Raw genomic sequence first — 72089 nt, forward strand, 5'->3', positions numbered from 1 at the left:
ACAAATATGCCCCTAAAACTCTTTCTTTACAATTTCGCCCTTACTTAGTGAAAAATTCACAAATAGACATAGTCTAATTTGAGAATTATAATTGATTAATCAAAACCAATTATATGAGTCTTACAAGCAATATTATCTCAACTAGCGGGGAGACCATGGGTCTATATAATCGAGTTTCCAATAAGCAGATCAAGAATTTCTAACCTAAATTCACTGACTTATTAATTCTTCGTTGAATCCACGCATAGAACTTAGAATTGCACTCTCAGTATATAGAATGCTCTATATGTTCCACCATATAGACACATCATTAGTTATCCATTGTTATAATCCTAATTTGATCAATGATCCTCTATATGAATGATCTACACTGTAAAGGGATTAAATTACCGTTACACCCTACAATGTAGTTTATCCTTAAACACTTAACCCCGTATAAATGATATTTCAGCTTATGTGAAATGAGATCTCCACCATTTATTTTCGTTTGGTCAAGCTCGAAGGAGATCATCCTTTACTTACTATTCGCCAGATAGAAGCTATAGATTCCATGTTTATGTTAGCGCTCCCACTCAATTGCACTATCGTGTTCCCAAAATGTACGTATCACCCTGACCTAAAAGTAGGCTTAACTAACAAATTAAAGAACACGAATAGCCTCTCGAGATTGAGCCTAATTATAACAGGATTAAGATCATTTGATCTAGGATCAACTAGGCGATATTGACTTGAATAGATATTACGGTAAGTTTAATAAATCTAAGTCAAAGTTCAATATCAATCCCTTCCGATGCATACTCCATGCATCCAACCTGAGCTTTACTTAAACCAATGCTCTGGAAAGAACAAAGCACTTCTCCAAATGCAAGTAAACTCTGTTGTAGATTATCATATCAGTAAAACCCTATGTCTGATAAATCTAAGAAACTTTATTCACATAGTCATGTTTACTTTCCAATATGTTGACAACACAATAAACATGATCAAATATGTGAAAAGGGTTTCAAATGAATTCATACATTATGTACATATAATCATGAAATAAATCATGTGAACCATGCAACATTAAATGTTATTTCTGATCTATATTAATGAGTAAATCTGATTATATTGAAATGAGTTTTATTTAGGGCATAAAACCCAACAATAGATGGCTCCTACCCCTATTATGCAAGTGGGGACTGGTTGTCGTTGCTAAACGAATGGAACCACTTTATGAAAGGTTCCATAAGCAAGCACCTCTAGTCTTCCTAGGAGGTTCGGACATTATGAAAGTTGAATAATGGCTAACTATTATTATTTGGATTTTGAATTTTATTGGAGTCATTGGCAACAATAGAGTGGTTTATGGTATCCCTCACCCGGGACGTCACCAGAATTACTTGGGAAGAATTTTAAGAGTTGTTTAATACGAAGTACTATAATGAGGCTGCCTATAGTGTAAAAACAAAAGAGTTCACATAGTTGACTCAAAAGGAGAATATGTCAGTTACAGAGTATACGACACAGTTTGATATATTGGCTAGGTTAGCCTTAGGAATTCTGCCAACTGATTTTGACAAGAAAGAAAAATACATGGATGGGTTGAATTCCTATATTAAACATGATTTGATGATCACAATGGATGATGCAACTACTTAAGTTGATATCGTAGGAAAGGCATTGCAAGTTGAGGGCGCAGTTGAGTGTGTTCAGGAGTCTTGAGGGACTCAGATTGTTGGTGAAGCCACTGCTCCTCCTACCTCTAGTTATGCAAGGTTGGTTGTGATTTAAGCAATGATCTGAAGAGAAAATTCCATCTACATCTGGTGGCTCAAGCCAAAACAAAAGGTTCTAAGGGAACCAAGGACGTGGTATGTAACGCCCTAATGCTAAGGCACGCTACAGTGCTTTTTCAATTACTGTGCAATCTTTGCTAATCAAAGAAATTTCTCGAAAAACGTGTTAAATTAAAACTTTTGCTTTAAATATTAAACTTTGTATTATAATATAATATTTACAAATCCCGGGATCCCGTTTTCAAACCTTGTAAAATTTACTTTTCAAATTATACATTTTAAAATACACAAGTTCTAGACTTTCAAAATACAACTCCCAGATGTCCCGAGACCGAACACTCCAGGTCGCGCCGCTTGACATGTACAATCCCATCTGAGCTCGGGTTCACTCCTGTTCAGTCATAGCCTTTCCTTTACCTACACATGAAAGTAGAAACTGTGAGTCAACAGACTCAGTAAGAAATGCATATAACACATCATATAATTTCCGACCTGTAAATAGGCGCCCATACACCTATTTACAGAGCTTAACAGATGAGTATGAACGTTCTAACTAGGATACGACCATGTACCATGTACCACATGCACTCAGTATACCATCGTACACTAGTGTAGGTAGGGTATGGACCGCACCTTGAGTACCGTTAAGTGTTGTACCACAGACACCTTGTACTTTTCCGTACAAGTGCTGGTAACACCATGATGTACTTATAAACATCATACACCTTACCAATGCACTCTGTATCGCAACCGTACAAGTGTTGGTAGTGTATGAATCACAACAAATAAGCATGCATATATATTAACACATACATACATTCGAATATTCATATCACACATTATACACAGTTCTTACCTGTTTTCCGAATTCAAGTGTGCTGGCCAACCTGAACGGAAATCTCGTGCTAGATGGATGCCCTAATCACAACAATTGCAACACAGATGAGTGACTCACTAAATCACTTTCCGGGACTTAAACTTGAAACTAAACGTTTCCCTATCGATAACCTCATGGCAATACCCTAAATATCTCAAAATTGGCCAAAACTAGGGTTCTGGAAATTCCCCAACAGTGCAGGTTCCCAACCGCATCCCGGTTTCGGGTCACCAACCGGTCGACCGGTTGGTACAGACCACCCGAACCGAATTCTCTACTGCTGGGAACCAAAAATCATCCCCCTTGATTCAATTCAATCCCAAACTTTACCAAACTCTCCAGTATACCTATACAATGCATAAACATCCATTTCCAATCAACCAATCACAGAACAAACCAATAATTCAATTTATGCCATTAAAGCTCAAAGCTTGAGTTTCCAAAACTCAAGCTTGCTTAGAACCATTATCAAGCATCAAAACCAGCAACTAGGGACTTAAATCAACTCAAAATAACTCTAGAATTCGAACCCTAAACATTTTAAAACCTAACAGCCCCAGAAATTCAATTTCACACCTTCAACCTAAGCTTAAAACTTGAAAACCAAAGAAGAGTTCCATTGAAGCTTACCTTAGGTTGCTTCCCCTTGAATCTATGGCTGAAAACACAGAAAAATCCCAGCCCCTTCCCCCTTGTTCTTGCTGCCTTCGAAGAGAGAGAGAGAGAAGAAAGAACTTCTCACCAATTTCTAATTTTCCAATTTCTTTTCTTTTTTTCTTTTTAATTAAGTTAAGCAATATATTTAACTTATCTTGGCTGAGAAAAAGGGGTGCTAGGTGTCACCAAAATAACCAGCCACCTAACCTCAAATAGATCAAATGACTAAATTGCCCTTAGACTTAAAACTAGGGTATTTTCAAAGCTAGGGGTAAAATGGTCAAAATCCATAACCCCGCTCAATCCCGATAATTTATTTTCTCTAAAATATTCCCCACTATGAAATAGGGTTCTAAACTTACCCATGTGATCAATCTAGCCATCCATCGCATTTTCCGTTGTCGCCGAGCAAAAATTACAAAATTAACATATTTCATATATAAGCTAAATAATACCCCTAGAGTTTAATAAAATCTCCGGAATTGAGAAATTATAACTCTAATATTTATTTCTAAATATTGGGGTCCACAAATAAAAAAATTAATAAATAATAATAAAATAATATAAATTAGTGCTAATTGCCTTTACTAATCCACATTACTAGAGCGGTCATTACAATTATCCCCCCGTTAATAGGATTTCGTCCCCGAAATCTAACCTGAACAGCTCTGGATGTTGAGTACTCATATCTAACTCTAATTCCCAGGTGGCTTCTTCCACCTTACTGTTCCTCTAGAGCACCTTAACCAGTGCAATAGTCTTGTTGCGAAGAACTTTTTCTTTTCTATCCAAAATCCGAACAGGTTGTTCTTCATAGGATAAGTCTGATTGTAGTTCAAGGGCTTCATATCTCAAGACATGAGTCGGGTCTGATACGTATTTCCTTAACATAGAGATGTGAAATACGTCATGAACAGCTGATAATGCTGGTGGTAAGGCTAGCCGATACGCTACCTGCCCGACCTTCTCGAGTATCTGAAATGGCCCAATGAACCTAGGGCTTAACTTACCCTTCTTCCCGAAGCGCCTAATGCCCTTCATGGGTGAAACTCGCAGGAAAACATGTTCCCCTGCCTAAAATGTAACATCTCTGCGCTTCGGATCAGCATAACTTTTCTGCCTGCTTTGAGAAGCAAGCATCCGAGCCTTGATCTTATCAATAGCTTCATTGGTCTTTTGCACCAACTCTGGACCTAGATACTTCCTTTCTCCTGTCTCGTCCCAATGAATAGGGGAACGACATTTCCTACCATATAACATCTCATAGGGAGCCATCCCTATTGTACTTTGGTAAGAATTCAATTAAAGGCAAGTACTTACTCCATGAACCCTCAAAGTCTATGACACAGGCTCGCAGTAAATCTTCTAAAATCTGGATAGTTCTTTCTGACTGACCATCAGTCTGAGGGTGAAAGGCTGTGCTAAACTTTAACTTGGTACCCATAGCCTTCTGAAGACTCACCCAAAACTTTGATGTGAACTTTGGATTCCTGTCTGACACAATAAATTTAGGGGCTTTATGGAAATAAACGATCCCCTTGCATACAACTCAGCCTACTAATCCACTGAATATGTAGTTTTCACTAGTAGAAAGTGAGCTGATACTGCAAATCCGTCCACTATGCCCCTTACTGAATCATACATTCCCGTAGTTCTAGGTATTCCAATTATAAAATCCATTGCAATGTCCTCCTACTTCCACTCAGGAAGGACTAGAGATTGCAATAACCCTGCCGACCTCAGGTGTTCAGCTTTAGTTGCTGGCAGGTTAAACACTTGAACACATAATCCACCACTTTTTTTTTTCATCTCATACCACCAAAAATAGGATTTTAAATCCTGACACATTTTGGTGGTTCCTGGATGCAATGGATAAGGTGTGGCATGAACTTCTTGAAGCACCTTCTTCTTGGCCTCTTCAACGTTAGAAGCACAAACTCAAACTTTAAATATCAACATTCCACTGTTCGAAACTAAAAAGTCTTTAAGTCAACCGACCATTACATAGTCTCGAACTTCAACTAGCTCAGAGTATTCCAATTGCGCTTTTCTGATCCTTTCTAATAGATCAGATTAAAATATTAAATTGTGTAACTTTCCAACTATGAACTCAACCCATGCGTTAACCATTTCAGAGGCTAGTTAAGGGCTATTAAAACAGTAGTACAAACTTGCCTGCAATTCTTTCTACTCAACGCATCGGCCCCATCGTTGGCCTTTCCGGGGTAATACAAAATCTCGCTATTGTAGTTTTAACCAAAACCAGCCATCTTCTCCACCTCATGTTTAAATTCTTCTGGATGACAAAGTATTCGAAACTCTTATGATCATTATAAATCTCACACTTTTACCATAAAGATGATGTTATCATATCTTAAAAACAAAACCACCGCAGCATGACCTAACTCATGAGTTGAATAGCGCTGCCCATAATCTTCCAGTTGACGGACAGCTTAAGCTATAACTCTGTTGGCTTGCATCAGAACACATCCCAGACCTTGTCTGGATGCATCACAAAACTACAAATTTCTCTTGATCTGATGGAAAAGCTAACACCGGAGCTGCTATCAACGTTGTTTTAACTCCTGAAAACTTGTTTCACATTTATCTGACCACACAAATCTCTTATTTTTTCTTGGTCAATTCGGTTAGGGCATAAAAATTTTAAAGAATCCTTCAACGAAACATCGATAATACCCTGCTAAACCGAGAAAACTTCAAATTTCTATCACAGACTTGGGCCTCGGCCAATTCTTCACTAATTCTATCTTGTTTGGATTAATCATAATTCCATTTTTCCCAACAATATGGCCCAGAAAGGACACCTCGGACAACCAGAATTCGCACTTTTAAACTTGGCATAAAGCTTGTAATCCCTAAGTCGCTGTAACACCATTCGAAGATGATGCTCGTGCTCCTCTTCTGACTGAGAGTATATAAGAATGTCATCGATAAACACTATAACGTAGTTATCGAGAAAATTCTCGAATACTCTATTCAAAAGATCCGCAAAGACCGCAGGAGCATTAATCAATCCGAATGACATTACCAGAAACTCATAGAGCCCATATCTGGTTCTAAAAGCAGTCTTTGGTATGTCCTTCTCCCGAATTCTAAGTTGATGATAACCAGACCGTAAATCAATCTTCGAAAACACAGTCTTTCCCTGAAGCTGATTGAACAGATCATCGATCCTGGGCAACGGGTACTTATTCTTAATCGTCAGCTTGTTTAGTTCCCGATAATCAATACACATTCTGAGGGAACCATCTTTCTTTTCACAAAAAGAACCGGAGCTCCCCAGGGCGATACACTGGGTCGAATAAACCCAATATCAAGCATCCCCTGAAGTTGTAACTTAAGCTTATTGAGTTTTGCTGGAGCCATCCTATATGGAGCTTTAGAAACAGGTTCGACTCCAGGTACCAAATCAATTAAAAAGTCAATCTCTCGCTGTGGCGGCAATCCCGGCAACTCCTCGGGGAACACATCAAGAAAATCTTTAACCACCCGGACTACCTCAGGCCCAAATGTTTCAGGTTTGCTGGAGTCAAATACCACCGCTAGAAATCCTACACAACCATTACATAGAAAATTCCTAGCCCTCAACACAGAAATAACCGGGATCCGAGACCCCTGAACCGATCCAACATAAACAAATGGATCTTCACCTTCCGGTTGAAAAATCACCATTTTACACCCACAACCTATACGGGCCGAATACTTGGATAGAAAATCCATTCCCAGTATAATATCAAACTCCGTTAACTTCAATTCTATAAGGTCAATACTCAATTCCCTATCTTCGATCCCAATTGGCATAGACCTAAAGCGCCTATTAGAGATAACCAATTCCCCGCTAGGCATTAAGGTTCCAAACCCTCTTACAAGAAAATCATAAAGTCTATCCAAAAGATTAAATACTCTCGATACTACATACGAGTATATAGTCCCAAAGTCAAATAATACATTAAAATGGGAGTTGCTGATAAGAAGCTAACCTTTCACCATAAAAGGACTTGATGCAACATCAGCCTGAGTGATAACAAATGTCTGAGCAAGTACAGGCTTTACTTCCAGCTTCTGCTTATCTTTCTTTGCCTGAGGGCAATTTCTCTTAAAGTGCCCAACCATGCCGCACAGGAAGCATGCTTTTCGGTTGCACTCCCCGGGATGATGTTTCTTACATCGCGGGCACTCAGGGTAAGAATAATCCTTGCGTACACCCTTGCCTCGATTTCCCCGGAACCGCTTGTTCCGTTTTAAACCCACCATTGATGACGTAGGTTTACTCTTCTGCTCAACCATGGAGCCCCTACCACTTCTGCCATAACTAGAAATATGGCAAGCGGTATCCCGATTTCGTGGCATTACCTCTTGAGGCCCTAAAATACATTCTTTAGAGCTTCCAGTCCAGAGAGCATTCTCCATATCTGAATCTCCCTGAAAGACTGTAGGTTCATTTATCCAAATTCTCTCATGCCATGATCCCACTTGGTTATCAGCCATACTATACTCTGCTGGTAATACCGAATTGAGAATGCCTGGCATACGAGGTAAAGGTAATACAGGAAACCTTTGTTGTTTCAACCTCTGAATCTCCTCATCGTGTCGTTGAATCATAGCTTCCATTTCTGCGAATCTTTGCTCCAACTCCCACGAAGCCTGTGACGAACGACCATCACTCCCATCAGAAGCCATCCAAAGGCTTTCATCTTGGTTGCGGGGAGAACTCAAACTCCATTCTCTCCAACTGTTACTAGCCCTGACCACATTATCCAGACTCCCCAAATTGCACCAGGTGTCCATACTATAGGACAAACCTGCCAATTAGTAAGTCAGTCTGGTCAGGCAACGACCCCATTACAAACTTTCTACCGCACTTATGGATTCTAAGGCAACGCACTTAAAAAAAAATTAAAATCTAATATGCTTCCTAACATGCTCTCATATTCATTTTTATTTAAAATACTAAACAAGTACGGGCTTACTGAACCGTGAACCGAGCTTTCTCTGATGAAGATTGTACATGTCATAGCAAGCTTCGGTAGACAAACCTGGCGGCTCTGATACCAAAATTGTAACGCCATAATGCTAAGGCACGCTACAGTGCTTTTTCAATTACTGTGCAATCTTTGCTAATCAAAGAAATTTCTCGAAAAACGTGTTAAATTAAAACTTTTGCTTTAAATATTAAACTTTGTATTATAATATAATATTTACAAATCCCGGGATCCCGTTTTCAAACCTTGTAAAATTTACTTTTCAAATTATACATTTTAAAATACACAAGTTCTAGACTTTCAAAATACAACTCCCAGATGTCCCGAGACCGAACACTCCAGGTCGCGCCGCTTGACATGTACAATCCCATCTGAGCTCGGGTTCACTCCTGTTCAGTCATAGCCTTTCCTTTACCTACACATGAAAGTAGAAACTGTGAGTCAACAGACTCAGTAAGAAATGCATATAACACATCATATAATTTCCGACCTGTAAATAGGCGCCCATACACCTATTTACAGAGCTTAACAGATGAGTATGAACGTTCTAACTAGGATACGACCATGTACCATGTACCACATGCACTCAATATACCATCGTACACTAGTGTAGGTAGGGTATGGACCGCACCTGGAGTACCGTTAAGTGTTGTACCACAGACACCTTGTACTTTTCCGTACAAGTGCTGGTAACACCATGATGTACTTATAAACATCATACACCTTACCAATGCACTCTGTATCGCAACCGTACAAGTGTTGGTAGTGTATGAATCACAACAAATAAGCATGCATATATATTAACACATACATACATTCGAATATTCATATCACACATTATACACAGTTCTTACCTGTTTTCCGAATTCAAGTGTGCTGGCCAACCTGAACGGAAATCTCGTGCTAGATGGATGCCCTAATCACAACAATTGCAACACAGATGAGTGACTCACTAAATCACTTTCCGGGACTTAAACTTGAAACTAAACGTTTCCCTATCGATAACCTCATGGCAATACCCTAAATATCTCAAAATTGGCCAAAACTAGGGTTCTGGAAATTCCCCCAACAGTGCATCGGCGTTCCCAACCGCATCCCGGGCTTCGGGTCACCAACCGGTCGACCAGGTTGGTACGGACCACCCAGGCACCGAATTCGTTCTCTTCTTTGGGAACCAAAAATCATCCCCCTTGATTCAATTCAATCCCAAACTTTACCAAACTCTCCAGTATACCTATACAATGCATAAACATCCATTTCCAATCAACCAATCACAGAACAAACCAATAATTCAATTTATGCCATTAAAGCTCAAAGCTTGAGTTTCCAAAACTCAAGCTTGCTTAGAACCATTATCAAGCATCAAAACCAGCAACTAGGGACTTAAATCAACTCAAAATAACTCTAGAATTCGAACCCTAAACATTTTAAAACCTAACAGCCCCAGAAATTCAATTTCACACCTTCAACCTAAGCTTAAAACTTGAAAACCAAAGAAGAGTTCCATTGAAGCTTACCTTAGGTTGCTTCCCCTTGAATCTATGGCTGAAAACACAGAAAAATCCCAGCCCCTTCCCCCTTGTTCTTGCTGCCTTCGAAGAGAGAGAGAGAGAGAAGAAAGAACTTCTCACCAATTTCTAATTTTCCAATTTCTTTTCTTTTTTTCTTTTTAATTAAGTTAAGCAATATATTTAACTTATCTTGGCTGAGAAAAAGGGGTGCTAGGTGTCACCAAAATAACCAGCCACCTAACCTCAAATAGATCAAATGACTAAATTGCCCTTAGACTTAAAACTAGGGTATTTTCAAAGCTAGGGGTAAAATGGTCAAAATCCATAACCCCGCTCAATCCCGATAATTTATTTTCTCTAAAATATTCCCCACTATGAAATAGGGTTCTAAACTTACCCATGTGATCAATCTAGCCATCCATCGCATTTTCCGTTGTCGCCGAGCAAAAATTACAAAATTAACATATTTCATATATAAGCTAAATAATACCCCTAGAGTTTAATAAAATCTCCGGAATTGAGAAATTATAACTCTAATATTTATTTCTAAATATTGGGGTCCACAAATAAATAAATTAATAAATAATAATAAAATAATATAAATTAGTGCTAATTGCCTTTACTAATCCACTTTACTAGAGCGGTCATTACATGGTAAATATTAGGGCAGGCCTGAGAGTCGATACACTTACCCAGAATGCCTTAACTGTAATAAGCATGATCTGGGCGAGTGTAGAGGTGAAGGATGTTTCTAGTATGGTGTAACTAGACACTACAAAAGAGACTATCCATAGTTACAGAAAGAAGTACATAAGATAGAGGTAAAGCCTGTTCCAGCAAGGGTGTTTGGTCTTACAAAGGCTGATGCGAAAGATAGCCCTCCAATTATTACAGGTCAGCTCTCGATCAACAACTCTTATTACTCTATTTATCTGACTTTGGGCCACTCATTCTTATGCGGCGGCCAGAGTAATTGATAAATTGGGTAGGCCATGTATGATTATGATAAAGGGTTTGGAACCCTACTGGCTGGTAGAAAATTAGTTATCTCCAAAAGGTGGGTTAGGTCTATACCGATTAGCATCGAGGATAGAGAGTTGAGCGATGATCTAGTGGAATTAGGTTTAGGAAATTTTGATATTATACTTGGAATGGATTTCTTGTCCTAGTATGTTGCGAGTGTTGACTATAAGCGACAGATGGTGATCTTCCAACCTAAGGCTGAAGAACCATTTGTGTTTGTGGAATCAATTCAGGGATCTTGAATTCCAATAAGCTAGATTGATATTGCAAGCGAAAGACCACCACTGCAACTCCATAATAACTCACAATCTTAACAAGAAACCCCTAATAAAATTTACAGAATTAAAAATAATGCATTGTACCATAGTATTAAATTATTAAAGATTAAATTCTTACTTTAATAAACGTTTAGATTCAATGTTTTTATGTCTAAAATCTGGTCATCGAAGCTACAAGCAACACAACAGCACCAACACACTCACTTTGTGCTTACAAGATTATTCTAATAGCGATAATATCTTTTTGGGTGTTAAAAATGATAAAGTTTGCAAAAAAATTAAAAGAAAATGGTGGAGAAATTAATGGGAATTCGAGGCTGAATCAATAGTGGTTGGTGAATCAATAGTGGTTGGTGAGGGCTTCGGCTGGGTATTTTGGGAGGAGATGGATGTTGGAGGAGACGAAGTAATTCATTAGGGTTTGTTGAGTGAATTTTAAGACCATATAGAGTCGATTATTATGTAATAACCGACTCCATAGGGGCACACATACATGTGTCTCCTATGGAGTCGGTTATTACATAATAACTGACTTGGTAAGCCTTTCAAAATTACATGTGTCCTCTATGGAGTCAATTATTTCATAATAACCGACTCCATAGGTTTTTTCATGAGACTAAAATAATTGCTTCTAAAGGTCGATTTTGTAGTGGTGTTTTTACTATCTCTGCTTAGTCTATTTCATAGTCTAATCTTTTAGTATTTGCTACTGTAGGTGAATATTTGCATATCTGTAAGTATGTGTTGTTTTTCTATTCGAATACTTTCTATTTTTGGTATTTTCTAATCTTCTCTGACAACATGGGAATTTACTTGCCAAATATATTGGACATTTTATCAGTGCAAATTTGCACCAACAAAATTATATGAACTTTAGAAATTTATTTGCACCAAATGACAGTTTCTTTTATCACTTTTGCCGGCGCAATTAATGAACCGCACCGGTAAAAGGGGACCTTCGGTGGCACATATTTTTTCCGACAAAATTTTAGCTGAATTATTTAGAGCTTCTTATCTCATCTTTTGCAGGCAACTTTTGCCGGCATATATGGCGAAATGCGGAGGCAAAAGTTACAATTCTTGTGATGATATAATTCAATAATTGTAGTAGTAGTTTCTGGTTTATGTTCACCAGACTCTAATTGCTTGACTTGTTTTGTAGATATGGGATAAATTTTAGCTTCACAAAAAAATATTTTTTGAGGCTTTGACAAGGAAGATCTCGAATTGCACAGAGAAGAATGCTGAGAAAAAAAATATATGGGTATATAGTCTTGCTCAGGACAATCATTTGGGCGATCCCGAGGTTGATGAGTCCATTGAAGGAGATGACCTGGCCCTAGGGTTGAATTATCTTTTAAGGGGATCATGTTAAAGATAAAATTTGGGCTAGACTTTAAGTATCATGAGAGGTGTGTTAGGCTTAGGATAAATCACTTATCCCATTTAATAATTATTGTATTTAAAATATTACAAAATTTTATTATAAGGTTTCAGTATTACATTAGTTGATGATTTGTGCACCCGCCCACATGCACTAGATTGCTCCATATCACATTTTTGTGGTAAGTCTACGCTGTTTCAAAATCTGTGTGGTCCCGTCAGTTTTTTGTTATGAGATTTCACTTATTTTTGTGGCGCACTAAAACATATTTCTATTAGTATTTAGCTTCTTGTTTTCACTATGTAAAGTACGTAAGAACTCAGAAAGCCTAGAAAAGTTTATGCTTCCTACCTTTTTCTTACTCACTTTATTCTTTCCTTTTTCTTCCTTAAAGGTTTCACCTTAAAGGTGAGAAGTAGAGACTAAAGGTTTTTCTCTTTTTTTTTTTTTTGATTAGAAGGGACTAAGGTTTTTGGAGAAAGCTTTTTAATCATAAGGGAGAAAGGTTTCACATTTTTTTTTTTTCTGTTTTTATTTTTTCATGGGAGTTATGAAGTTTTCCTCATTGGGAGAAGAAAGGAGAAGAAGAACTGGGGAAGAATGAATAAGTTTCACTATTCCTCACTGTGAGAAGAAAGATTAACAAGAAATGGGGGGAAGAATGTGAATCTTTTTTGCTTATTAGAGGGATTTTATAGACAGTAGGCTCTATTATCACAAAGCTATATTAAAACATAAGGCTATATTAATGTAATATCCAGTTTATATACATATATTGGTATTTGGTATATTAAGTGTGATACAATTAAATTATTATTATTATTATTATTTTTATTTTTATTATTATTATTATTATTATTATTATTATTATTATTATTATTATTGTTGTTGTTATTGTTGTTATTGTGCGTGTGTGATTAGAAAAAAATGATATATATATATATATTAAATAGTGAGATAAATAAATAGTGAAGCATTAGATTAGTTAGTTAGTTTAAAATTTAAAATTTAAATTTAAATCAGCATAATTTTATCGGATTAGTTAGATATTTATTTTTAAATTTAAACCTATTATACGATATGTTATATACGTATATACTCTAGAACCCTAGCAGCCAGATAGTATCGTATTCCTTTATTCTCACCATCTCTCAATTTCCTTTTTTTTTATTCTCTCTATTGAACCAAATCAATTGTTTTAATCTTAAGAGCTTCGGGGTTAGCAATCAACCGATCATCGTTCCGTGTCTTCGAAATCTTCAGGTAAAATTCGTACTTGTTTTTATTTTCGTTTTTCAGAGAAATAGGCTTTCATAAAACTATCATATCTCTCTCCCCATATGTCCGTTTTCAGTGATCTAGGTACCGTTTTAAAGATAATTTAATGATCTATATTTTTTATGAAGAAACTCTTTCCTAATTCTGAGTATTTCGATGTCAAAAATTCATGTTTTACAGACTGTCGATTTACAGTTTTTTTAAAAATTTCTTTCCGATATTACCTTAGTAAAAGTGTGATATCTCTCTCGATATCTATTATTTTACAGCGATTCTTGTACTGTTAGAAAGATAATTCAATAATTTATATTTTCTTTGAAGAAACCTTTCCATAGTTCGGAGTTCTTACCAGTCAAAAGTTAGGATCTTTACTCGGTTATGGTATTTCGTTTTAAGTTTCGTTTCAGAAAAAGTGTCTTCAGTAAAAATTCAATATCTCTCTCAATTTTGATCCATTTTAAAAGATCTTTATCTCGTTTTAAAGCTTAGAAAAATAGCTACATTTTTTATGAAGAAAGTATTGTCTAGATCAGGGTGTAACTATTTTTAAAACATTTATTTTTAGGCTGTATTCAGAAATCAGCGTGATCCAGAATTTTAAAGAAACTGTTTTGAGAAAACATGCATAACTCCTAGATTATAGCTCCAATTTTGATGATCTTTATACCGTTAGAAAGGTCTTTCAATTAACTAAAAACTTTGTGAACAGTAGGACTTCTAATTCAAACGTTTTATATGTCAAATTCTAGGTTAAACTTGCTGTACAGTAAGAGTAATAAATATATTGAGTTTATCGGTGGACTAAGGGTTTCACTAATTGTTATAGGGCCTAGAAGGTATCGTAAGAGTTAATTACAGCGGAGTTGAGGTAAGGAAAAATAATTATACTTTATACTTGCTTTTTATATGGTTTGAGTATCTAGTATGACTGCTTGAATAAATTGTATTGAAACTGTGGAATGTGATAGTTTCGGTGAAATAGTGTTTTATCGATGAATTGTATATGGATGTTTAATCATGTTCCAGGTACTTGGAAGTGGTTGGAAACCACACATGTATGGTGATGTGGTAAGTGAGGCAGTGTACGTAAGGGTGCACTGGTTATTGGTACTGCGTTCTGGTTAAGAACGTAAGACACTCCAGATTTGTATGGAAGCTGGAGTGTGATTGTGAGTGTGAGTGTGTGGTATTTCAGTATTTGTGTGGCTGCCTCTATTTATACTTATGATTAGGTTGTTGTATGTTTGATGTATATGTTTGTGCTATGATGTGTGAATGCTGGTACATAGTATTGTGTTTTTCCTTGCGGGCTTTGCAGCTCACCCCTTATTTACCCCCTATGTGCAGATAAGTAAGCCTGTAAGCTTTCGGTGACAAGTTGAGTCTGGGCAGCATGGGGTGTATCTCGTGTGATCATGTAACTGCGTGTGGTCTTGGCCATCTTCCGCTGAAAGTTCTTTTTTTTTAATTTATTAAACTTATCGAGGATGTTGTCGTTTAAATTTTCTATTACTTTTCCCTAAGTGGTAATACTTTATTTTCAACTGGGTACCCATGTTTTGAAAAGTGTTTTTTTTTTAAAAATAAAGGCAACATTAGTATCTTAACGCCAGTTTATTTATGGCATCTTATTTTACGTAAGTAAGGGCGTTACAAAATGGTACCAGAGCCACAGTTACATTGATCTTGAATTCACGCGACATACACACCATCGCTGCAAAGGATCAACTTGTCATCAAGTATGTATGCTTTATATATGTTATGTCTTATATGTTAAATTTGGTTTAGTCTTTATCTTTTGATTTTCCTTTAGTTAGCTAGAAGTTTAGGGTATGGTTAATCGAAACAATTAACTGATTCTTCGGAGTTAGAATTATAGTATAACTCAAACAATTTTCTTATTAGTGTAATTTTTTTTTTATGAGTGAAGATTATTTATTTATTTATTTATTTATTTTACATGGTGAATTGTTGCTTGATGATTTACGTTTTTTTTTTAGTTTATATAATTTAGTGTATAGATATTTCCTTTTTGAGCGAGATACATCTTTGGTTATTTTTCTTATCGATACCATCTCCTTTCTTTTGAAGAACAAGTTAAGGGATTTGATGGAAAACGGTGAACCCAGAAGATCAACCCGCTTGAATGAAAGAGCGGCTGTAAGAGACCGAGCTAGAGGTCGAGGGCGAGGATGTGCTCGCGGTCGAGGCAGGGGAAACCAGCATGTCCCTGCCGAGGCGGTGATCCAGGAGAATCAAAATGCCCCTGTAAATGGACAACAACCAGGTCAAGGTGGGGGTAACCACGAAGTCCCTGCTGGGGTAGTTGGTCAAGAACACCAAAACGCCCCTGTAGTGGTGCCACCACAACAAGAAGATTTGGCGCAAGAAGTTGCTCGTCTCAAGGAAGAAATTAGGAAGCGAGATGAAGAGGCTCACAACCGTCAGGAACAACCCAATCAAGGACAACATCAATTTTTGCCGGTGCAATACATGCCTGTGCCGGAGGGTTGATGGGAACCAATATATGAAAGGTTCCGCAAGCAACACCCACCAAATTTTGAAGGGCTCAGATCCAATGGAAGCTGAGGAATGGTTAAGAACAGTGGAAGGTATTGTTGAGTACATGCGGCTCGGTAACGGAGATAGTGTAGCTTGTGCTGCTAGTTTATTGAAAAAGGATGCCCGCATCTGGTGGGATGTTATTAAACAAACACGGGATGTGGCCGCAATGACCTGGGCTGACTTTGTACAAGTTTTTAACAAAAAATACTACAGTGAAGCAATACGCTCAGCTAGAGTTAATGAGTTCACAAACACGAGGCGGGGTAAGTCTACGATTCTGAGTATGCTCGCCAATTTGACGGATTAGCAAAGTTTGCCACGGATCTGGTTCCTGCGAGTTTATGAGGATTCATCGTTTTACTGAAGGGCTCGACTCCCGAATAAGTCGGGACATAGCGATGTCAGGAGTAAGGGCAACCACGTATGCTGAGGTACTAGAAAAAGCCCTAGAAGCTGAGTTGTGTGAAAGTCGTATACAGAAAGACAATACAGCAAGGTGGGAGGCCAGAAAGGCCAGTAATGGAGGTGGTGATAACAAAAGAAAAGCGCAAGTAACCAACGAACGAAGCCGACAATAGAAACAAGATAGGGTCCAATAACTACAAAGGGAAGAAGCCATATGTGGAGTACCCCCTATGCCCAACATGTGGTCGTAAGCATCCGGGAGAATGTCGGCGAAAGGCAAGACTGTTACAAGTGTGGGCAACCGAGCCACTATAAGAAGGACTGTCCACAAAAAGGTGATCAACTCAAGGATGACAAACTTGTCCCAGCTCGAGTATTTGCACTAACCAGAGGGGAGGCTGAGACTAGTAACACTGTGGTTGCAGGTCAGATTTCTATCTCTGGAAAACTATGTACTGTTTTATTTGATTCTGGAGCTACGCACTCATTTATTGCTTTAAAGATGATAGATAAGTTAGAACTACCGTATGTAAACTTTAGTTATAAGTTCATGACGGAGTTGCCCTCGGGCGAGGTTATGATATCATCTAGAGGAGTGCGGGATGCGCCAATAAGGATTGCGGTACAAGGAACTTAGTGGAGATCCGATAGAGTGGAGATGAGGGATTACGATCTTATCTTGGGTATGGATTGGCTATCACGACATGGAGCAACAATAGCTATCGCCGAAAGAGGACGGTGACTTTCACCCCCGAATACGGGAGAGGCATTCATATTTGAAGGAATCAAAGTCAAGTCAAGCTTACCGCTAGTTACAGCCCTGAAGGCACAAAAGATGATACGTGCGGAATGTCAAGCATACTTGGCCAGCATAGTAGACAAGTCCAGAGAAACCACCCTCAAGCCAGAGAATGTCCACATAGTATGTGAATTCCAAGAAGTTTTTCCGGAAGACCTACCAGGGCTACCCCCAGATAGAGAGATAGAATTTGTGATTGAGTTAGCGCCAGGCACAGCACCAATCTCGAGGGCTCCATACCGCATGGCTCCCAATGAATTGAAGGAATTGAAGGCTCAACTACAAGATCTTTTAGACAAGGGGTTCATTAGACCTAGTTACTCACCTTGGGGTGCGCCAGTGTTGTTCGTCAAGAAGAAGGACGGTAGTATGCGGATGTGTATAGACTATCGAGAGCTGAACAAAGTGACTATAAAGAACAAGTATCCCTTGCCTCGCATCGATGATTTGTTTGATCAGTTACAAGGGGCGATCGTCTTTTCAAAGATCGACTTGAGATCTGGGTACCACCAATTGAAAGTCCGAGAGGAAGATATAGCAAAGACGGCATTTCGAACACGGTATGGGCATTATGAATTTCTAGTGATGTCATTTGGGTTAACCAATGCCCCAGCAGCCTTCATGGATTTAATGAATAGAGTATTCAAGGAATATCTTGACAAGTTTGTGGTGGTATTCATTGATGACATACTCATTTATTCAAGGACAATGGAAGAGCATGAGGAACACTTAAGGCTAACTCTAAGTAGACTCAAAGAGCACCAATTGTACGCCAAATTCAAAAAGTGTGAGTTCTGGTTGGAGAAAGTGGCGTTTCTAGGCCATATAGTGTCCAAAGATGGGGTAGAGGTGGACCCTGCGAAAATTGAAGCAGTGAAGAGCTGGCCAAAACCAAAAACCGCAAGTGAGGTTCGGAGTTTTCTCGGACTAGCTGGATATTATAGGAGATTCGTTGAAGGGTTCTCAAAAATAGCCACACCATTGACGAATTTGACTCGAAAGCAACAAAAATTTGCATGGACAGATAAATGTGAGGAAAGCTTTCAGACATTGAAAGATAAACTCATAACGGCACACAATCTGTGTGTTCCAACTAACAAAGACAAATTTGTAGTATATTGCGACGCATCAAAGCAAGGGCTCGGCTGTGTGTTGATGCAGAATGAGAAGGTGGTAGCCTATGCCTCTAGGCAGCTAAAGGAGTATGAGACAAGGTACCCAACTCATGACTTAGAGTTGGCAGCAGTGGTCTTTGCATTGAAAATCTGGAGGCACTACCTCTATGGAGAGAAGTATGAAATATACACAGATCACAAAAGCCTAAAATACTTCTTTACGCAGAAAGAGCTCAACATGAGACAGAGGCGGTGGTTGGAACTAGTAAAAGATTACGATTGTGAGATACTGTACCATCCTGGAAAGGCTAATGTAGTGGCGGATGCACTTAGCAGACGCAACTATGCAAGCTTATCAATGTTAAGGGCATTAAAAGTGCCGTTGCAACAGGAAATCGAGAGATCTGGAATAGAGTTAGTAACAGGAAAGCTAGCTAACCTCACAATTGAATCAAATTTATTAGAGAATATCAAAGAAGAACAAGCCCAAGATGGGTTTTTAATCAAGAAGCGGGTCGAACTACAAAATGGGAAAGTCGGGGATTTCTCAGTTAATGAAGAGGGTATTCTACTATACAAGGCAAGGGTGTGTGTACCTAAGAAAGCGGAGTTGCAATCAAAAATCTTACAAGAGACGCACACTACACCCTATTCTTTACACCCAGGATCAACCAAAATGTACAACGATCTGAAAGGTAGGTATTGGTGGCCGGGTATGAAAAATGATATAGCAGAATTTGTAGCAAAATGTCTTACCTGCCAGCAAGTTAAGGCCGAACACCAGAGACCTGCAGGGCTGTTGCAATCTCTTGATATTCCTGAGTGGAAATGGGAAGATATTGCTATGGATTTTGTGACAGGGTTAACGAAGAACAGCAAACAACAGGATTCCATCTGGGTGATTATCGACAGACTCACTAAATCAGCACATTTTTACGCTCGTGCGCACTAATTACAATGCAGAGCAATATGCTGAACTGTATGTAAAAGAAATTGTAAGGCTACACGGAGTCCCAAAGACCATTGTATCTGATAGAGGTTCAGTTTTTACTTCTAAGTTTTGGGAAAGTGTGCAAAGTGCTTTGGGCACAAAACTGAAGTTGAGTACAACATTCCACCCTCAAATTGATGGACAATCAGAACGAACTATTCAAATACTAGAAGACATGCTACGAGCTTGTGCGTTGGATTTCCCAAGTAACTGGAGCAACTATTTGCCACTAATGGAGTTCTCGTACAACAATAGCTATCAATCTACAATAGGGATGGCACCCTATGAAATGTTGTATGGGAGGAAGTGTCGATCACCACTACCTTTGGGATGAGGTTGGCGAAAAGCGATACTTAGGCCCAGACCTAGTAAGAGAGGCCACTGAAGCGGTAGAAAAGATTCGAAATAGAATGGTAACTGCACAAAGCCGCCAGAAAAGTTATGCCGACGCAAAGAGACGGAATGTGGAATTTGCAGTGGGTGATAAAGTGTTCCTTCGAGTGTCACCTATGAAAGGGGTTATGCGTTTTGGAAAGCGAGGAAAGCTAAGTCCAAGATTTATAGGTCCTTCTGAGATATTGGACAGAGTGGGACATGTAGCTTATCGACTGGCATTGCCACTAGTATTAGCTGAGACGCATAATGTGTTCCATATTTCTATGCTACGAAAATACGTGTCGGATCCATCACACGTGCTGAACTATGAAAGAATGGAGCTAAAGCAGGACTTGAGTTATGAAGTGCGACCAGTTCGCATTATAGAGAGAGGAACGAAGGAGTTAAGGTCCAAAAGTATTCCTCTAGTAAAAGTTCTGTGGAGCAACCGTTCAGAAAGGGAGGCCACGTGGGAAATGGAGGGAGACATGAAAGAACGGTACTCGAACTTTTTGGTAAGTCTAATTTCGAGGACGAAATTTCCTTTAAGGAGGGTAGAATGTAATATCCAGTTTATATACATATATTGGTATTTGGTATATTAAGTGTGATACAATTAAATTATTATTATTATTATTATTATTATTTTTATTATTATTATTATTATTATTATTATTGTTGTTGTTGTTGTTGTTGTGCGTGTGTGATTAGAAAAAAATGATATATATATATATTAAATAGTGAGATAAATAAATAGTGAAGCATTAGATTAGTTAGTTAGTTTAAAATTTAAAATTTAAATTTAAATCAGCATAATTTTATCGGATTAGTTAGATATTTATTTTTAAATTTAAACCTATTATACGATATGTTATATACGTATATACTCTAGAACCCTAGCAGCCAGATAGTATCGTATTCCTTTATTCTCACCATCTCTCAATTTCCTTTTTTTTTATTCTCTCTATTGAACCAAATCAATTGTTTTAATCTTAAGAGCTTCGGGGTTAGCAATCAACCGATCATCGTTCCGTGTCTTCGAAATCTTCAGGTAAAATTCGTACTTGTTTTTATTTTCGTTTTCAGAGAAATAGGCTTTCATAAAACTATCATATCTCTCTCCCCATAGGTCCGTTTTCAGTGATCTAGGTACCGTTTTAAAGATAATTTAATGATCTATATTTTTTATGAAGAAACTCTTTCCTAATTCTGAGTATTTCGATGTCAAAAATTCATGTTTTACAGACTGTCGATTTACAGTTTTTTTAAAAATTTCTTTCCGATATTACCTTAGTAAAAGTGTGATATCTCTCTCGATATCTATTATTTTACAGCGATTCTTGTACTGTTAGAAAGATAATTCAATAATTTATATTTTCTTTGAAGAAACCTTTCCCTAGTTCGGAGTTCTTACCAGTCAAAAGTTAGGATCTTTACTCGGTTATGGTATTTCGTTTTAAGTTTCGTTTCAGAAAAAGTGTCTTCAGTAAAAATTCAATATCTCTCTCAATTTTGATCCATTTTAAAAGATCTTTATCTCGTTTTAAAGCTTAGAAAAATAGCTACATTTTTTATGAAGAAAGTATTGTCTAGATCAGGGTGTAACTATTTTTAAAACATTTATTTTTAGGCTGTATTCAGAAATCAGCGTGATCCAGAATTTTAAAGAAACTGTTTTGAGAAAACATGCATAACTCCTAGATTATAGCTCCGATTTTGATGATCTTTATACCGTTAGAAAGGTCTTTCAATTAACTAAAAACTTTGTGAACAGTAGGACTTCTAATTCAAACGTTTTATATGTCAAATTCTAGGTTAAACTTGCTGTACAGTAAGAGTAATAAATATATTGAGTTTATCGGTGGACTAAGGGTTTCACTAATTGTTATAGGGCCTAGAAGGTATCGTAAGAGTTAATTACAGCGGAGTTGAGGTAAGGAAAAATAATTATACTTTATACTTGCTTTTTATATGGTTTGAGTATCTAGTATGACTGCTTGAATAAATTGTATTGAAACTGTGGAATGTGATAGTTTCGGTGAAATAGTGTTTTATCGATGAATTGTATATGGATGTTTAATCATGTTCCAGGTACTTGGAAGTGGTTGGAAACCACACATGTATGGTGATGTGGTAAGTGAGGCAGTGTACGTAAGGGTGCACTGGTTATTGGTACTGCGTTCTGGTTAAGAACGTAAGACACTCCAGATTTGTATGGAAGCTGGAGTGTGATTGTGAGTGTGAGTGTGTGGTATTTCAGTATTTGTGTGGCTGCCTCTATTTATACTTATGATTAGGTTGTTGTATGTTTGATGTATATGTTTGTGCTATGATGTGTGAATGCTGGTACATAGTATTGTGTTTTTCCTTACTGGGCTTTGCAGCTCACCCCTTATTTACCCCCTATGTGCAGATAAGTAAGCCTGTAAGCTTTCGGTGACAAGTTGAGTCTGGGCAGCATGGGGTGTATCTCGTGTGATCATGTAACTGCGTGTGGTCTTGGCCATCTTCCGCTGAAAGTTCTTTTTTTTAATTTATTAAACTTATCGAGGATGTTGTCGTTTAAATTTTCTATTACTTTTCCCTAAGTGGTAATACTTTATTTTCAACTGGGTACCCATGTTTTGAAAAGTGTTTTTTTTTAAAATAAAGGCAACATTAGTATCTTAACGACAGTTTATTTATGGCATCTTATTTTACGTAAGTAAGGGCGTTACAATTAAAAAAAAAACTATTTATTAATATATAAATTCATTCATTTGCTCTTTTAGTGAAATATTTTTTTGAAAAAATCACTATTGGATTCATAACAAAGGAAAATAAGACAATTAATGGAGTTGGGAGGGTGTCTCTTTCTACATTCATTAAGCATTCTCCTCTCTGTCCTGCATCTTGCCTTCTCTCCTTCGTCCCTTTTTAAACTAGTCTATGTGAAGTCTCCTTTTCAAATGTCTCCCTTCCTTATAACCTTTGCTTGTCGCCTGTGTCTCGTGCGAATCTTTTGTTTGACCTTTTTCCTTATTTCTTTCCTCTCTTAACCATTTCTTAATTTTTTTTCTTGTTGTGTCTGTTGGGTTTTGTGCCCTAAATAAAATCAATTTCAATATATAATCAGATTTACTAATTAATAAAAGATTAGAAATTGCATTATATGTTCTATGTTTCACATAATTTATTTCATGATTATACTTAATGTATAAATTCTAATAAGTCCAGAACATATATAAATATATGTATATATATATTTGTTCATGATTATAGTGTCGTCAGAACAGTGGAATATATTATATGCTCAAAAGTTTAATTCCCGTGATTTGTCAGTTCACTGGTTTTAGACTGGCATGATAATCGGCGAGGTATACTTACACCTTGGATAAGTGTTTTTCAGAGTATTGGTAAAGCTTACCAGTATCGGATGTATGGAGTATACATTGGAAGGGACCAATATTAAACTTGGATAAGATATCATAAACTTAACGTATATTTCTAAGTCAATATCAATGGTTCACTACTACAAAAGGCCAAATTCGTGACGGTCCCAAAAACGCTTTTTTTGGGGACCCGTCGCTAAAAAAATTATCTGAGTGTTTAAAAGCGTCGCCTATATTGTACTATAGGCGACAGTTTTTAACACTCGTAAACAATAGGCGACGATTAATAAATGTAGAGAAAAAATTAAAAAAAAAAATTGATGCACTATTCCCCACGATTTAGAACCGTCGGGCAAAGTATTCGCCACAGTTTTAAAACGTGGCTCATTCTTTGCCCGACGGTTCAAAACCGTCGGGTATAAGGTTAAATAAAATTAGATTTTTGCTTTCCCCCCATTTTGCCTTATTATTCCCTCCATTTATTTGCTTCCATCTATCAGACCCTCACCCACTCACTCACTCCATCTCACTCTCTCGATCTCACTCACTCTATCTCCCTCTCTCGATCTCACTCACTCTATCTCGATCTCACTCACTCTATCTCCCTCTCTCGATCTCACTCACTCTATCTCCCTCTCTCAATCTCACTCATCTATCTCCCTCTCTCTCTCTCGGGCTTGGGTTATGGTGTCACTCAAACCCAATTTTTCCACACTCCACGCCCTACAAAGAGGAAGAATAAAGATGAGGATAATGAAGCATTGTCACATATGGATAAGCGACTCCTTGAGATAGAGGAGAGTAATAGACAGCTTAAAGAACAAATGGCTGCACTCCTGCGTATAGTTCGTTCTCAGCATAGTGGTGTTGCGGGTACATCACATGCGTCTGGTTCGGGTGTTGGAGGAGAATCAAACAAACTAGCCCGTGATGATGACATTGTTTCTGCTCCTGAAGCACAATTACAAAGTCCTGCCCATGTCTCTGCTCCACAACAACCGAGTACACTGCATGCTGAGAAGGTAACCGCTCCACTAGCTCCACCGCCACATACCGATGGCATTTCAGAAAAGGTAATCTCAATATTACTTTTTAATTTGTATTGTCAATTTAAAAATTGTATTGATTCATTTTTTTTTTTTTTTAATTTGGAAATATAGAAATATCCATGTTGGATGCATGTTCGGTTGGAGCCTAGTGGATTGTCATTGAAAGTTGCTAAGGGATTCATGGTGAAGGAGCAATATTTGAAGAATGACAAGTTCTCAGTCCAGGGTTCTGATTTCCTCTACAAGGATTATCGTCGGTTTTTCATCGATGAAGTCAATGTAGAAAATGCCCGTCTTCCATGTCCCGTCGTTCAAAATGGATACACCACTGTAGGTCATGCTGTAGGACTTTATGTAGCATGGCTAAAGGACTACATTACGCCAGTTGGAGTAGAGTTGGTATGTTTTAATTAATTCCCTTAACTTAATATGTTTATTGATTAGTTAAAAACTCTAACTTAATTGTTTTGTCTTCTATATAGACGCAACACCCCAATAACCAAATGCAGAAGAAGCAACCTGTGAGTGGAAAAGGACAAGTATCTGAAGAATTACTTGGTCCTCGAACACAGCCTCAAAAAACACCAGAGAGGCCAAGTAAAAAGGGTCGCTACGTTGCACCAAAAAGGACTTCAATAATCAACAACTTTTTTAAGTTACTCAACATGTGGCCAAAAACAACAACAATCCACTTTGAGGCCAGCAAGGATTTATTTGGGGTTGAAAACGACTCGATATGGCTTCCAACAATTGACATCAAGGAATTGTGCCAAATGAGATTTTTAGGAGCCTAACCTATTGCAATCTGGTGCAAGTATGATATCCAATTCTTATTAAACTTGAAAATTTGTTTTGAGAGCTTGTTATTAATTGTGTGTTTTTAACAGGTTTTTGAAGGAACGGTTGCTAGATGTTAATGGATTAAGCAGACTATATGCATTTTTAAATCTTGGGGCCATTGCCTCTGATGCTGGCGATTATAATGCCCGTTCTCGAGCACTGCGCAAACGTATTCTTGAAATTGATAATCCGGCTAAATGGATTATTGCCCCCTACAACAATTAGTAAGTAAATTTAAAATTTATAGTTTCATAATTTATGGTTAATCTGACATGTTTGTTTGTGTAGTAATATGTATCATTGGATGGTTGTACTTATCCAACCAAGTACACATACAGTAGCGTACTTGGATTCCAACAATGGATATGTACCAGAAGATTTAAAATACATTGTTAACACGTAAGTTCTATACATGCCTAAAATCTTAAGCAATCTGCTAACTTTATCCTTTTCTTTTGTTGTTGATTAGGACATAGTAATTGCATGTAGACATAGTAAATTTATCAACCAAGTGTTAAGAACCAATGCATATTTATTGTACTTAATATATGTGAAGATTGAATATGAAAAGTTTTTGAAAGAGAGAGTAAGAATGTTTGATTTCTTTTGTGGCTGTTTAATTATATATCGATTCCTCTAGTTATGAATGTGAGACTCATACAATACTCTATTTTTAAATTTGTAAGTAAAGACACATTAAATACCACAAAATTTGTTTTTTTTTTCTTTCTTTTCCTTATATACATATTAAATACAATTATAGGTGTTCTGAATAAGTGTGTAATATTTTATATGCTAATTTCACTTTTTGTGTAGGTCGCTCAACATAGTTAATAAAAGCTTAACTAACCGCAATGACCGTCCCATTGAGTGGATAACTCCGATATGTCCACAACAACCAGACAGGAAGCAATGTGGATATTATGTCATGAAATTTATTGAGAGTTTCATGAACGAAGAAGATCCAATACGCCGAGTGAGAGAAATGGTAAAACTTATCTTCTCGTAGTCATTATATATTACACAATAATACGTAAACATAGTAATGATAGTCTATTGTAAGCTTCTCTTTCACTAATTTCGTGGTAGTTAGCTAGGACTTAGTATAATGTATAAGGTCTTTTACTAATTAATATGTAATTTCTTTCAATTTTTTTTTTTTGCAGGGTAAGAGCGATCCGTACTCAAATGACGAGATGAATATTTTGCGTGATCAGTGGATTGAATATGTTCGAGCACAAGCAGTGCGACAAGGGCTTTTACAATGATCAGTTTCTGTTTTTGTTTATACTTTATCCTAACTAATTAGTGACAATATACAGTAAAAATTAATTAATGTAGGGAAAATTTTACTATGTAAAACAGGATCTGTTTAAGTTTCACTAATGACAATATATATACTTTATCGTAATTATTTTTTTCTTTTTTTTTTTACAATCCAATGACTGGCAAAAATCGTCGTTGAAAAATACAAAATTTATAATTAGATTGAAAACATTAAATGCCATGGTTTAAATCTGTGGCTTATACTAAAGGCCACGGTTTTTACCTGTGCCTACAACATTATAGGCCACGGTTTTAAAGTGTGGCCTATATATAGTATAGGCCACGGTTTTTAACCGTAGCCTATAGTATAGGCCACGGTTTAAAACCGTCGCCTATAGTGTTTACTATAGGCGACGGTTTTAAACCGTGGCCCATACTATTTTCCCGACAGTTTTCAACCGTCGTTAATTTTACCCAGTTTTCGCGACGCTCGTATAGGCGACGGTTTTATGAACTATCAGGAATTCTTTGGCCGACAGTGTAAAACCGACGGGAATTTGAGATTTTTTAGTAGTGGTTGATCTTAGGTCTATGAATCTTAATCACTACCTTATATTTTAGAGTTTATATATTTATATGTTTCAAATATTTTTTAAAGAAAGTGTCAAAGATATTTCGATAATACTTGAATCATACGAGAGGATAATTATTACAAAAAATGAAAGATCTTCTCAATGCACTAAAAATAACTTTTGACAATTATTTTGGTGTAATCAACAAAGTAAATATAAAAAAAAACGTAAAATATGGAAGTAACATATTTTGAGAAAAATAAAATAAAAATAGTATTTTAAATTATATAAAATGCGCGCGAAGCGCGCGGATACATTATCTAGTATATGTATATATTAAAAAGTTGCATATCAAATAATGAAATAATACGTCAAAAAAATTAATGAAATAATTAAAGCTTAATCACAAGCTATTTTGGGATCCAATCTTAAAGTTAAGTCGTCTTAACCAAATTGAGTGCAACACCATGTGAATCACATCAAACGGTTGAGCCGGTCTATTTAACACAAAATGTTTCTTTACTTGAGAAACCTTATTATATAATCTCAAGTACTTCTCATTTGGAATGCCATTTAAAATGTTCTTGATTTCAGGTATTTTAGAGATCGGGATTTGTACAGTAAATTGACTCCAATCAAGTACATCACTAAATGGTAATGAGTAACTATCCGAGATAATAACTGGGACACACCCTGCATTGATTGCCTCGACTACTCTTGGGCTAGCTACTTCGTACCCACTCGGGCATAAGCAATACTTTGCCTTGCCCATTAGCTCGGTGTAGTTTAGCTCTTTTGGTACCTTTTCAAAGACTTGGATATCACTGTCTTTGTCTTTCCATTGTTGGAACAAGATCTCTCTAATGTATCCATGGAGTCCACCAGCGAAAAAGGCCAAGTTTGTGCGTCTGTGAGGGGCTTGGCCTAAATTTGGTGGACCTAAAGTTCCATGACTTAAATAGATTTCAGGCAACGAGACATCTCTTTTGGGTTCGAATCCTTCAGAAATGTTGGCATTGCATAGAACTCTCATGAAGTGTTTAAAGAGCCGAGGTTGTTTTTCATATGATACTTGTGGACCCTAAAATGAATTTTACGTACAAAAATCCAATCACTCTTTAAGTATAAATAAATCAATTTCTGGTGAAGACATGCTTACATATGGGCATATATATATATATAGAGAGAGAAACTTAATAATGAGTAACTTACCCAATCATGGCAGGAAAGCATAAAATGGTCAGCACCGTGGCTTGTATTCCAAAATGGGTACTTATTAGCCACAACACCAACATAATCATTCATAACTCGACAGAGGCGATCTCGTTTGTAGTCATCTGGGTAAATAACAGGGCTATAAATAAACTTAATGATGTTAGCCACACTTATGGGCATAAAAAATGTGTGTGCCTCCTCTGGATGTTTAGCCCTGAAAGGGCTCTCTTCACTCTCTATTTCTTCTATGAACTGTCCCTCAATAGCATAGATGTTATTCATTGGACCCATGTGATATATTGGCCGTTCTCCTTCTTTATAGCTCCACACTTTGAATCTCTTCACCATCTCTATATGACTCCTAATTTGTCCCCCACAAACAAAATAATGTACATTGATAAGTTAAAACATTTGCACATTATTTTTTGGTGTCAATTTATGTATAAGGAACAATTAAAAAGTACTATATATATACTTACTGATGGAAAGCATATGGGTTTCTGTATATGGAACCTCTTGGTATAATGCTCTCATTCTTATCAGACTTAAAACTTTTGGAAGTAATGGCTTGACGAATAGCTACTCTAGCCTTCACCAAATCATACTCAATTCTCTCCAACCTACTCTTCTTCTTCTTGATTATGGTCTGCTCAAAACAAAAATACACAATCATTAATTAACTCAGTTATGTATATTAGCTTCTAACAAATGAAACTAATTAAAGCAATGATTCATTGATGTTCACCTTGTCAGGTGGAATTGTATCATTGGTGTTAGAAATATGATGATAAGTGATAAGAGGAGGAATAGGAGTAATAGTACTGGTGGTGTTATTGTTATTAAAAGGAGAAGACAAAGTGTGTATGATAACCTTGTTTTGGGTTATATTATTTTGGGATAGGAATGGAAGAAGAAAAAGAAATATCAAAGTTGAAAGTAACAACAAAGCTTTGGACAGGCTTAAGGTTGAAGCCATGGCCTCCGGTGGCCGGAATAATTGATCGATCTATCGATTTTTACTAACTTTAACTTTTTCCCCATATATTTGTTGCCTAATTTATATAGTACTAGTTACTTTTTCACATGCTTAGTTACACATTACAGTCGAATTCCCTAAAAAAAAAAATACAAGAAAAAAATATATGGTCTTCTACCATTTCTTGAGATATAATAATTTAATCTAAGAGAAATAAATTCAAAACTCACACTGCGTGAAATTAAAAATATGTAACTAACGGTCTTCTACTCAAAGTGTTTGGGCAAAACTTATGTATATTTAAATAGAATCTGAAAACTTTGAAGCTCACCTCACGTGTTGCATTAATAGAATGATATACATCAAAAAAAATATAAGTTTTGTCCAAGTAAGTAGTATTATATTTCTTGTCCTTTTTCGGTTAATATATATATTGTCCTCTCACATTATTAACATTAGCTATTTTTTAATTTTTATTTTTGAAAATAATGTTAGCTACTTAATTTTGAAAGTTGAAAGGGATCGCATGGATCACAAATTTCTTGAACCTAATGCTCTTTGATTGAACCACAAGCAATAGTAATAATTATTGGAGTCCTAGAGAAGCAATGGAAACCCACGTGATCCGAGAAAATGCACAAAATCTCATGTCAATTCCTTGGGAATAAATTTGAAATTATATAAATCCAAAACTTATAAATTTGAAAACTTTCTACTTAGCCTCTTTTGAGCTGAGATTTCTGCAACTATTTTTGTGCATTCTTTAACTTGGTATCAGAGCAATAAAAAGGCTCGTACCAATGTCTGCTCACTCTCAGACTCCCCAGGGAATCATCACTGCTGTAGCAGGTGCGCATTATAAAAAATCTTACTTTTAGTCACAATTAACTTGTGATTAAAAATGAAAAAATTGTTACTAATTATAAATTATTATTCCTACGTTGTGACTAAAAAATCTATGGCTAAAAGTATTAGTCACAAAAATCAAAATTTATTGTGACTAAATGTATTTTCGGTCACGATACTTGTTGTGGCTAAAACTAAATTAGTGACAATTTGTAACTAAATACTATATTTAGTCACAAGTAATTTTTTTGTTGTGACTAAAAGTCACATTTAGTCACAAATTTTTTTGTTGTGATTAAAAGGTTGTCACTAAAAAGTGACATTTTTTTTTGTAGTGGCTGCTAGCTCACTAGGCCCTTTTACCCAATCAACCTAAACACAACCCTTTAACACACTCAACCAACCTTTTCCTCTAAAGTTGGATCGTAAGAAACTATGTTCTATGGAAGACAATGGTCTCCACTATCATCAGGGGTTATAATCTTGATGGCTTCGTTAATGGCAATCCCATGCAGAGTTCATTCTAACACCCACAACAATATAAGGCGAACTTGGTTTTGGTCTTACCATCAATCCAGAGTATGAAAATTGGATAGTGAGTGATCAGTTGCTAATGGGTTGGCTGTACAGCTCAATAACCAAATGAATAGCAACTGAGGTGATGGGATGTGACTCTGCTGCTGCTCTGTGGAGAGCCCTTGAAAATCTCTATGGAGCTCACTCAAAATCGTGAATGGATGATACTCACACCTTGATGCAAACAACACAGAAAGGTTCAACATCTATGGAGAACAATCTGAAGTAAAAAAAGGCTTGGTCAAATTCATTAGCTCTTACTAGTAACCCATACCCAAAAAACCAACTCATATCAAATGTTACCTCTGGTTTAGATATTGAGCAGTGTTCTTCAAATCGAAGCTCGATCATCAACAACCTAGCAAGAGCTACAGGGGATCCTCCTTGCTTTTCACAACAAGATGGAGTGACTTCAGAACTTGAGTCTCAACAGCAACAATAAATCTACACATCACCCTATTTAACCAAATGCAAATCTGGCCAATCAATCATTTCCAAACAATAGAGGAGGAGGAAAAAATTCCTAATCAAATCAAGGGAATCACCATCAACATCAAAATCAGTCAAGAGGTGGTTGAGGTAACTACAACCGTGGTGGTGGCAGCGATGGAAGAGGATGTGGTGGTCGTTCAAATGGACCTAAACCAACCTCTCAAGTTTGTGGCCGTTATGGCCATTCTGCTACTATTTGCTATCACAGATACGATCAAGCTTATATCGGGTCAGATCCAAAACTTGGTGGCCAAATAAGTTAGAAACAAAACCAGCCACCAGCAGCCTACACTGCTTCAATAGAAGTTGTGGATAGTGAGGCTTGGTGTTTCAAAAAACTTGTTGCGATATTTTGCACACGCAAGTGTACGTACCGTTTCAAGTAGTAGACTCACCAGGAGTGAGGTCGATCCCACAGGGAGTGTAGTTAAGTACGTTAAAATTAAACTTTTACTTCTATTTGGTTAAATAAAAGAATAGAAAAGAATGAAAAATAAGAAAACTAGTAAGAAGCAATAATTAAAGAAAATTGAAAGTTAATAAAAACTAGGGCTTCGATTTCAATTGTTTCTATTGAATATGGCCTAATATGATTATTTTCCTAATATTAATTTCTATGCAATAGCAGGTTTACTAAGGTAATTTATAGTCTTCTCAGATATATAAATCTCAATTACATGCAAACTTTCTACTCTCGTGATAAATTTAACATGCAACAGGCATTAAACACAGAAACCCTATAAGCTATCTAAACCATATAGGTACTCTCGTCCTATATCAAAATTCAGTTCTATTTTTCTATAGCATATTTGACACCCACTTCTCAGATGTCGCATCAAAATCATAGACAGATAATTGATGATCAGGCAATTAAAAGTAATTAAGCAAAAATAAAATAGAATACATAGAAATTAAGGGGAAAATAAATCATATTAAAACCATAAACAATGTCAAACAATATCCATCTAACCCTAATAAAGTGTTTAGTTACTCATGTTCATTGTAGCACAATTACACATATTAACTTTAAGAAAAGAGATAAAAATAGAGAAGAGAAGAAGAGAAGAATGCTGAAAACCCTGAGAAGTATGCCTCTAATTTTGTAGTTGATCTCTCCACTCTATATCTGAATTCTCTCCTTTTTTTCTCTCTGAAATTGCTTGCTGAAATCAACTCCCTTCTTCTCTTTATATAGGCATTGAAGGCCTAAAAAGATGGAAAAAAACGCACATGTTTAAATTCCAATTCGAATTTAAATTTTTGGGAAACCTCAAACGAGATATTTTTTCTGCTGCGTCGACTGATAGTATTTTGGTCATAACTCTCTCAATATTGCTCAGAATTGGACGATTCAAGATGTTCTGGAAAGATAAAAGAGAGATCTAGAACTTTCATGTTTGACCTTTTCCAAAATCTAATCAAAAGATCGTCGAATTTAGGTTTGAATTTTCGGCTTTATTTCCTTGCACAATTTTCTCTATTTTAAATATCATGATATTTTTATCTTTTTCCCATCTTTTTCTCTGATATTTTTCGAATCTTCTTCTATTTTAAATCTGCAAAAATAAAAGATAACAAGCGTAAAAATGCTCCAAACACGATTAAAACTAAATTAAAAATATACTAAAATTAATACTAAAAATAACCTAACAAATTCTCCCAAACTAAACTTTTACTCGTCCTCGTGTAAAATACTAAATAAACATTAAACAAGTCAATCTCCAAAACATGAGTAATTTTCAAGTAGCTTCAATAACATGATTATGAAAAAAAATTCACTTATGCATATAATCCAGAATTTCAGTTCAATTACACCCTTGACAGATTTCAATTTATTTTCATTTAGCTCATAAAACCATATAATGCAATTAACTAACAATTAAACCACTTTATGCATGCCAATTACAATCATCAATCCACTAACCCAGAATTCCATATGCTTGCAATACATACTATTCTCCACTAATATAGATTAATGCACAACTAAGAATCAGAAGGTCTTTCTAGGCTTGTAATGTTAGGCTTATGGTAAAGGTAGTTGAAATGGTCATTTAGGCTTGTCTATACCATAAGCTTCTCCAATCATGTCACCCAAAATATTTTTCACACAATCCGAATACCCCTTTTTCTAACTACTTGAGAGATATTTAATTTTTTTTTCAACAAAATTGTAACAACTTTATATTTATTTTTTTTTTCTAGATTTGACACTGATTGTCAGATTTTTCTTTTCTTTTCTTTTTTCAAGTTGTTTCCAATCAAACTTTTTTATATTCTCTCAATTTTCACACCTTTTCCACACACATACAACAAACTTCCCATCTAAATTCTCCCAAACTAAAGATCTACTTATGGTATGATTAGGGTCAAATTGTGGATATTCATGGGTTTATTTTTTATGCTCAATATGTGTAGAACAAAGAATAGGTTAAGGCTCAAAAAAGGTAACTAGGATAAAAATTACAAGGATGGCTTGAAAGGCACAATCGATCCAAAAAATTACCTAAATCACTTTCCTAATCATGCATAATTTATTATTTCGCCTCAAATAGCAAGCAAGCAAGTTCTAGAATTTATTTTAAACAACTTTCCACATGTTCCAATTTAGCATACATAAATCAATTCAATTACTAGAAAATTACCTAATATGATTCTATGTTCTTTTAAGTATAAAATAAAAATTAGTCAAGAATGTAATATCACCAAGCACACGGATTTTCGAAAAAAATAAATAAACTTTTCAAATCATGCTGCCTACCTACTTTCAAATTGACTCACATTAAGCAAATCGACTCACAACAATAAAAAACTAAAAATTAAAAATTAAAAGACATAAAACTTAAAAACTCAAAATGAAAACTAAGTCACTCCTCCCCCAAACTAAAGTGACACACTGTCCCCAATGTGACATTAAAGAAAAAGGAAAGGAAACTTACCTGGGTGCCACATCAATAAGTGGTTGACGCCCATAATAAGCATCATGCAAGACAACTTGAAAATTGTTATTATACTTGCCTTCAAGCTTGGCAAGCGATGAGTTTGAACCAAAGTCAGCACCAACAACATAAGACTTTGGATGATGTGCTTGGGGAGAAGCCTTTCGTAGTTCACAGAGGATATAATATGGTGTTGATGAAATATATGGATTCAGTGGTGGTTTATTTGTCAATATCATTGATGAAGTCGAATCAATGATGCCATGTTCTTCCTCATCCTCCAATGTCACAGTATCTACACTTTCATCTAACAACCTTTCTTCTTGTTGCTCACTCTCCACTTGGCTATCCATAACCTTGCTTATGATTTCATGTTCAATGAGTTCCTCTTCACAAGGATCTTGATCTTCAATTGTAGGCTCATTATCTTCCTTGTATTCAACTAATGACCCTTCTTCATTGTAGCAATAACTCTCATAACTTTCATTATTGGAGTTATTACATTATGAATCATGAGCCACTGAATTATCTTATAAGGATCTCACCATGTCTGTTAAGCGATTAATCTCTCCTGGAAGTGATTGCATAAGTGCTAGTAGTTGCTCCTCTTTTTCAGATTGTTGGGATGAATTTGGGCAATAAGGTGGGTATTGGTGACTCCAACCCTGAAGTGATGGATCCCAATGCCAGTCGTAATCAAAATCTGCCATGTTATTCAACAGATTTATTACATCATAGCCTCTCATTAATAGAGGTGCTCCAGTTGCCTCTGCTCCATAATCAACCCAGCTTCTTGTTTCATAATTAAGTCCATTATAAAAGAGCCACGTAAAATACCCACTTGAGAAAGTGGGATAACATCTCTCTCCATACTCTTTAAATCTCCTCCAAGCAGAATAGAATGGTTCATTGTGTTGTTGGGCAAAATCCTCAAGATATAGCATCAGAATTTATCTTGCAGGTCAAGCTCATCAATAAAACATTAGTAAAATAAAATAAAACTAAATTAGTACTAAAAAGATAAAAATTTAAAACAAAAAAAATATTAATACTAAAACTAAAAAGAAAAACTAAATTAGAACAAAATTTAATTTTTAATAATATTAACTATCACTCCCCGGTAACGGCGCCAAAAAACTTGTTGCGATATTTTGCACACGCAAGTGTACGTACCATTTCAAGTAGTAGACTCACCAGGAGTGAGGTCGATCCCACAGGGAGTGTAGTTAAGTACGTTAAAATTAAACTTTTACTTCTATTTGGTTAAATAAAAGAATAGAAAAGAATGAAAAATAAGAAAACTAGTAAGAAGCAATAATTAAAGAAAATTGAAAGTTAATAAAAACTAGGGCTTCGATTTCAATTGTTTCTATTGAATATGGCCTAATATGATTATTTTCCTAATATTAATTTCTATGCAATAGCAGGTTTACTAAGGTAATTTATAGTCTTCTCAGATATATAAATCTCAATTACATGCAAACTTTCTACTCTCGTGATAAATTTAACATGCAACAGGCATTAAACACAGAAACCCTATAAGCTATCTAAACCATATAGGTACTCTCGTCCTATATCGAAATTCAGTTTTATTTTACTATAGCATATTTGACACTCACTTCTCAGATCTCCCATCAAAATCATAGACAGATAATTGGTGATCAGGCAATTAAAAGTAATTAAGCACAAATAAAATAGAATACATAGAAATTAAGGGGAAATTAAATCATATTAAAACCATAAATAATGTCAAACAATATCCATCTAACCCTAATAAAGAGTTTAGTTACTCATGTTCCTTGTAGCACAATTACACATATTAACTTTAAGAAAAGAGATAAAAATAGAGAAGAGAAGAAGAGAAGAATGCTGAAAACCCTGAGAAGTATGCATCTAATTTTGTAGTTGATCTCTCCACTCTATATCTGAATTCTCTCCTTTTTTTCTCTCTGAAATTGCTTGCTGAAATCAACTCCCTTCTTCCCTTTATATAGGCATTGAAGGCCTAAAAAGATGGAAAAAAACGCACATGTTTAAATTCCAATTCGAATTTAAATTTTTGGGAAACCTCAAACGAGATATTTTTTCTGCTGCGTCGACTGATAGTATTTTGGTCATAACTCTCTCGATATTGCTCGGAATTAGACGATTAGAGATGTTCCGGAAAGATAAAAGAGAGATCTAGAACTTTTATGTTTTGACCTTTTCCAAAATCTAATGAAAACATCGTCGAATTTAGGTTTGAAGTTTTGGCTTTATTTCCTTGCACAATTTTCTCTATTTTAAATATCATGATATTTTTATCTTTTTCCCATTTTTTTTCTTGATATTTTTCTAATCTTCTTCTATTTTAAGTCTGCAAAAATAAAAGATAACAAGCATAAAAATGCTCCAAACACGATTAAAACTAAATTAAAAATATACTAAAATTAATCTAAAATTAATACTAAAAATAACCTAACAAATTCCCCCAAACTAAGCTTTTACTCGTCCTCGGGTAAAACACTAAATAAACATTAAACAAGTCAATCTCCAAAACATGAGTAATTTTCAAGTAGCTTCAATAACATGATTATGAAAAAAAAAAATTCACTTATGCATATAATCCAGAATTTCAGTTCAATTACACCATTGACAGATTTCAAGTTATTTTCATTTAGCTCATAAAACCATATAATGCAATTAACTAACAATTAAACCACTTTATGCATGCCAATTACAATCATCAATCCACTAACCCAGAATTCCATATGCTTGCAATACTTACTATTCTCCACTAATATAGATTAATGCACAACTAAGAATCAGAAGGTCTTTCTAGGCTTGTAATGTTAGGCTTAGGGTAAAGGTAGTTGAAATGGTCATTTAGGCTTATAAGCTTCTCCAATCACTTGGTTCGTGGACAATGGAGCAAGTAACACTGTGACAATTGATGAAAAGAACATGCTGCAGAAACAGGGGTATGGTGGTAAGGAAAACTTAATCATTAATGATTGTAATAAACTACATATCTCTCATCTTGGTTATGGTAAATTAAAAACCAATACCCTGTCTACACCCTTGCTACTAAATAATTTCCTTCTTGCCCCTAATATTGCAAAAAATTTATTAAGTTTTTCAAGTTTGACATTTGATAATGGTGTATTTGTTAAATTTCACCCTGATTGTTGTTTTGTGAAGGAAAACATCACAAAGAAGCTGTTGTTGGAAGGAGTGGTTAGGGATGGTCGCTATCAGTTCACTAACAAACTAGCCCTTAGTCAAAATCACTCAATTTTTCCCTGGTGTTTCGAGTTTGTCTAAATCAAGTGATGTTAACACAACCAATGTTCATCATTCCAAGAATGATTGTGGCATAGACGTCTAGGCCATCCATCCACTAGAGTTCTTAAGCTTGTCTGTGAGTCAAACAATGTAAAAATTCCAAAGAATGAAATAGAAAATTTCTATGAAGCTTGTCAGTTTGGAAAATCTCATGCATTACCCTCTAAATTGTCTTCTTGTAGAGCCTCTAAGGTGCTTGAATTAATCCACACTGATCTGCGGGGGCCTGCCTGAGTTGCATCAAACACTAATTTCAGATCTTACATACATTTTATTGATGATTTTAGTAGGTGCACGTACATGCCTATAGTCTTTGAAACAAAAATCTGATCTACTAAATGCCTTCACTGATTTCAAAGCCTTTGTTGAAAATCAATTTTATACTAAAATCAAAAGCATAAAATGTGATTGGGGTGGAGAGTATCAAGTGTTTGAGAAACTAGTGAGAACCAATGGAATTCACTTTTAGCACTCATGTCCTCACACTTCCGCTCAAAATGGGAGAGATGAAAGAAAACATAGGAACATAGTTGAGATGGGGTTAACACTCCTTGCTCAAGCTAGTATGCTACTCAAATTTTGGGTTGATGCTTTTCAAAACTCAGTGTACCTAATTAATAGGCTGCCAACACCTATTTTACACAACAAAACACCTTTTGAGACACTATACTACAGAAAACCAGATTATAAACATATTAAAACTTTTGGAGCTACATGTTATCCTTGCATACGATCATATCAAAACCATAAATTTCAAGTTCACTCACTAAGCTGTATGAATTCGGGATACAATGATTCTTATAAGGGCTACAAATGTTTGAGTACAACAGGATAAGTTTACATATCGAATTGTTGTTTTTAATGAAAACATGTTTCCCTTTCAGTCTAGTTTTCTAAACACTCAAGCTCTAGAAAAATAACTTGTCATTCACAATGAATCCTGGTCACAACTCCCTAATACCCACTTCAAGCATTTGAGCTATGCACCCCAAAATACAAACTCTCATGTACCATCTCAAGCTTCTCATGATTCAACTCCTACAACAGCAACTTCACCAAATTAGGTAAATGACACAAGCTCACCACATTCAAGCTTTAACTCACTTGATCATGGATTAATAACACTAGAAAATGTCTTAGTTGGTCATAGTACAGATGAGTATCATATACAACAAGTACATCCAAGTGAAGGCTCCATAAATGCAGACCTTGAGTTTTCGAATTCAAGTACAGAAGCTCCAACAAATGAGAATACCTTTGTCAACATTGGCCCTACAACGTGATTACTAAGGCAAAGGCTGGCATTTTCAAGCACAAAACTTATCTCAGACATGCTAAGTGGCAGCCAATACTTGAACCAAGGAATGTGATTGAAGCTCTTCAGTAGAAGGGATGGAATAGAGCCATGTATGATGAGGTCATAGCTCTTAAGAAGAACAAAACTTGGATTTTGATTCCAAGATCAAAAGCCAACAATCAAATTTGATGTAAATGGGTGCACAAAATCATAAGAAATGCAGATGGATCCTTCCAAATTAAGGTATAAATCAAGGTTAGTAGCCAAGGGCTTTCATGAGAGAGGAAGATTAGATTATGGAGAAACTTTTAGTCCAGTTGTCAAAGCCTCTACAGTCAGAATTGTCTTGAGTATTGTTGCCTCAAAAAACTTGGATATTAGAAAACTTGACATAAACAATGCCTTCTTGAATGGGCATCTTGAAGAAGATGTATATACATGTGTCAACCAGAAGGCTTTGAAGACCCCACAAAGCCTGATCATGTGTGCAAGTTACTCAAGTCCTTATATGGACTCAAATAGGCTCTAAGAGCCTGGTTTGACAAATTAAAAGGCACTCTGCTAAAATGAAATTTTAGAATCTCTAAAGCTGATACACCCTTGTTCTTCTACATCAGCAATGACATCGTCATCATTATTTTGATCTATGGTGATGACATTATAGTCACAGGAACAACAATGAAAATCTGGACAGGTTTATTGGAAAACTTAAAAGGTTTTTTACTTTCAAAGATCTTGGGCACTTTATTTCTTTCTTGGTATATTGATGTTGCTAGAACTAAAACTGGTCTTTATCTCACTCAAACTAAATACATTGAAGATCTGTCGGAGAAGAACAATTTACAGCATCTGAAACCATGTCCCACTCCTATAGCTACTGGTAAATCTTTGTCTCTCTCTGATGGCAAGCTAATGGAAAATCCAACCACCTACAAAAGTCTTATTGGAGCTTTACAGTATTTGAATCACACCAGACCTGACATCAGCTTGAAGTTAACTCTCTAAGTCAGTCTCTTAAAGCTCCAACAACTTCACATTGGAGTGCAGCTAAAAGAATCTTAAGATACCTCAAAGGTACCAGCACTCAAGGCCCACATATCAGCTGCAGTGGCAGATTCAATCTTACTGGCTACTCTGATGCATATTAGGCCAACAATGTTGATGACAGAAGATCTGTTGGTGGATACTGTGTCTATCTTGGAGAGTCACTTATGTCCTGGTCCTCTAAGAAACAAGCAGTTGTATCAAGATACAGCACAAAGTCTAAATACAGAGCACTTGCTCATGTTAGTGTTGAAATAACCTAGATTGAGTCCTTGCTAAAAGAAATCAAGTTTCCTCTTCCTGTTTTTCCAAGCACCTGTTGTGATAATATGAGTGCAAGTGCTTTGGCCTCAAATCCAATTTATCATGCTCGCACTAAGCGCATAGAAATTGACATACTTTTTTGAGAGACAAGGTTTTGAACAAGACATTGGAAGTCAGATCTATCTCTTCAGCAAATCAAATAGCAGATTGCATGACAAAGCCTCTCTCTCTCTCATTCAAGGTTCTTGTTTAAGGGGTGGTGTTAAGAAAGTTAATTAATTATTGCTTAATGTTAATTACTCCATTTTGTATCATTGTCAAGGGTTGTTATCATTATTTTCTGTGTATTGCTTTTTCGATTTTGTATGTGCCCTTGGCACCGGACATTAGGGCCACAAGTCACCTTGTCATTGGTTCTTGTATTCACCATCAAAGTATAAATAGAAAACTTTATACTCAGCCTCCTTTAAGCTGAAATTTCCAATCATTTTTGTGCATTAATTCTTTAATTGGTTATACGTGAAGGTTTAAGTATATCAAAATTTTAATTATTTTTACCTATTTCTCGGTATTATTATTATTTTTTCGATTTTTAGTTTGGAGATTTCAGCTAGGTTGAAAGTTGAAACCCTTACTGCTATATTGTAACAAACAATGACTAAACTAATAAACGTTCAATCAGGAGATGTTCAAGTTGAGTCGTCTTAACCAAATTGAGTGAAGCACCATGTGAATCACATCAAACGGTTGAGCCGGTCTATTCAATACAAAATGTCTTTTTACCTGAGAAACCTTATGATATAGTATCAAGTACTTCTCATTTGAAATATCACTTAAGATGTTCTTAATTTCAGGTATTTTTGAGATTGGGATTTGAATGCTAAATTGATTCCAATCAAGTACATCATTGAAGGGTAATGAGTAGCTATCAGAGATTATTACAGGGACACACCCAGCATTGATCGCCTCCACCACTCTTGGGCTAGCCACTTCGTATCCACTTGGACACAAACAATACTTACTTTTTCCCATCAGCTTAGTGTAATTTTGCCCTCTTGGTACCTTGTCAAACACCTGAATCTCTTTATCTTTGTCTTTCCATTGCTCGAACAAGATCTTTCTAATATATCCATGGAGTACACCAGCAAAAAAGGCTAATATTTTGCGCCTTTGCGGGGATTGGCCCAAATCTGCTGGGCCCAATGTTCCTCTTCTCAAATAGATTTCAGGTAGTGATACATCTCTTTTGGGTAGAAATCCTTCTGACATGTTGGCATTACATATAACTCTTATAAAGTTTTTGAAGAGATGAGAATTTCCATGTGATACTTCTGGACCCTGAATTAAGAGTATAGCAGAAAAAAAATATATGTTTAATTTCATCAATGAAATAAGAGTTTACACATTGTTTTAATAAGAGTTTATACTAGAAGAATGTACATGTATCTCACCCAATCATGGGAGGAAACCATGAAATGATCAGCACCATTGCTTTCATTCCAAAATGGGTACTTATTAGCCACAACACTAACATAGTCATTCATCACTCGATAGAGGCGATCTCGATTGTAGTCAGACGGGTGAATAATAGGGCTATAAATAAACATAATGATGTTAAATACACTGATAGGAATCAAAAATGTGTGCGCCTCCTCAGGATATTTAGCCCTGAAAGGACTCTCCTCACTCTCTATTTCTTCAATGAATTGTCCTTCAATAGCATACACGCTACGCATTGGGCCCATGTGGAATATTGGTCGTTCTCCTTCCTTGTAGCTCCACACTTTGAATCTTTTTACCATCTCAATATGACTCCTTTATTGGCCCCAAAAAATATATAAGTTAATTAAACATAGCACTCTTTTTGGGTGTCAAACCTATTAATGCATATTTAAAGTGGTACCATTTACTTACTGGTGAAAAGCATATGGGTTTCTGTAAATTGAACCTTTTGGTACAAAGCTCTCATTCTTATCAGACTTAAAACTTTTGGAAATAATAGCTTGACGAATAGCTAGTCGGGCCTTAGCCAGATCATACTCAATTCTCTTCAACTTATTCTTCTTCTTCTTGATTATCTGCTCAAAAGCACATACAGTATACACATTAGCTACAAATAAATTTAACTAAAACACTTGCTGTACATAAATATCTTCTATATATATATATATTCCCATATACCAGAAAAAGAAAAAAAACCAATGATGCTCACCTTTTTAGCAGGAATGTGATAGTTATTAATAGTAATCATTGTATTGTTTTGATGCTTTAAACTTGAGAGAAAAGTGTCTTCATCAGAAACTTTTGGTGGAACTATAACGTTACTGGTGTTCGAAATATGATAAATGAGAATAGGAATAGAGGTATTAATATAATTATTATTGATAAATTGGATTTGGCTCAAGGTTATATTATTATGCAAAAGGAAAGGAAGAAGAAGAAGAAGTAGGGAAGTTGAAATGAACAACAAAATTGTGGAATGACTTAAGGTTGAAGCCATGGCTTCTAGTGGCTGAAATAATTGATCGATTACATATATATTAACTTCAAGGTTCATTACATATATAATAATGATCTAGAATTATGTCTAGCACGTGTCTCCCATATATACGTATCTAATTATAGTTAATTTAATATAAGAATTACATCTCCATACCCAACATGAGATTAAAAATGTGATAAACGGTCACTAAATTTATATATTTAAATAAAAAGTGAAAGCCTCGAAGTTCAGCTCACGTGGTCTGCATTAATGTTTCCAAGACTCACTACTAGAAGATAGACATGTTAAGAGGAACTATATCGTCTATATATAGTTATATTATTATTGTTATTGACACAAATGTATTGGATCTTATATAATATATTAACTTTTACACAATATTGCTAACATTCACAAGCTACCACTTTTAGGAAGCTGCCACCTTTAGGTGATGCTATACTAATCCTTTTTTATACCAATGCTATATAAAGTTGTTACATTTTTTTTAATTCTATCTATATTGCATAATAATAAAAATTATCTTAATCTTTATTACATCTCATATAATTAATAGCTGTCAAGAGAGTAAATGTACTTAATGCAATCTCTTAATTAATAAGAGAAATACTAAAGGGTATCAGTAGTGCCTAGTGTCGCGGGCTCACCTTTTTAGAGAGCAGAACATCCATACGACACTTTGACTTCTCTAAGCCAAGGCCAGCCTTCTAACCATCTGAGTAACAATGGGCTTATTTTTCGCGCGACCGTGTGCCTCGTGCACACTTTCGTCTCTTAAACAGCTCTCGCCGAGTTATGCTCGCAAACATCCATGCATCGAGGCTTTCTAGCCAAGATACTCGCACTATCCATAGGTTTCTACGATGATAAGGTAAATTCCAACACTGTCGCTCACCTCGTCACTCGTGACCAAGGTAGCATGTGGGGCAAGAAGCCAACACCAAGCTAACGTGCAAACGCTTCTAATCGTTCCCCATTCGATACTGTCCGAACAGTCTTCCTCATCGCCCAAAGACTCACCATGCCCCCATGCATGTTGATAGGCCCTCGAGACAAGCCACCAAACTAGTAGCATATATATGTTACACCTCTATCTCTTCTAGCATGGTGCATCTCTCTCATGCGCGTATGAAAAGTGGCCCATGAATGACTACCCGTATCATCTCGTGTTGAGACTCGTGGCCAAGACCCACCACAACATCTCTTGGAGGTTTAGGCCACGTCCCGTGCAAGCGGCACACCAGCAAGCAAATAGAAACATACACGCTAACCTCTGACAGCATTCTAAAATGCACTACCGGGTTGGCCCGATAATGTCCATGAGTATTCCAACTCATGGAGACATATAAATCCCCTCGTGGTCCTCATATGCCCGCCCTACTAGTCCCACTGACCAGTAGTATCTCACATAGCACCATGGTGCTAGGGGATGGTGGAGAGCTGGCAACTGGTACTTCCCCCTTAAAGAGCATTATAAGCTTTTAGTCTTTTACGAGAAACATATATAATTTTTGCTCTATAGACATATCGTCATCACCATATACCTAATCACAGAGTTTCTTAAATTCGATTGCACCATTATATTCGTAGACCTAAATAAATTACGAATACCAAGCCTCATCCCAATCCAGACAATATTGAAGATATTTACAAAAATTCCACTGTCGTACAAACTAAGCTTCAGCATGCCACCAACATGCACATCAACATGCACCACCACTTGACCACTGCTTGGCCAACTTGTGGGTATCACCTAGCTTGTAACGTGCCATCTTGGCACGCATATTACATTCTCTCCAACTTCAACATGTCGATACCCTTATTGATGGACCGTTGGCAAATCTTCCTGATAATCTCGACTCCTAAGCTTACTCCAAGCTTCATCTAAATCCTAAGTCTGCACCTATTCCTCTATCTCCGTAGAACCACTCTCTTGGTGATGATCTCCCTCGCCCACTCTTGGACTTGATCAAAGAACCCGTGCCACTGTCACTATTCAGAACCACCCATGGAGTAGTGCCTCCGCACTTGAATACTTCTCCCAACATGAAATCCTTCAAGTTAATCACAATGTCCCTCCAATTAACCAATAAGCCCTTGCAACACTAATGTTGAAGCTAATACATCCTCTGATAGTACCTCACTCGCCAATTGTCCCATGCATACTCCTTTTAAAAAGGACTAACTATGGGGCACCCCTCGGGGTGAGGTTCGCAAACCAACTGTACCCAACGACACCTTGAGAACACACTTCCACTGAAGCCAAGTCCATCTGGACAAGATCTTTCAGAAACTTCACACGCTAATTTCATGGTGCACCATCCTCCTGATGGCAATTGAGCAAGACGCACTTATTGCAGGATAAAATTTGATGCGTCTCTCTTGGACGAGGCTTGCAAGCCAACTGCATCCAATGTAGCACCAAGTGCACTCTTGCACATAATGTCTTCGCGAAGTACTCAATATATTGGCCCTCCGACCCTATCGCACACCCACAAATTTATGCATACGTGCTCCTATGGGCTTCTTTCACGTGGCCAATGATCTTTTTTTTTTTTGAGTTTTATAGATCTTTCTTAAGTCATAACATGCTTGAGTGTTGATTTAGGTTATGTAGGCTTTGATGTGGTTTGATTTTCGGCTTTTATTTGAGTTGTTTAAGGTTAATTGCATCTGGTTTTGCTGGTTTGTTAAGTGGTTGAGAGAGTTAGTTTGAAAACTCAAACTTGCCTCAACAATGATGTTTTGAGTTTCTGTGCATTTTTTATGTTGTTTTTGCTTGGAAACTGTTGTTGGGTAATATTGCAGGTGTTCTGAAAGTTTTGGTGGAGTTTGAGAATGTTTTGAGAGAGATTTGAGGGTTTTAGGGTTTCTAAAAAGAAACCAGTTAACCGATTCTGCTAGAACTGTAGAATCGATTAACTGCTTCACCAAGCAGGACCTTAGGAATCAGTTTTCCATTTGGGGAATCCAATTTACTAGTTTGGGGAGTTTTTAGAGCCTTTGTTTTGATATTTCCTTGATATTTAAGGTATTGCCATGCTATTTATTGATAGGGAAATTTCTAGTTTTAAGTTTACCTATTTATGTGATTTGGACATAAGGCCTCCATTCAACGCATGATTTTCCATTCAGGTCAACCATTACATTTGAATTTAGAAACGAGGTAAGACTAGCATAAAATGTATATGTATGTGTGTATGTGTATTATATGCGTACTATTTATATGATTCGTATGCTATCAACACTAGTACAGTAGCGGTACTGAGTACATTGATACAGCACATGAAGAGCCAGTTCATTATACCTATGAAATGGAGATCAACAATGGCAACAAGGTCTCGGCGAGACCAATATGGCTTCAAACCAAAGTGGGTTGCCAGTACGTATGGCTGGAAAGGAAAGTTGAAACGAAGTCATGTTCTCAACAACAAGAGGCAATTGGTGATGGTCACCAATCAGAATTCATCGTTTAAGCCAGACATAACCATCTTCCTACCTCTGGAGCAACATCAGAATGAAATGTTTCAATCTCCAAAATCTGGGAACTTATAAATCTCGGCCTTAAATGGAAAACGGTCGTAGACGTTCCAAGGTTCACCTGATAAATCTCATATATAAATGGCTAACAACGTCAGCGCAAAATATTATTCTAGTCAATCTTAGTTGTTGGAACTAGAAAATAAAGTTTAATGTGAGTGAACCAAAAAAGATAAATTATAGAAATACAAATATATATTACAAAAATATATTATTTTTTAAACCATAAAAATATAAATATTTATTAAAACCCATAACCCAAATGTATTAAAAATATATGCCATAAAAATGTAAATCCTTCAAATTGTCTCATACATTATGTAATTTCTACTATAAAAAATCCATTTGAAAAGCCTAATTATTTAATTTTCTTTTTTTTTTCTTTTTCTTCATTTTCCTTTTTGTAGACGGGCTCTACAATTAGGTGACGCGTGTCAGCTTTGTCTTCAAGTTGTTAGTGCCAATCAACCTCAGATTGACGCTCGTCACTCCTTGCGCTAAAGCCAAGGAAACATTCCTTGCTAACTACTAGCAACAAAAGGACATGAAAGAGTTTTCACCTCCAGCTTTGATAGTAGTGAATAAATATCCAAATATAGTCGAAAGACACCAAAATCTATTAAATCAATTGTTATTACAAAGGCTGTATACATAGTCCAATACTTTTGGGACCTTAGTCTCATGATGATGGGAATTCAAGAGTGAAAACATACTTTTTATAAATTGGGGACCTTTAACTCTTAAATAATAACTGTCAAAAGAAGTTATTAATACTTATTGACTATTTTTAATTTGACCCATGTCAAATTAGAAATTCATTTTATAACATTGACGTAATAAAATCATAACAATTATACTTTCAAATCAGAAATTTTATTTTACAATACATCATATAAATTTAACTTATATAAATATGATCCAACTTTAATCTATACAATTGCATGTGCCCCAAAAATAAATAAAATGTTTAAATTATTCTTCTTTGAGTTAATTAGTGTTACATTTATTCATTAATTTTGACCATGATGAATGATATATTAATATAGTTAATGCATATATATTTTTTCAAAGACCTTAAATAGGAGAATCGAGCCACTATTTCCGGGTCAAACATGCATGTCAAAAATATGTTCTATAATTGAGTCTTAAACATGTTACATGTTATGCTTTATAATTTATATATCATCATATGACAATTACTTCTTATTATATATAAACGAGTACATAAATGAAGGTCATGTAAATTTCTCCATGTATATATAACTACATTGACTAATATACAGTGATTTAAATAAGCATATATGTGGGTGTTTTAAGTATTAATTTAAGGTAACGCATGAGAGAACATTACAAAGTACTATAAACATATATATGCAACAAATTGTTGTTCTATATTGGATCTTCAACTTCATGTAGTATATATAGAGCATTATTAATTAAGTAGATGAAAAGGGAATAATGGCTTCAGCCTTTAGCTCCACAATTTTGTCATCACTTTCAACTTTGCTCCTTCTACTTCTTCTTTATTTTCTTTCCCATAATATAACCTTGAACAAAAATCAGCATACCATACACTTTTCCCCTTCTAATTCTTTCACTGATCATATTTCAAACACCAATGATTCATTTCCACAAAAAGTTGTTGTAGACTCTCTTCTCTCAAGTTTTATGCGTCAAAGCAATACTACTGTTATTACTAATCATCATCATCATCACATTTCTGCTAATAAGGTGAGGATCATTGGCTCTTTTTTTTTTCTCTTAATTTTGTGTATTTTAGCATGGAGACATAATTTGATTATATATACAATCTTAATGGAGGGTGTTTTATGAGCAGAACATAATCAAGAAGAAGAAGAAGAAGAAGAGTAGGTTGGATAGAATTGAGTATGATTTGGCTAAGGCTAGAGTAGCAATTCGTCAAGCCATTATTTCCAAAAGTTTTAAGTCTAATAAGAATGAGAGATTTATACCAAGAGGTTCCATTTACAGAAACCCATATGCTTTTCATCAGTAAGTACTTTTAATATTTATCAATACGTTTTAGAACATGCCAAATTAATTATATCATAATATTTAATAAAATCAGGAGTCATATAGAGATGGTGAAGAGATTCAAAGTGTGGAGCTATAGGGAAGGAGAACGGCCAATATTCCACATGGGACCAATGAATGGGCTGTATGCAATTGAAGGACAAATCGTAGAAGAAATAGAGAGTGAGAAAAGCCCTTTCAAGGCTAAACATCCTGAGGAGGCACACACATTTTTTATGCCAATAAGTGTGGCTAACATCGTTAAGTTGATTTATAGCCCTATTATTTATCCATCTGATTACAATCGAGATAGACTCTATCGACTTATGAATGACTATGTGGGTGTTGTGGCCAATAAATACCCATTTTGGAATGCAAGCAATGGAGCTGATCATTTCATGCTTTCCTGCCATGACTGGGTGAGTAACTCAATGACATAATATATCTGATCCATCTTAATTACGTAAGTGATTCAAATATTTATCTTACTTTCATCAATGTCAACACTGCATATAATATTTATATAAATAAAAAAAATCCATGTTACTAATGTGATTGTCAATAGTGTATTTATTATTGCTAGTCCTGTCAATTTGTGAGTAATGCATGCAGGTGCTACAATATTTCTATTTATAATAATGTTTGACTAAATATGTCTTACCACTTATTAAGAAAGTAGCAAGTCAACATTTTTCATTTTAATAGTGTATTCTATGATTTTAATATGAATTAAGAATTATCTAGTTGAGGTTCCAATTGTAGTAATGTATTTTTTACTACTTCTAAAAAATTCAGGCTCCAGAAGTTTCACATGAAAAACCTAAACTCTTTAAGGACTTTATAAGAGTTCTATGCAATGCAAACATTTCAGAAGGATTTCAACCTAAAAGAGATATCTCTTTACCTGAAATTTATTTGAAGAGGGGAACATTGGGCCCTGATGATTTGGGTCAAGCCCCACACAGGCGCACAATATTAGCCTTCTTTGCTGGTGGACTCCATGGACATATTAGAATGATCTTGTTCCAACAATGGAAAGACAAAGACAATGATATCCAAGTTTATGAGAAGATTCCCATAGAAAAAAACTACACTGAGCTAATGGGCAAAAGTAAGTATTGCTTGTGCCCAAGTGGGTATGAAGTGGCAAGCCCAAGAGTGGTGGAGGCAATTAATGCAGGGTGTGTCCCAGTGATTATATCAAATAATTACTCGTTACCCTTTAGTGATGTACTTGATTGGAGTCAATTTACAGTGCAAATTCCAGTCTCAAAAATACCAGAAATTAAAAACATCTTAAGTGAGATTCCAAATGAGAAGTACTTGAGATTATATAATATGGTTTCTCAAGTAAAGAGGCATTTTGTGTTGAATCGACCAGCTCAGCCATTTGATGTAACTCACATGGTACTTCACTCAATTTGGTTAAGACGACTCAATATCAATGTTAGAAATTTCAACAAGTTGTGATTATTACTTTTTTTTTTTAATATTTTTATTTGTTGTTTGTTTCATTAGGTAAGTCATGCCCTTGTAACATGTAATATTTTTAAGTACATATTATTTCAATTAATTATAAGCCAAATGGCATAAGATGTTGAGCATGTAAATTAATTATTTTATAATTTGATCATTTTTGAGATAAAACTTACTTAATCACTGTCCAAGTCAGCAGTTCCAACTCAAACACCAGCTAATTAGAATAGTTGGACTCTAAAGAGCTCGACTTTGCTCTCTGTAACACCTATAAATAGCTCATAACACCTAATTTTTTAAAATAAAAAACACTGCAAGAGAGGTTTTTAATCCCAGAGAAAAATAAAAAAATAGGATAAAAAGTATGTTGGAACATTTTATCCCATTTCTTAGTAATTTGGCAATTAAGAGATGCAAATATTAAGGAGAAGAGTTGTGTTTGGTTCAGCCTTAAAATAATTACAAAAAAAAAATAAAAAGATTTCAGGATGAGTGTTTTAATGATCAACCAAGCAAGACCTGATGGGTGAGGTATTGACCTTTTATCCCACTTTGAAACAAAGGCCTTGTTTGGCTGGTGCTAAAATACATTTTCATCATTTACCTCTTCCCTGCGCCAAACGAAACTTAGTAACAATCCTTTTATCCTAATTTTTTCATAAAAACCGAGATAAAGTTGTTAGTAAGAAAATATAAAACCTAGCCTGCTCGCGAATCCTATACGCAAAAGACACTAGTGTTCATATCCTTCTCCTAGGGCAGAACCCATTTTCCAGGTATGCTCTCTCTTTTGTGCTCTTTATTTTTGTGTTTTTTTTTTTTTAAAAAAAAAAAAAAAAATCTTTATTTTTTCTTCTATTTTTCACATTAAAAACTTAAACACATCAATAAAAATAAACAGAAAAAGCATGAATCCTTATGAGGTCTTACAGATGGACAGTTTGAGAGCACCATATAGACTTTTGAAGACATGCTTCGCTCTTATGTTTTGGATTTTGGAGGTAGATGGGGAGAACACTTGTCACTGATAGAATTCACATACAACAATAGCTACCAAGTCAGCATTTAGGTATGACTCCTTATGAGGCCTTATATGTCGTGCAGATCATTGTTGTGTTGGGCAGAATTAAGTGAGTATGTCATGACTATTGGACCCCAAAATATTACTAGTACACTCGAGAAGATTAAAGGAATCACTACTAGAAAATTGGATTTTAGTGACACACATTGAGTAACTCTAAAAGTGTATAGTGACACTTCAACGCGCGTCACTAATGATGGTGACTGGAAAGACAATTTTTAGTGATACTTCACACGTGTCACTGAAACCTTTTGCATTCATTTTTTGAGTGTCAGTATAGGCTAATAGAGTCATGTTTTGTTTGACTGGAAAGGTAACAGCTACACACATAAAGTGTCACTATATCTTTTTTTTTTCTTTTTTATTAATATTTTTAGAGATATAGTGACACACAAAAAGTGTCACTATATTAAATATTTTTTTAAAAAAATAATAATAATTAATTTATATTAATTATATATAAATACAATTAAATATAACAATAATAATTTTAATTAACTAAATGTAAAATTTATAAATTACATCAACAAAGTTATATTTTATTAAAATAAAAATCTAAATTAATTTACAAGTTTTTTTTTTTATAACAGGGAGGGTGCAAAAGCACCCCAAAATAGGGAAACAAACGCTAAACACCAAAAGAAAAAACAAAAGGAAGAGTTCTCCAAACAAAACAGAAAACAAACAACCTAAAACAAATAATACAATAACTAAATCACAGACCAGGATCCCACTCTACCAAATTAATTTACAAGTTAATACATGTAATGTTCAAATGATTCTACAAACACAATTAAAAAAAAATAAACTAATGATCAGATTGCAAACAAATTTCTCCCAATACGAATCATAAACAAATTAGGGCTCCATTCAATATAGGGAAAAGGAGGGATTTGGGGGATTTGATTAGTATCCGAGATTGAGAAGCGAGAGAGGCCCTTTCGCCATTTTTGGGGTCTGGTCTAGGATTTGAACATCAAGCCACTATCAACCATAAATCCCAATGCCTCTGTGTTCGAACACCAAGCTCGTTGAACCATGAATCCCACCCTTTGTCAACCACGAACCCAGGATAATTCAAACACCAAACCCGTGGAACCCAAAACCAGTCGAGCACCTAGCTCGTCAAACCCAGAACATCATCAAACTCGAACGCCACCCATCTGCACAGAAGAGAGAGAGAGAGAGAGAGAGAGAGAGAGAGAGAGAGAGAGAGAGAGAGAGAGAGAGAGAGAGAGAGAGAGAGAGAGAGAGAGAGAGAGAGAGAGAGACTTACTTTTATTTTACTGCATTTTTTTTAGGAAAAAAATGATTTTTTTTTGCTAGAAAAAATGCTTTTCATTTAATAATTCTTTTTATTTTTTTATTAATTACAGTTGTATATTCATTAAAAAAAATAAAATTTTGATATAGTGACACACCATGTGTGTTGGGATACATCTAGCCATTCACTTTTAGCGTGCCACTATAGGCTAACATTTTTTAAAGTAATAAAAATAAAAAAAATTGGGTTTTACTCTTTAGTGACACATATTACAAGAGACTAACACTGAATATTTAGAGTCTAATTGTGCGTGTCACTAAAAATTACTTCTAACTCTTTAGTGACGTGCATTTTTATGCGTGTCACTAAATAGTGTCACTAAAAGGCATTTTTGTAGTAGTCCAAGAGTGACTTAAGGTTGTTCAAAGTCTTTAGAAAAGTTATGTCGATCTCCAATATTGAAAATCAATAATTTGACATTCAAATATATATATATATATATGAAAATGTTCAACTTTTATTTATAAAGAGAAATATCTTTACAAGCCTTTCAGGGCATAATAAACCCTAACACAACCACCCATTGAGATAGGTAGCACTCAAAAAACAGACGGCCATGGCTCTAATTAAAGAGACCACAAATAGGATAGAGCATTGAATCCATATGGATACAGAACCTTGTCAACTGATCTCTTATGAGAAGTTGAGAATTGACAGCTTGCCACAACATTAATTTATGCTTATGTAGACTTAGCTTACTCCAAAATATCCTAGAATAAAACACCTGCTACTGCGACATAGTGCAATTATATAGATTTGAAGCATTGAATCTGCCATTAGCACCAACAGTTGTGACCTGAGATTGGCTAAAAACAAGCCACAATCTACAATTAGAAACCAAAAGCAACTAAAACAAACCAAAAAAAAAAAATTAGAAACATAACCATAATAGAAAAGAAAAATTTAGCTAACATGCTTAAATATAAAATATGGTCTTTTAATATACCACCCAATTAGAAATATGGTATCTATACTTTTAATTTTTTTCCATTCTAAAAATGCTCTTATATTTCAAAAAATTCTCTCTCTAACTCTCTCACTCTACGACGTTGAACCGCGACTCAAAACCCCTCACCGTCGAACCCAGACTCAGAATCCCAGTACGTCACAAGCCCTCGTCGTCGTCTTCCCTCACAATCTCTTTCTTAAAGTCTCGTCGTCTCTCCACCCAAAGCCACGAAATCCATGAAACCCCTAAAATCTCCACCATCGCTCATTTTTACGTTTTCTTTTCTATTTTTCTAGTTTTTTGCAATATATTTTGTGATATTTAGTGATGTATTTGTAATGATCGATCAAATTTAAGATTAGAGATGAAGTTTAACAATATTTAGTGTATTTTGCGATTATTTTAGTGATGTATTTGCGATATGAGACTATAAAATGCAAAGCATATCGCTAAACATCGCTAATCATCGTGAAAACATGAGTGTGATTTAGCAATATTTAGCGATGTGTTTAGTGATGTTGTTATTTAGCGATATTTAGTGACATTTAGCAATGTAGCGATGTTTAGCGAGACTGTGAAAATAAAAAAAAAAATACAAAAAACAAGCAATGGGAGGGGATTTAGGGGGTTTTAGGATGGTTGGGCTCATAGATTTAGCGGTTCGGGTGAAGATAATGGGACTTAGTTCGAGTGAGAGTGAGAGAGGTTGAGTCAGATAGTTAGAGAGAGAGATAAACTTTTTAAAATGTAAGAATACTTTTAAGAAAAAAAAATATTAAAAATATACTCTATTTTTAATTAGTGGTATATTAAAAGAAGATGATTTATATTGAAGATGATAAATTTGTCATTAAAAATGAAGAGGTGACCATTGAAGATAGATAACAAGGCACAACCGCCTCCATTATCCTTATTGTGGTGACTCCATGATATTTCAATCACTTTATTGTACATGTCCTTTTCCTCATAAATATATTGTGGTTGTGGTCCTTATCTTTGTACTATGTACGTAACTATAATGATATTCGAATATTTTCTTGCTAATATTATATATAAGGAATGAAATTACTCTATGTAATTATGCATACATATATTTGTTCTTTTCTTTTTCAAACGGGTCAAAATATATGTCAAACGGGGAGAACATGCTATAATACTATGAAGCCGTTAAATGGATTAGGTATAGTATATTATGCAACAATATACATAACAAAAAAAAATGAGGAAAACGTGTCACTTATCAGACCACCTTACATAATACCCTTCCCCTTTTCGTGAAAATGAAGTTTTGGGAAGATCCTTACGAAAAGGATATTATTGAGAACTGAAAAGCCAGTAATCCATTTCCGGCCACCGGATATATACGCCCCATGGCTTCAACCTTAAGCTGCGCCTCAACAACATTGTTATTACTCTTAACTTTGTTCCTTTTTTCCCTCTTCTATAATTTGACCTTTAACCATGACCAGCTTCTTACTTTCAATAATAAAAATAATAGTATTCATACCGCTATCACTACTGCTACTCTTCCTCTTATGACTTCTAACGTTTTGAACACCATTATTTATGATACAACTCCACCAAAAGTGTATCTGCATTACTCTTTTCTCTCAACTAGTTCCATGCATCAAGACACTACTCAAATTAGTAATCATCTTTTTGCAGCAAAAAAAGTAAGCATCATTTGACGATTTTAGTTTTTTATTCTTATATGTGAATATATATATTTATATATATAGTGTTTTGATGTGTTTGTATTTGAGCAGACCATCAAGAAGAAGAAGAAGAAGAAGAACAATAGGTTGGAGAGAATTGAGTGTGATTTGGCTAAGGCTAGAGTAGCTATTCATCAAGCCATTGTGTCTAAAAGTTTTAAGTCTGATGAGAAACAGAGCTTTGTGCCAAGAAGTTCAATATACAGAAATCCATATGCTTTTCATCAGTAAGTTGATACAGTACTTTTTACATATACATGATGATCAAATTGCTCAAAAGTGTTATATACATTAATTTCATTATGGAACAAAATCAGGAGTCACATAGAGATGGTGAAAAGATTCAAAGTGTGGAGCTACAAAGAAGGAGAAAGGCCTATATTCCATACTGGACGAATGAATGGTGTGTATTCAATTGAAGGACAATTCATAGAGGAAATAGAGAGTGAGAAGAGCCCTTTTAGAGCTAAGCATCCTGAGGAAGCACACACATTTTTCCTGCCCATAAGTGTTGCTCATATCATTAAGTTTATTTATAGCCCTATTATTTACCCATCTGATTACAATCGAGATCGACTCTATCGACTTATGACTGATTATGTGGGTGTTGTGGCCAATAAATACCCATTTTGGAATGCAAGCAATGGAGCTGATCATTTCATGCTTTCCTGCCACGATTGGGTGAGTAACTCAATATGGCTACTAATAATATATATAGATATATATATATATGAGCACATGCATACTCTACTTTAACATTTCATTTGTTAAAGTAGACCACCTTGTATTAATAATATTGGAGAATGAATGTGGGTATAGTCTTGTCGATCATTTGTGAATTGAATATACTGATCATATATCTTGAAGTAGCAAAGTGAACATTGTTTTCTGTAATAATTACGGTGCATGTAGAGTGTCTTCATGAATATTATTCAAATGTCATTTCAGCATGCATGATATAAATCACTGATGGGTCAAATTAATGGTCCAATTGTAGTTAATGATGTATTTTCTCTATCAAAATTTTAGGCGCCAGAAATATCACATGAGAAACCTAAACTCTTCCAGTATTTCATCAGAGTTTTATGTAATGCCAACATCTCAGAAGGATTTCAACCCAAAAGAGATGTCTCATTACCTGAAATCAATTTGAGAAGTACCTTGAGCCCACCAGATTTGGGGCAAGTCCCACAGAACCGCACGATATTGGCCTTCTTTGTTGGTAGACTCCATGGGTATATTAGAAAGATCTTATTCCAAGAATGGAAAGACAAAGACAATGATATTCAGGTACATGAGAAGCTTCAAAGAGGCCAAAACTACACAAAGTTAATGGGCAAAAGTAAGTATTGCTTGTGCCCAAGTGGATACGAAGTGGCTAGTCCAAGAGTGGTGGAGGCAATCAATGCAGGGTGTGTCCCAGTGATAATCTGTGATAGTTACTCATTGCCTTTTAGTGATGTACTTGATTGGAGCAAATTTACCATACAAATCAGACCCTCAAAAATACCAAAACTTAAGAGCATCTTAAGTGCTATTCCAAATGAGAAGTACTTGAAATTATATAATCAAGTTTCTCAAGTGAAGAGGCATTTTGTGTTGAATCGACCAGCTCAGCCATTTGATGTGACTCATATGGTGCTTCACTCAATTTGGTTAAGACGACTCAACGTTAAGATTGGACACTTAAACAGCTAGTGATTGAACTTCTATAAGTTTCTTTTGTCGGAAAAGGAGGTTGTATTTGCTGATTTGATATGAATTGTTGAAGCTCAAAACAGGACATAGGTTATTGATTAAACAAAACGATTTGTTAAAAAACCAAAAAAGAAAATCTACTATTATCTTTTTATTTGTTTCTTTATTTTTCATTAAATTTCTGGTACTTGCTGTTCTTCCAATTTTCTTCATAGATCTAAGGTCTCAGTGAGTATTGACGTTTTCAAATAACAACAAGTCAAGAGTTATTTTGAGCACTCTTGTTTAGCAGTGTTCAACACCATAATTAGGGGTCATCCAATCCGATATGCACCATTTTACTCATAATGGATCCAATTCGCACTAACTTCGAATTTCATATTTTAGATCAAATACAATCCACACAATAGTTCATATTCAATCTACATTATTTTGCTCATAGTGGATTCGATTGGCACTAATTATGGATTTCATATTTTGGATCCAATTCAATCAGCACAATAGCTCAAATCCAATTCAATCCAATCCACAAAATGACAGATTGCATGAGTTATTTTGGATTGAACTTTTTAATATTAAATTATTTAATATTTAATAAAGATATATATTTTTTTTCATATAACTAGTAACAAAATAAAATAAATCATTGTTATTTATGTCACTAATAACAAAATAAAATAACAAATAACAATTTCAAAAGAAAAAAAAAATTGTATGTAAAAATATATGTTTAATTTTATTTTAAATATAACGATCTCCTTACCTATAATAATAAAATATAAATTTGATTTATTAAGTTTTAGAATATATTTGTATTATATATATATATATTAAATTTTTAAATTACTATTTTTTTACATTAAAATATTAATTGTATATATAATTTTTTTAAAAAAATATATAAATATGTGTGTATTGTATTGGATCGGTTACTTTTATATGTCAATCAAAATCCAATCTGCACAAGTACGGATTTTGAATTATCTAATCGAATCCAATCCACACAAATGCGAATATTCGCACTTTGCAGATTAGAATTGATTGGATTGTGCAGATTGAATTGGAGGATATTTTATAAACACTCCTAACTATACTCATGGGCAAACCGATGATTTCAGTTGAGAGGGTGTACTTCTTTATTGTAAGTGAGCGGGTGTACTTTTTTTTTTTTCTAGACGATATAACATATTAAAGATTGATACAAACTTGTATTTTTATAGCATTAAATATAATTTAAGTAAGAAAAAGTAACAATAAAAATATTAACTTCTGATTAAGGTACTAAATGTAAGTTTATTGGTAGAGATTAAATGAAAATTAGAATATTGAAAAGTAAACATCATTTCTAATTGCAAATATATATGATGTAACTAATTAAAATATTTGTTTTCTAATTTTTTCATTTTAAGAGGTGACCACGACCCTCGCTTCTATATCGGTCTGTCCCTAACTATATTGATGTGATTTATAATTAGGTAGTGATTGTTAGAATATCTTTTATATGTTAACAAATTAAATAAAATATTTGATTTGATTTATCAAAAATATGATTAATTATTTAATAATTAATTGAAATATTTGAAGTATTGTCATATTTAATTACTTAATATTTCAGTTATCCAGTTTAATTTTTAGAATTAATTGTCAAAATATTCTGACAATTAATTGTGGCAGAAACTTTGATGCAAGGTCTCACCTATATAAATATAGGGTCTCGGTCTCCGAACTCACTACTCATTATGTGAAAACACAGTAAATCCATATGAAAAGAGTAGAGAGATCTGCTTGGAATCCCGATTACCCACATCAATCAATTTTTTTTTTTCAGATTAAAGATTGTGTGGGACTAAAGCTCAAAGAATCAGTGGTTGGAGGTATTTCTATCTTTAAGTTTTATCGTGTATATATTCGTTTATTCCGCATTTTATATGCACATTCATATATTTTAATTATATTATTCATATAAAATATCTAACAGTTGGTATTAGAGCATATCATATATCTCTGCCTTGATTATGCATATGTTCGTTTTCAAAATTTTACGTGCATATACATGTATATATATATATCATCGGATTGAAAGGAAATCTTGTTTTTAATTATTTTGATACATATTATTGTTAGAATTGATTTTTATTCATCAATTCTAATGTTTTTTTTGCATCAAAAATTATTATATATATATACAAAATTATCATTTTTAAAATTCGTATATATGATACATATTTATGTATATATGTTTATATATAATTTATAATGAATTTATAATTTTATTGTTTGTTATTGATTAGAATACTTTATTCTCTCTATTTCTTTATTTAAACAATTAAATTATTTTATATAGTTATATATGTATATATATATATATATTGAAGTGGAATAAAAATAAATATATGTGTATATATATAGTAACTTCTTTATGTGTTTATTTCTTTAATAAAACAGTATTGTGTGATAAATATATAATATTTTTTTGTTATATAAGCATATGGTACTTATAATTATTATATTAATCATTGTATATATTTATATATAGATTATACATTGCACTATATATCATTATATATTATGGTTCTTATAAATCATAATTATATAAATTTAATGGAGTCTAATTAAATTACTAATGTAATTACTAATTAAAAATATCATAATTACTCCTTAAAAAAAAGGAAAAAAAAAAACAGATTATCATAATTACTGTAAAAGATAAATATTAATGTTAATCTCTTTTTATTTTCTTTTTGTTATAGATTACTAAATGTTAAATATAAATAATTAAAATAATAAAAAAATTAAAAAAGATAGAATATTAAAAGGAGAGAATGTTACATCATTTACATTTTAGAAATATTATTATTATTATTTTATTGAAAAAAGGCAAAGAAATTGTACTTATTTAAAGTGTAATTTTTATTGACAATAATAATGATTTCGTTATTTAAGATTTGAGTAACTTGGTGTATTTTAATTCTTTTTTGAAATAAAATATGTGTAACCATTATTTTAATTTAGTGTTTTGAGTATTTTAGTGTTTTGGCTAATTTTCGAAGATAAGTAGATGACACCAATAATAACAATTAATTTTTTCTCATGAGAAATATTTACTATTTTGTTTTAACAATACAACAAAAGAATATTTTGAAATGGTATAATTTGATATTTTGGTAATTGTTTTGGTGTGAGAATTTTTTTTAATACAAATATATTATCACATATTAAAATAATTGAATCAACTCAATTGTTGAACATATTTATATATAATTTTATCGGATATCTATATAAAAAAATTATAGAAAAAAAAAATAAAATTAAGAAATAATAATTTAGAGATATTATATATAAAATTAAAGAGATAATTCTACATTATAAATTATAAGATAGGGCATATATAACTTACTATTAAAAAGTAAAAATTAAATATATAAACACTTAATTATTTTTCAAACTTGTATTTAATTAAAAAAAAAAATAACAACGTAGATTAAAAATAATGTGGCCACAAACATGCATAATATATAAGTTTGTGAAAGAGAGAGAGTGAGAGATATGAAAAATGAGAAGTTTTGAGAATTTATAGAGGAAATATTTTATTCTATCACTTATAGAACTACATAAATATATACACACACAATTATTTAAAAGATAACAAAAAAGAAAAAAAAATAATGAAAAAATTATACGTAATAAAATTTATCAATAAAGCTATTGTATTTTGTATCTCACTCTTAACTTGTTGTGATTATTATTTCTTTAAATCTATATGTGTATATATAGTGATAAAAATACAATAATATTCAAAAGAATTATGGGTAAGTGAAAAGGTTGTAACTTAAGCTTTTATGTTTATGTATTTATATATAGTGATAAATATGCTGGAAATATTATTAATTAAGAAGTGGAAAAGATATTATTAAATTATTTATTATTTGTGGTGATTATATACTGGTGCAATTGATGTTAGTTGGACAGGTTTTACTGTTATGTTAGTTAGTAAAACTGGTTGAGTTAGTTAGCTCTTGTACTCTTTTATTCGGTCTATATATAAATGCCATTTTGTAATTCTTTCAAAGAGAGATTGAGGGGTGTGAGCTGAGAGTACATCTTTGTAAAGAGCATGAGAGTTTTCAACTCATGTCTCTCGAGTGAATTCTGGTGTAGGAGCAGACTCCATTGTGTTCAGTTTTTGGTGTCCACCATTGTAATTCTCTGAGTTATCTTCTTCAAGTAATAAAGGCAAAGCCTCAAGGCAGTTCCTCCCAAGGATTAGATCCAAGTGATTTCACTTGTGATTGAACCTTGTAATCCTTTGTGTTCTATTATTTTATTGCTACTGCTGTTATTACTTTTGTTTTCTGGTTTATGATTTCAAGTTTGTATCTTTTGGTTTCATTTGATCTTGTTTATGTTGTTCTTGAATGGTGTTGATTCACCACAAATAGTATCAAAGCACAGGTTGCTATTGAGGAATCAAGAACCGTGAAGATCAAAACTTGAAACTCAACAATGGCGACACCAAGATTTGAGGTAGATAAGTTTACTGGTGTAAATGATTTTGGCCTTTTGCATATCAAGATGAAAGCACTGCTTGTGCATCATGGCCTTGCAAATGCCATTATTGAATCTGTTCCTAAAGAAGGTGATGATGTCAAGAAAATTGCCCAAGAAACTGAAATGAAGGCTCACAGTGCAATCTTGTTAAGCTTAGGTGATGAAGTGCTTCGAGAAGTTGCAGAAGAAGAGACTGCTCTGGGTTTATGGAATAAACTTGGTTCAATCTATACGAAGAAATCCCTGGCAAAAAAATCATATCTGAAGAAAAAGCTTTACACCATGAAGATGGAAGAAACTAAAGAATTGAGAAGGCACCTTGATGATTTCAACAAGCTAATCTTGGACCTGAACAACATTGGAGTTAAAATCGATGAAGAAGATCAAGCAATTCTTTTACTGAGTTCCTTACCAAAGAATTATGAACATTTTATGGATACAATCCTTTATGGCAAAGACACTTTAACCATGTCTGAAGTTAAAGCTGCACTCAACTCCAAAGAAATCCAGAGAAAGGTTGATGACAAGTCAGAGACTAGTGGGGAAGGATTAATATTTGCTCGAGGAAGACCAGAAAAGAGAGATTTCAAGAAGTCAAAGATTGGTCACAAATCAAACTCCAAGAATAGAAATACAGTGGGAAAGAAATGTTACTATTGCAAGAAAGAGGGTCACTTCAGGGATGATTGCTATCTACTAAAGAACAAGCTTAAAAGAGACAAAAGCAAGGAAAGAGGAGAAGTAGATATTGCATCGAGTGGTTATGATTCTGCAGATGTATTGGTGGTTTCCAGTGAGGATTCTGGTGGTGAATGGATCCTTGATTCGGGTTGCTCATTTCACATGACCCCAAAGAAGGATCTGTTCACTGACTTTGAAGAAAGCTCAGTTGGTACGGTTCTCTTGGGAAACAACAATGCCTGCAAAATCCATGGAATTGGTTAATTTGTCAACATGAAGATGGATGATGGCATTACTCGATCAGTTCAGAATGTGAGGTATGTACCTGATCTTAAGAGAAACTTATTGTCTATAGGTATGTTTGATAATCATGGTTATACTGTTAGAATAGACAATGGCACCCTCAACATCTCTAAAGGCTCACTGGTGGTAGCTAGAAGTAGACTCAAGAATGGTCTTTACTATATGATTGGCACTGCTGTAACAGGGGCAGCATCACCAGCAATAAATAATGCCAAGAATGATATACAATTGTGGCATTTGAGGCTTGGCCATGTCAGTGAGAGGGGGCTCACTGAGCTTGACAAGAAAGGGTTGTTTCAAGGTGGATTAAGGGAAAAGCTTGGTTTCTGTGAGGAATGTGTGTATGGCAAAAGTTGCAGGGTCAAATTTGCCACTGGACAACACACAACTAAAGAGAAACTTGCATACATCCACTCTGATTTGTGGGGGCCCTCTATAATCAAGATTCTTAAAGGTGCAAGCTACTTTATTAGCATCATAGATGACTTCTCTAGGAAAGTGTGGGTATACCTATTGAAGAGAAAGGATGAGGCCTTCAATACCTTTGTCAATTGGAAAAGGTTGATTGAAAATCAAACCAGATGCAAAATCAAAAAATTGAGAACTGACAATGGTTGGGAGTATTGCTCTAAGCAATTTGATGAATATTGTAAAGAACATGGGATAGCTAGACATCTAACTGTTAGAGATACACCTCAGCAAAATGGTCTTGCTTAAAGGATGAATACAGCTCTTATTGAAAGAGTAAGGTGTATGTTGAAAGGTGTTGGTTTGGATAGATCTTTTTGGGGAGAAGCAGTTAAGACAACTTGTTATCTAATCAACAGGTGTCCATCTGTTCCATTAAGGTTCAAAACTCCACAAGAATTGTGGACAGGTCAAGTACCAAAGCTAGATCATTTAAGGGTCTTTGGTTGCTCTGCATATGCACACTACAGACAAGACAAACTACAGCCTAGAGCTCTAAAGTGTATGTTCCTAGGCTACCCTAATGAAGTGAAGGGGTACAAGTTATGGTGCCTAGAACTAGGGCATAAGAAATGCATTATTAATAGGGATGCTGTGTTTAATGAGGAGGAAATGGCTATGAAGAAAAGTGTCAAGGACTCTACACCAGAAACCAGCAACCTAAGAGAACAAATTGAGATGGACACAATCTCATCTAGACTTATTGAGAACACAGAGATCACTGAGGAAGATAACACTGATAGAGACACACAAACTAGTCTAGATACTTACCAACTTGCTCGAGACAGAGAAAGAAGAACCACAAAAGCTCCAGATAAGTATGGCTATGCTGAATTCACTGCCTATGCTCTTAGTGTTGCTGAAGACATAGATAATGATGAGCTATCAAGCTATAATGAAGCTATCACTGGGAACAATAGTGCAGCATGGCTTCAAGCAATTGAAGAAGAGAAACTCTCTCTTAAAAAGAACAAGACATGGACAGTGGTCAAGAAACCAGAAAACTATAGGATAATCAAATGCAAATGGCTTTTCAAACAAAAGGATGGTATTCCAAGGTGTGAAGGTCCAAGGTTCAAAGCAAGATTAGTTGCTAAGGGATTCACTCAACAAGAAGGCATTGATTACAATGACATATTCTCTCAAGTTGTCAAACAAACTACCATCAAAGTTGTCTTATCCATGGCTGCAAAATTTGATCTTAAGGTGGATCAAATGGATGTCAGAACTGCCTTACCTACATGGCAACCTGGAGGAGAAAATTTACATGGAAATACCTGAAGGCTATGATGACAAACCAGGTCAGGTATACCTTCTAAACAAATCACTTTATGGACTGAAACAGGCTCCTAGACAATGGAACCTTAGATTTGATGAGTTTATGATGAAAATTGGTTTTACCAAAAGCAAGTATGATAGATGTGTTTATTTCCACAATGGCATTTACCTACTTTTGTATGTTGATGATATCCTGATAGTAGGAAAAGAAAGAAGTCAGATTGAAAGTTTAAAATCTCAACTTAGTGTTGAATTCGAAATGAAAGACTTGGGGCCAACCAAGAAAATACAAGGCATTGAAATAAAGAGAAATAGACCTCACACTATCAGTCTATCTCAAGAAGGTAATTGACAAACTTGGCATGAAAGATGCCAAACCTGTAACCACCCCCTTAGCTCAACACTTCAAACTGTCTCAAGATCAATCACCAAAGACAGATGTTGAGAGGAAACATATGGAAGGCATACCCTATGCTAATGGAGTTGGATGCTTAATGTATGCTATGGTGTGTACAAGACCTGATCTTGCTCATAGCATGAGTGTTGTGAGCAGATTTATTAGTGACCCTGGTGAAGAACACTAGAAATGTTTGAAATGGATACTGAGATATCTTAAAGGCACACTTAAGACAGGTCTGGTTCTTGGAAATGACAGCAACTATGGTGACTCTGTTACTGGTTTTGTTGATGCTGATGATGCTGGGAATCTGGACACTCGAAGGTCATTATCTGGGTTTGTTTTCACTGTGTTTGGAGGCTGTGTTAGTTGGAAAGCAAATCTACAGAAGGTTGTTGCTTTGTCCTCCACTGAAGTCGAGTACATGGCTGCTACTGAGGCTGTGAAAGAAGCCATCTGGCTAAAGGGTTTAACATCAGAAATTGGGATAAAATCTGATAACCTGTTCATTCATTGTGACAACCAAAGTGCCATTCATCTCATGAAGAATCCTATGTATCATGAGAGGTCAAAACATATTGACATCAAACTACACTTAATTAGAGACATTATTGCTAGCAAATTGGTCAAAGTGAAGAAGATAAACACTCATGAAAACCCTGCTGATATGTTTACCAAAGCTGTCATTGGTAAGAAGTTCAGGCTCTGCCTGAAACTACTAAACATTGGAGAATGTTAATCTTTCATTCATGAAGGAAACTCTTATTGATGGACCGGTTTTGCCTAGATTATATTACTCTGAGTTCTAACTTGCACAAGTTTATAAACCAGGTGAAATTTGTAGGGTTTATATACTGGTGCAAGTGATGTTAGTTGGACAGTTTTTACTGTTATGTTAGTTAGTAAAATTGGTTGAGTTAGTTAGCTCTTGTACTCTTTTATTCGGTCTATATATAAAGGCCATTTTGTAATTCTTTCAAGGAGAGATTGAGGGGTGTGAGCTGAGAGTACATCTTCGTAAAGAGCATGAGAGTTTTCAACTCATGTCTCTCAAGTGAATTCTGGTGTAGGAGCAAGACTCCATTGTGTTCAGTTTTTGGTGTCCACCACTGTAATTCTCTAAGTTATCTTCTTCAAGTAATAAAGGCAAAGCCTCAAGGCAGTTCCTCCCAATGATTAGATCCAAGTGATTTCACTTGTGATTGAACCTTGTAATCCTTTGTGTTCTATTGTTTTATTGCTACTGTTGTTATTACTTTTGTTTTCTGGTTTATGATTTCAAGTTTGTATCTTTTGGTTTCATTTGATCTTGTTTATGTTGTTCTTGAATGGTGCTGATTCACCACATTATTATTATTAATTATTAATATTAGTTATACTTTTTATAAATATGAATATAAAATAACAAAAATATGAAAAAAAAATTAAAAAAAGAAAATGGTAATAGAATGAATGTAGAGTACTGCCACCTCAATTTCTATTGAGCTTTATTTTATTTATGCATATAGATATATTACATTCATTTTCATATAATTTATATTTTTTATAATAAGATATATTTTTAGGTGTTAAATACATGATGAGAAGTCTTATGCATTGTGAAAATTTTTGCGACATGCTTTTAAAGGCTTTTGCATCAGTAATTATGGTTTCCTCTAATTTTTTAGGATAATTTGTGGTATGGTCCATATTATTGTAGAAGATTTTTATTTCTCAAAAATATATGCATAAATAAAATAAAAATTAATAAACAATTTCAAATTTTAATTTGAATTAGGTTGAGATTTCAAGTTAAATTGGAATTTTTCAAATTCAAAGATATCAGCAAAATTTAAAAAATAAGTATTTATTTTTGGAAAACAATATAATATTTAATGATAATTTAGAAAATTATATTGTTTATGAGTTTATGTAGTATGACTATTGAATTTTGGTGAGATAGAAGTAGTTGGGTGATAGTCGTTACTACTAACTAAAGGGTAACACCTTCAGCAAGTTATTTTTTAGTTTTTTCATTAGTATATGTTTTACTTGATTGAATCAAGAGATAAAATTTAAGAATTTAGTATTTTATTGATATATTTTTTTTTTGTAGATATATATTTTAATACAATTTATTTTTTATTTTCGTTTTGAGACATTTCAATTAATTTTTTAGTATTACAAGTTAAAGCTCTATTTTTTAGCTTGTGATGCATTACTTCAACTTCTATTTATAACCTACCAGATCCTTTCTAAGGTATGCAAATACAACTATTTAATAAGGAAAAATTATTAAAAAATTTATATTTTCGAACATTAAAAGCAATTAAATTTCAAAAATATTGTGGTTTTATTTAATACCTAATATATACATTTTTCTATAATATTTTTAAAATAATTATTTTTTTAATATAGCTTCTCAATCTATGTTTGCAATGATGACAATGAGATCATCATTGTCCATGTCCATCATATCTTAATTCATGCACAACTATTCATAATTACATAAAATAAATAAATAAATAAAAAAGAAAAAAGTATCATTGTTTCTACTTAATAATTGTCACCAATGGAGGACCGTGTTCTATAAATAGACACATAAGACTTTAAAAAATAAATACATAAAGACTAACTAGATAGCTTTTTCTTATTTATTATTTTATTTAAAAAGAATTTAGGTATCTTTTCAATACTTTGTATTTTTCAAAATACCCAAATAGGAATATGAAGAAATAAAATTATTTTTTCTGCCACCATTTTTTTGCTTTCTCAAATTTTATTCTAGTGTATTAGAAATAGTTTATTTTTTTAAATAATAAAAAATTAAAAGTTTATAAATTCGGTATATTAGTATGTATATAGCTTGTAAATTTCAAAATAATAATTTTAAAAAATTAAAATTTTATAAATTCGGTATATGAGTATATATATATATAGCTTGTAAATGATTTCTTTTTCTTATTAGTCATCTTTTTACTTGGGGTCTGATATTTGGGTTTGAGAGAGTTTATGGGTATTTAGAGTTTTCTTTAGGTGATTGGTTTATTTTGCATGTATGAGTATAGGTATAGTATAACTATAAATGCCAAATAAACTTATTAGATGTGAGCAAGGCATTTCATCATATTCAACAAGTGCATATATTGTTATACAGGTTTACTATGTAAGACATGCATGTTACGGTCATGTACTTTGTATGCATCCCGATTTGATGTCTAGACTTGAAAAAAAAAATAGACTAATTAGTTTGCTATTTTATAGCACACATTGTGTTTGAAACAAAAAATGAATTGTTGTTCCAACATACAAAAAATAAACTTATAGGTTTATTGGTGCATATCATTATGTTTCATTATAGTTTACTCTGTATTGAAAAATATGAAATGTTGTTCCAACAAACAGAAACTAGTACGTAGGTTTATTAAAATATATAATTGTAGGCTATATGAAATAAAATAAATTGTTGTTCCAATATACGAAAAGAAAAAGAAAAATTTGTTTCAATATGCCAAAATAAACTAATAAATTTAGTAGCATATACGATAATATAAACTATACAAAAAGACTACCATGTTATAAAAATTAATATAAACCCCAAGATCAATTTGTATATAACATAGAACATAATAATAATATATAATAATTAGGTATGCGTACCTGATTGATCCATAGCAATTACTTCAATACGATAGTGCAATACTATCAACTAAGTCTTCCTCCCTAGATCTCTAAATCAGAAGCAATTTATTTATCTGATTATCAAAAGGTATACAATTGTGATGAGACAATATGTATTTATAGAGTTAGGGAGGGGACTTAGCTACATAACCCTAGTTGGACTGGGCCTGCTCATCAAAGGCTTCAGTTAACTAGAAAAGCCCACACTTCTGCTTCACCTAGACTTTACACACAGATGCTAAGCCCATTAGCAATTGATCACCAACAATATGGGCTAACACAGCAAAGAACTATCCAATCAACCCAAGTTTTAATAAAACCAATAAAAGTTAATGTAAGCCCAAATAAAAAGTCTAACATTCTCCCACTTGGGCTACATTAATTTTAATACATATATATTATATATCAAAATAATTTTGTTTGAAAACGACTCATGGGTTGAACAACAGGAAAATATTTGTGGCCACTTTTAAAAAATGATAGTTCTCTGATAGCATCTCAACATACCAGTCCAATTTAACCTTTGATAACGAACTATGACAGTCATATTGTCTTTAACTCAACAAAAGACATTCATAATCACAAATATCAAAGTATTAAATCGACATGGTCAATAAGTCTAGTAGTGTGGTAAGGAATATGTTCAACATGTGATCAATTCAAAATAACATAATATCCTTATCAGTCCTTACTTTCACTGATACTGTGATGCTTAATAAATAAGCCAGTGAAATTAAACATATACAACTTAATAAATAAGTCACTGTCACTAAACTTGCTTAAAAAATTAAGCCAACAAAATATCATTGTCATTAAGCAAATATACTTAAAATACAATGATCACAACAAGATACGAACTACATGCTTTCAATTCAATTATTCTCGAGAGTATAACAAAGCCTAACTGAAAGCATAAACATCCAATAATAAAAATTATTGGCCCACAAAGTAGTTCATAACATCAACAAGTAAATTACATATAAATATAATCTCAAAAGATAAAATAAGAAACTCCCACTAACCCAAAGGAACAAAAGATTATAAAATGCTCATATCAACAACATATTATCAAACAATATGGCACTTAATCCTTTGGTTAGAGGATCTGCAAACACCAACTTGGTCTTTCAATATTCTATCACAATGTCTCCTTTCTAGACCAAGTCTCTAATAGTGAGATATTTTATTTCCATATGTTTGGAAGCACTACTAATCTCATTATTCATTGAAAAGAAAACAACAATATTATTATCACAATAGATTAGTATATGAGAGGAAATAGAATCAACTAGTCGTATCTCTAAAATTAAATTCTTTAACCATAAAGCTTGCAAAGATGCCCCATAACATATGACAAATTTAACATATATAGTAGATGATGTGATTAAAGTCTATTTAACACTTTTTCAAGAAATAGCAGCACCAACAAAAGTGAAAATATAGCTAGAAGTTGACTTTAAATCATCTACATAACCACAAATCTGAATCTGAATAACCAACAACTTGGAGATTGTCGACATGCTTATACACAAGCATAAAACTCTTTGTTCTTTACAAATAGCTCAAAAACTTTCTTGGCTGCAACCCAATGATCATGGCCAGGATCAGATAAATATCTCCTAAGAACATCGACCATGAAAGCAATATCAGGTCTAGTGCAAACCTAAGCATACATCAAACTCCTTACTGCACTTGCATATGGGATATTCTTCATTGCTTCTCTTTTTAAGTCGTTCTTGGGACAATGTTGCTTAGTAAATTTGTCCCTTTCAAAATAGGAACGAAACCAGCTTTACACAAATCCATGTTGAACCTTTTGAGCACACGATTATTGTAAGCTTCTTGAGGTAAGCCAAGAACTTTTCGATTTCTATCACGATGGATCTCAATCCCCAAAACATAAGATACCTCTCCAAGATCTTTCATATCAAAATTCGTAGATAGAAAACTTCTGGTCTCATTTAGTAATGACAAATCACTGCTGGCAAGTAAAATATCGTCTACATAAAGAACAAGAAAAAATATGATGACTCCCACTGATCTTCATATAAATACACTAGTCAAACTTGTTCTCGATGAAACCCAACAGTGTCACAACCTTATCAAACTTCAAGTACCACTGGTGAGATGCCTGTTTGAGACCATAAATGTATCATTTCAATTTGCAAACCAAAATGTCATTTCCATTTTCCTCGAAGCCTTCAGGTTGAGATATATAGACTTGCTCACTCAATTCTCCATTAATAGTTTTAACAACCATTTGACCCAACTCTGAATCAAAGTGCACAACTAAATTCATAATAATTCTAAATGAATCTTTAGTGAAAAAAAGTGAGAAAGTTTCAGTGTAATCAATACACTCTTTGAGTAAAGCCCTTTGTCACTAAACGTGATTTATACATTTCAATATGTCCCATTTTATCCTTTTAGTTCTTAAAAAATTCATTTGCAACCTATTGGTTTCAAACCATCACGTAATAGAACTAACTTCCACATATACATTATTTTTTGTCCATGAACTTAATCTCATCATCCATAGCTTCTATGCAATTTGAAAAATGTGGACAATTAGGTGCTTCACTATAAGTGAGAGGTTCCATAAAATGACCAAGATCACATTCACCTTCTCCAAGGTAAATAAAATTATCATCACACCTTATTGACATCTTTTGTCTTTGAGATCTCCATATAGGAGGTACTTCTGGAATAACCTCTATTTGTTGACCATCATTTTGAATGACATATTCCACAATTAGATTTCTCTGATAACAGGACCCTCATCAACAACAAAATGTTCCTCAATAATAGGTTCATCATCAATAATAGGAACCTCGTCATCTTAGATATTAGGAGCAATATATTCATCAGCAATGGGAGTGTTATCAACTAGAGTAAGAATAAGACTGCTATTATTATCATCTCTTGAAAAAGACATAGGAATAAAAATTCCTTTAGATGACTCCCCCGTTTCAAGAGATGTTGAAGGAATATTTTCAGCAACATCAAATTCTAGAAATTTAGCAGTCTGAGATTCAACAATTCGCGTACCACAAGTAGGACAGTAAAAGTGATAGTCTTTTGAGCGCATTGGATAACCAATGAAATAACAACGATTTGTTCTCGGATCTAACTTTTTCAAATTAGGATCATAAATCTTTACTTCAGCTGGACAACCCCATACACGAAGATGAATCAGACTAGGCTTCCGCCCAGTCCACAACTCAAAAGGGGGTTTTGGGAACAAAACACGATTTAAAATATAAGTTGCAGTCATAAGTGCTTCACCCCATAAAAACTCTGGAAGACTTGATCTACTTATCATGCTTCTAACCATATCCATGAGAGTGCGATTTCTCCATTCAGCAACACCATTTTGCTCAGGTGAACCTGACATAGTGTATTGAGAAACTACACCATTTTCTGAAAAATATTCAGCAAAAGGCCTCATGTGTTGTTTAGATTCTTTATAACAACCATAATATTCTCCTCCGCGATCAAAATGAACAAATTTTATGACTCTTCCCAATTATTTTCCAAGAACTCTGATGTCAGTGTGGATAATCTCTTATAAAGAGTGACTATAGTTAGCAGTCTACTTTCTTATTTTAGTCAATTTTCCACAAGTACAATTAGCACAAGTATCCCAATCAGAAACATCAACAGGAGGAAGAATTTTAGCTAGAAGTAATTGGTCAATTCTTTCTTTAGAAATATGACCCGATATATCGTGCATAATAATAAGGATGTTATCTTAATATAAGATTTCTTACCCACAATATTCACAGCATTGAAAAAGGAAGCTAAGGAAGTCAATGATAATTTGAAAAAATATCAGAGTAAAAACAGTTTGCAATTATTTGGAGTCAAACATAATGTCAACACTATAATTGGCAAAACAAAAAGAAAATCATTGCTTAACTAAAAGCGGAAGTGAAACTGAATTACTTTAAAAGTAGGAATCAAGAAAGTATTGTTCAAAACAATCTGAACACTAAACTATAATTCAAGAATAAGTGTGCCAACATAGATAACATCAACTCCAACATAAGTGCCACTTTAAGCTTTGACTCTCTCTCACTTATCTTCTGAGATCCCTTAGCCCCTGGTTGTGGTTGCTTCTTTTCATATTTCCTTTATCCTTTGTAGGGCTTGAGTTGAGAAACAAAGTGAGAAGACTCATTCTTCTCATTTTGTTAGCTTGCTTTTCTTAACTATATACTGAGAAATAAGGTTACTAACACTCCATATTTTACTATAAGTGTTTAGGTTGTCTTGGTAAAGCTAAAAGAAGTAGGAAGTTCGTGAAGAACTTGAAGAATGGTGTAAAAGT

General features: G+C 34.4%; 6 protein-coding genes and 1 long non-coding RNA gene across 8 annotated transcripts; 5 read left to right on the forward strand and 2 right to left on the reverse strand.

Moving 5' to 3' along the window:
- Positions 1–14132: 14132 nt before the first annotated feature.
- Positions 14133–16601, forward strand: LOC133028953 (uncharacterized). Of its 2 annotated transcripts, none has more exons than XR_009688301.1 (2): positions 14133–14657; positions 15137–15552. XR_009688301.1 is itself a non-coding variant. In XM_061117094.1 (2 exons), exon 2 carries the CDS (start codon positions 15899–15901, stop codon positions 16301–16303), a length of 405 nt encoding a protein of 134 aa, XP_060973077.1. In that variant the 5' UTR covers positions 14133–14657; positions 15881–15898; the 3' UTR covers positions 16304–16601. The 2 variants fall into 2 exon arrangements, 1 of the variants encoding a protein (XP_060973077.1); XM_061117094.1 differs by lacking the exon at positions 15137–15552 and adding an exon at positions 15881–16601.
- Positions 16602–20556: 3955 nt separating this feature from the next.
- Positions 20557–22447, forward strand: LOC133038786 (uncharacterized). Its single transcript, XR_009688302.1, has 2 exons — positions 20557–21090; positions 21931–22447. It is a non-coding gene; the product is annotated as an uncharacterized LOC133038786 (long non-coding RNA).
- A 3052-nt stretch (positions 22448–25499) lies between these two features.
- On the forward strand, positions 25500–26683 carry LOC115724561 (uncharacterized). The gene is made up of 3 exons (XM_061117876.1): positions 25500–25698; positions 26116–26287; positions 26466–26683. The coding sequence occupies exons 1-3, from the start codon at positions 25592–25594 to the stop codon at positions 26565–26567; spliced, it is 381 nt and encodes a 126-aa protein (XP_060973859.1). The 5' UTR covers positions 25500–25591; the 3' UTR covers positions 26568–26683.
- Positions 26684–27448: 765 nt separating this feature from the next.
- LOC115694968 (probable glycosyltransferase At5g20260) lies at positions 27449–29449 on the reverse strand. The gene is made up of 4 exons (XM_030622071.2): positions 29098–29449; positions 28832–28998; positions 28350–28713; positions 27449–28218 (listed from the first exon to the last, which is right to left on the reverse strand). Exons 1-4 carry the CDS (start codon positions 29326–29328, stop codon positions 27541–27543), a joined length of 1440 nt encoding a protein of 479 aa, XP_030477931.1. The 5' UTR covers positions 29329–29449; the 3' UTR covers positions 27449–27540.
- Positions 29450–40557: 11108 nt separating this feature from the next.
- LOC115725637 (probable glycosyltransferase At3g42180) lies at positions 40558–42700 on the reverse strand. The gene is made up of 4 exons (XM_030655217.2): positions 42320–42700; positions 42022–42185; positions 41559–41922; positions 40558–41445 (listed from the first exon to the last, which is right to left on the reverse strand). Exons 1-4 carry the CDS (start codon positions 42662–42664, stop codon positions 40786–40788), a joined length of 1533 nt encoding a protein of 510 aa, XP_030511077.2. The 5' UTR covers positions 42665–42700; the 3' UTR covers positions 40558–40785.
- A 5224-nt stretch (positions 42701–47924) lies between these two features.
- LOC115694969 (probable glycosyltransferase At3g42180) lies at positions 47925–49781 on the forward strand. Its single transcript, XM_030622072.2, has 3 exons — positions 47925–48160; positions 48237–48600; positions 48977–49781. The coding sequence occupies exons 2-3, from the start codon at positions 48250–48252 to the stop codon at positions 49649–49651; spliced, it is 1026 nt and encodes a 341-aa protein (XP_030477932.1). The 5' UTR covers positions 47925–48160; positions 48237–48249; the 3' UTR covers positions 49652–49781.
- Positions 49782–54155: 4374 nt separating this feature from the next.
- Positions 54156–56585, forward strand: LOC115725638 (probable glycosyltransferase At3g42180). The gene is made up of 4 exons (XM_030655218.2): positions 54156–54684; positions 54778–54953; positions 55044–55407; positions 55756–56585. The coding sequence occupies exons 1-4, from the start codon at positions 54382–54384 to the stop codon at positions 56422–56424; spliced, it is 1512 nt and encodes a 503-aa protein (XP_030511078.2). The 5' UTR covers positions 54156–54381; the 3' UTR covers positions 56425–56585.
- The last annotated feature ends 15504 nt before the right edge of the window (positions 56586–72089 follow it).

The sequence above is a fragment of the Cannabis sativa genome, chromosome 6 (genome assembly GCF_029168945.1).
Source record: "Cannabis sativa cultivar Pink pepper isolate KNU-18-1 chromosome 6, ASM2916894v1, whole genome shotgun sequence".
Classification (NCBI taxonomy): Eukaryota; Viridiplantae; Streptophyta; class Magnoliopsida; order Rosales; family Cannabaceae; genus Cannabis; species Cannabis sativa.

Excerpts from the sequence above, each read along its gene's own strand:
- LOC115725638 (XM_030655218.2), top strand. The coding sequence starts at position 54,382 with ATGGCTTCAACCTTAAGCTGCGCCTCAACAACATTGTTATTACTCTTA. Across the intron at positions 54,954-55,043 it reads AATCCATATGCTTTTCATCA|GAGTCACATAGAGATGGTGA; the intron begins GTAAGTTGATAC and ends GAACAAAATCAG. Across the intron at positions 55,408-55,755 it reads TGCTTTCCTGCCACGATTGG|GCGCCAGAAATATCACATGA; the intron begins GTGAGTAACTCA and ends TCAAAATTTTAG.
- LOC115725637 (XM_030655217.2), bottom strand. The coding sequence starts at position 42,664 with ATGAACCTTGAAGTTAATATATATGTAATCGATCAATTATTTCAGCCA. Across the intron at positions 41,923-42,021 it reads AACCCATATGCTTTTCACCA|GAGTCATATTGAGATGGTAA; the intron begins GTAAGTAAATGG and ends GGGCCAATAAAG. Across the intron at positions 41,446-41,558 it reads TGGTTTCCTCCCATGATTGG|GGTCCAGAAGTATCACATGG; the intron begins GTGAGATACATG and ends CTCTTAATTCAG.
- LOC115724561 (XM_061117876.1), top strand. The coding sequence starts at position 25,592 with ATGTATCATTGGATGGTTGTACTTATCCAACCAAGTACACATACAGTA. Across the intron at positions 25,699-26,115 it reads TTAAAATACATTGTTAACAC|GTCGCTCAACATAGTTAATA; the intron begins GTAAGTTCTATA and ends CTTTTTGTGTAG. Across the intron at positions 26,288-26,465 it reads TACGCCGAGTGAGAGAAATG|GGTAAGAGCGATCCGTACTC; the intron begins GTAAAACTTATC and ends TTTTTTTTGCAG.
- LOC115694968 (XM_030622071.2), bottom strand. The coding sequence starts at position 29,328 with ATGGCTTCAACCTTAAGCCTGTCCAAAGCTTTGTTGTTACTTTCAACT. Across the intron at positions 28,999-29,097 it reads ATACAATTCCACCTGACAAG|ACCATAATCAAGAAGAAGAA; the intron begins GTGAACATCAAT and ends TGTTTTGAGCAG. Across the intron at positions 28,219-28,349 it reads TGCTTTCCTGCCATGATTGG|GGTCCACAAGTATCATATGA; the intron begins GTAAGTTACTCA and ends AATTCATTTTAG.
- LOC133028953 (XM_061117094.1), top strand. The coding sequence starts at position 15,899 with ATGGAAAACGGTGAACCCAGAAGATCAACCCGCTTGAATGAAAGAGCG.
- LOC115694969 (XM_030622072.2), top strand. The coding sequence starts at position 48,250 with ATGGTGAAGAGATTCAAAGTGTGGAGCTATAGGGAAGGAGAACGGCCA. Across the intron at positions 48,601-48,976 it reads TGCTTTCCTGCCATGACTGG|GCTCCAGAAGTTTCACATGA; the intron begins GTGAGTAACTCA and ends TAAAAAATTCAG.